This window comes from Orbicella franksi, chromosome 13, assembly GCF_964199315.1.
Source record: "Orbicella franksi chromosome 13, jaOrbFran1.1, whole genome shotgun sequence".
NCBI lineage: Eukaryota > Metazoa > Cnidaria > Anthozoa > Scleractinia > Merulinidae > Orbicella > Orbicella franksi.
This window is the reverse complement of record NC_138157.1, coordinates 21725750-21797838: the sequence shown is the minus strand read 5'-3', so window position 1 is coordinate 21797838 and position 72089 is coordinate 21725750. Positions and strand designations below refer to the sequence as shown.

Below are 72089 nucleotides of genomic sequence, written 5' to 3'. Positions count from 1 at the left end.
TGGAAAAGCATTTATTTTAGCATGCCAGCTGCAAACCTGATCGATAGATTTTTCGCCAAAGACTGACTGTCAGTTTTAATTTTGTTATGTACTTTTGATAATTTGTTTGAAATAAGCTTCTTAATTTGAGGGAACAAAATGTACATTTAAAACTGAAGTTTTGGTTCAGACGTCCGTGGCAGAAATATTCCGTAAATTCTAGTAAATAGCGATTTCTTTATTTAAAACATTCAAAAACAGAATCAGACAATTTGTATTTTAGGATAATTATCTCAGTTTGATAGCTCACTGAAAGCTCTTTCGTTTTGAAGAGTAATTGTTACTTTACGCCCTCCAAACAATATGAGGGCTAAACTCTAGTCACGCATAAAAAATGCAAATGCCCTGTAAGAAATGATAGCCCTTTTCACGGAGATCTTTTCTCGCTTGAATTACGATATAATCCAACATAGAGGAGGACATTGGGAGAGCCGAACACCGTGTAGTTTCGCCAAAATATTCGGTAAATACCGCCAAAAAAAAAACAAACAAACAAACAAACAAAAAGAAAAGAGACAGAACAAAACTCGGCAAATACCGCAATGGCGGTAAAACGATCGGCGGGGACAGGAAGACAATGACACTACTAAAACAGTTGTTTAAACAGTCAAATTGTAGATTAAGTGGTCAGGAACGATTTACAAGATCACTTTAGATATTTACTCATGAGACGGAACCGGGCTTTTTCAGCTCCTTCCGAAACGCCGGACAAGAAGCCTTAAATGGCGGGAAAATGGGAAGGTTAGTTTTTATACTGATTATCCTTGAATAAGACGAGAAAAGCTCATCCCACGCGTTTGAAGAATACCATAATACCATAATACCACGATTTAAGATTTTAATTGCCGAAATACTGATAAAAAATTGGCAAACCTCGCAATATCGCAAACCCCAATGTTCCCCTCAGTATCTGTAAAATTCCGGCCATTTTGCAGTTTCTAATACCCGCAATTGCCCGGCCCCTCTGAGTTGGATTAGATTGAAATGCAAATGAGAAAAGTTAACCGTGAAAAGGGCTATTGATGATGACACATGCACGTGAAAAACGTACAACCAAAAAAGTCTCATGTGCATTTTGATTTTTAACTTCAGGATAATCACGCGCAGTGTTAACGTTTATTTCTTACGGATCGAAAAAAAAGTTGAATTGCGATTGGTATTAATTCCCTGATTTGAAACACTGCTGTGCCGTAGGGAAATTTAAGGATTTGTTCTATTTAGCTGATCCTTATAAGATGCGATTCTTATCCCTGTTCGTCGTTTTCTATAAAAGAGACATAAAACATATCTTATCACGCTTCCGTGACTAAAAAGAGATCTTTAAAAATATTATATTCCCTGGGTTTAAGTAAAAAGGGTATTGTCCTCCATTAGCTCTATCAAGTTAAACGCACTGACACTTAAAAAGAGTTATTACTATTATTATTGGTATTATCATCCGGAAGCACCGCACTTAAGCTGTCTCTCAAAACGAGAGCTTTCCTCGAGTTATGCTGTTGCTATTCCATTTTCCTGTCAGTACAAAGTACTAAGTACAACATGTACTAGACAATAAAGTCGTCTAGCTTTACTCTCTCTTTGTCATTTAAAGTGTTTTAAAACTGAAATGACTGACAACTTCGATTCCCTTTCCTTTCATTAATTCAGGCTGTCGAGCAGGTCATCGTTTCATTTTTAACTTGGAAAATAATATTTTGAAAATAATATTTTGAAATAATATTTCCACGTTCTAGGTATGTATCATCCTCGGAGACCCAGGGGTAGTTCGGAGCATGTGTTCAAGTTTTTGAAGGACTCAAACTCCGCCTTACCAGCGCGACGACAAAAGGCACTCCATTTCATTTTAAGCTTCTCTTCTCTCACGAACTCAAAAAAGCTGTTGTCTGGCCTCTTTTTAGCATGGTTATTTTTTTACATAGAGAAATGGCACAATACTTCATTTTCCACTTACAGTCACCCTTTTCATGCTTTCAAAACAAACGCGCATTCATTCCCTTCAGCCTCGACCTATGTTATAAATTAAGACGAAATTCGATAGGAAATGGAACAACTTCAGTTTTTAGTGGACAAAATCTTGTACCAGAATAATGTTAAGTATATTAAAATCCTTTTCGCATTTTCTAAAAGCTTAAGATATATAAATACTGATTGCCTGAAACAACACCAAAAACAATTTCCCATAGGAACTCGAGGAAATAAATTTCAACTGAAGTTTAGAGAAATTGTACAAACACAGCTAAAATTTCATCATCAGTTTCATTTCGCCAGTACTTTCAAGTGTTTTATATGAACTTCAAAATTTGATTTCGACATTTGGTGTTGTTAGAAATTATTTCTTTTGGGAAGATATTTAAACCAGTCGCACGGAAGTTTGCAACATGATGCAGATAATCTTGGTACAAAGTTTTTGTCCACTTGTCACTCGAACTTCTGGTGGATTCGTTTTTAATTATCGGACTTTCTTGCACAAGCAATTTGAAACTCGGCTATTTAGATCGATTCTGTGGGCGCTCTAGCTGGCTATACCTTGAATTTTCTGTCGCGTTCTCATATTTTCTGTCGTGTAAGAGTAGTAACAGCGCTCGCATCCTACCCAGTGTGGTCTGTGGTACAAAGCTACACCTCTAGTGAAGCCTCGGGTACAAGGCTATATGTCTAGGCGTAACGAAAATGATTGTCGAAAATTATGAGAGAACAGCCGCGATAATCAGCCAAAAAAAAAATTAACGACCCGCCAGAAGTATAGCGACGCTACCGGTGTTTACTTTCGGGACTTAAACGGTATTTCGGGTATGGTTATCGCCAACTTTATGAGGTAAAACAAAAAAAAAAACAAAAACGACTGACGTTCATCCTTTCAGTTTTACGCGACGCACACGCATGCTCCGACCAAACACGGGCCAGGTCGGCGGTCGCACGATGGATGAATAGCAAGACCATTCGTTGTTTAGTAAACTCCGAATCGATAGGGCTTTTTGCCTTAATTGCCACTCATTCTGTCTTTAGAATCCATTATTCTTTTTCGTTTCAGGGCAAATAAGCAATTGAAAACAAAAGTGAGGTCAATTATAAGGTCTAGCAGTGGATTGACGGTACAGACTGTTGGTCTTCCTTCGCATCAAATAAAGTGTTTCATTTACTGGTAACTAACCTTTACCGTAAAACATCATGATAAAACGAATTTTAAACAACGAAAGCTAGGGAGGGGCTTATATCCGGGGGTAATTATAACCGGATGCCTTTTTTGGTTTATTTACAGGTAGATAGGCCTATAGCCGGGGGGGAGCCTATAAGCGGCAGTTAACGGTACCCCCAGATAGGACCAAAACCCTGACCCAACCAGCCAACCAACCACATAACCAGCCAACCAGCCCGAATAAACGCCTTCCCACCAATCCCCAATTCAAACCATTACTCAGGCTCCTGCGGGTAAAACCCAGAATTAACCCAACCTAACTGAAACTTTTGAGTTCTCCCAAACCCATTTGTCCAGAGTCGCTACGTCAATTGCACTGTAAATCCATTAAACCATTAAATTTTACCATTTTTCACTCAAGCCACTACACTGGACAGACTGAGCAGCTAAAGGAAATAAAATGTGTAGCTTGAATTTCATGCATTTTCCAATACCCCAATATCCCAATACCCTATCACCCTAATACCCTAACATCCTAATGCCTGAAAACCCTAATACCCTAATACCTCAAGACCCTAAGTCCCTAATACCTTATCAGCCTAACACCCTAGCATCCTAATCCCTTAACACCCTTATATCCCAATGACCTAATATCTCTTAAACTGCAGATTTCTCGGATACCGACGTTTAGTGTGGTTAGTACATAGGGAACACTGATGGGAGTCATATTTGACCTTTTTTCCAGTTAAACTCGCCGTACAATTGTAGCGCGAATCGATTTTTCGTTGATTCCCATGCGATCGTGTTGCGATGATTAAATCTACTACAAATAGACATATAAAGCTTTTCACGAGAGCTGTTGAGTGACTTTGCGACATGATAGCTCATCAGCCTATTCAGGCGTCAAAGTGTATCAGCTTGAACAAGCCCAAAAATTTTTGTCTCTGGACATTGCTCGGATTGCATTTCAATCCGTGAAGCTCTCTCTAGTTCTCCTCGCTCCCGCTATGCGGGGTTCGTCTTTCAATGGTACTTATGTGACTGAGAAGGATTTTCTTGCGGTGGATTCCAGGCTAGCGGTTGAAACTTATAATCTGGCGTAATCATGAGGCTTTAGGTGGCCCGCAAGACCACAGTGTTCTTTATTAGAGACTTTTCGACAAACGCTACGGTGGCCTCAATGAAACTGTTCGCTTTGATTTCCGAAATTTAATTTCAGGAGCTCAACCCTCCAGTAGTAGTACCATCGATGTGTAGAGAGGGTTGCCTCTTGTCAATCTTTACTAAACTTAAAACTTCGGAGCGGAAATTTAAAATAGCAGCTTCCAGCAACTTTACCTCTGTCATCTAAAACGTTCCCAAAGCGTATCACAAAAGCCAACATTTGATCTTATTTAAATTTAACTGTTAATTTAAGATTAGAATTGTAATAGAAATGCTAATTAAAATGAACTATATCCAAAAAGCAAACAAAACAAGTTTCCATTCTTAGTGCAACAATCGCAGCTAGACCTAGTAATGTAAAGCGATACACGTGCCTGCAATATTGACTAATACAGTGATTTCGGGAGCTTTATCTACTGGTCAGCGGAATTACTCCAAAAAGCTTACAGATGACGGAAGGACGTCCTGGCCATATCGTTTGCATAATCTGCACCACCACTAAAACCCTATAGATTGCTTACGTAATCTCCGGGTTAATAATGAGAATTCTAAAGCTGCTTTGGCCTCATATAATAGTTAACTTTAGAATTCTGGTTTCAATTCAATGAAGAGCTACCAGGAGCCATAATCGGGGACGGAGACCGTAAGTCTTGGGATCCGCGCGCACCTATGATATGGGACAATTTTTCCATTTTTAGAACAAATTGCGCCATCCTGACGACATATATCCGCGCGGATCCACGCACGTGTCGTGGGTTCTCGTGTGGATGTTGTCACGTTGCGGGATCAAGTGGTGAGAGTTGATAAAGTAAGTAAGTAAGTAAGTAAGTAAGTAAGTAAGACTTTATTTTACGAGTAAAAAAACTGATAACCTAATGGCCCTCAAAAATAAAATTTGAAAAAGAAAGAAATAGTAACAATCGTAACAATATTAAAAATAATTGAAATAAAATAATTAAGCCTATATGCATCGTAAAATATTTGTAAAATGTGATTATTTACAAATTTTTAAAAAAATTTACAGGAATAGTTTGCTAAGAATTTGATTATCTAAAATTATTTTAAAAAGGGAGCGCTTAAATCTTTTTACATTGGTACTCTGTTTGATTTCCACACTTAATTTGTTCCATTCTTTTGTGGCTCGCACAGCAAACGCTCGACCCTCTTCAGTACTTCTGTTAAATCGCAAGCACATTAAGTTTATATTACAAAAACGGGTTGATCTATTATGAGTGTCAGAGTTTCTGATAAGTAAATCATTTATATATTCCGGGGTATTGCCATTCAGCCTTTCGTAGGTTAGAGCGCATCGATTTATATATGATTCAGCATAAAAGGGAACCCACTTTAAGGTGTTAAATAAGCCGACAGAAGGTGCTGTTCTTTCGGCATCGAGGATAATTCTAGCCGCACGTTTTTGAAGACGCAGGACTTTCAAAAGATTTTCTTTACTGCAAGAAGTCCAAATCGTGCTACCGTAAAGCATTTCAGGTTTAATGATAGTAGAGTAGTATATGTCTCGTTGATTGCGTTTCAAATAGGGACTTATGTGACGAAGGAGTCCAATACGTTTCGCCAACTTTTTGCATAACTCCTCAATCTGGCGATTAAATGAAAGATCCTGATCTAACGTTACCCCAAGAAGTTTGAAATCAGTAACATGTTCAGTATTACTTCCATTCAAGTTAATATCTATTGAGGTAGAGGCGACAAGGTTCCGCAAACGTTTGCCTGTTACCAGCATGGACTTCGTTTTCTGAGAGTTAATAAACATTTTGTTTCGTGCCGACCACTCAGCTAAACGTTTGAGATCTTGATTGAGAGCCTGTGTCAGATGAGGACCATTTTCCCAGCTAGAGCAATACCGCTAGCCATGATTTACGGGCCATAAGTTACGGGATTCTCTTGCGGATTTTTCACAGCGATGGCGTTGAATAAGGTAGGGACTAAGAACCAGGGCGCTTATATGTAGTTTTATGCTCTGAGCTAATGGACAAGGTGAGTTTTTCAAGATCGAAAACAAGACTTCAATTTATTTCGCGCTGTGAATGAATAATATCTGCTCGCGCTATTTGTAGCGGAGCTCCGGCGGCCCGGAGGAAAGAAAAGGAAACACATGAGTTGATTTTCTCATGGTTATCATGGCTAGCGGTATTGCTCGTGGGCGCGTGCGCACGACGACGACGGCGACGGAGTCGCGCAACATGGTGGCCATACTCCAAATAATAGGTTGACACAGATATGCACCCTTCCTTTACCGTGAACTTCTTTGATATTGGACATCCATGTTATGATCAATTGACATCTGTCAAAACAAGGTATCCGCTGACCAGTATCAGGTTACCATATCGAGGGCTCAAGTTTACAGCTCATCGAGGTCATGCGTTTTTTTGAAGTTGACCGCTGACCAAGTGCTGATTTTCGATTGGATTGCGGGCTCATGTCAGGTTAACTTGTTGAAAACAGGGCAGGATTGTTCGGAAGGCGGTTAACACTAACCCAGGATTAAAAATTAACCGAATTATAACTTTTTCTTCTATACAAATGCTTTTGCTGCTTTGTTTTGTGTATATGGTGATTGTTAAAACTCAAAATAGAAGGGCAAACAATATACAGAAAACCTCACTGCAAAGTTGAAAACTCAAATCAAAATTCTACCTTTTCCTGGGGTTAGCTTGGTCGGGCTCTGAACAACCAGGCTTAGGTGCTACGCTTTTAGGCTGGCCTAAATCTATATATTAAACTTTCGCGTACGTTTTTAATTTCCGTTTGTTCTGACTTAAGAATATAGCAATAAAACTCTCTACTCTGGTATCGGGTTAATTTGTGAGATTCTCAAACAATGCTTAATCATGACCAAAACCTGTTTTTGATGGTTTCTTATTTTTTCTGCTTGTTTGGCGAGTTTGCAAAAGTTTTTGAAAGGAAAGTCTGACGCGTACAAGTGGCTCATTTGCATAGTGCAGCGCGTGCACTTTCAAGTCCGAGTCGGTGTTTTCAATTGTCAACAAATCTTGACAAAGATTTCTTTCGTTATCTTTTGTGCTGAGATGCTGCAACAATTTTCACGAACGCCAAAAGCTACTAACATCATGTGTGTTTCTTGAACATGGTGAAGTTTTACACTGCGAAAATAAAATAGACAAGGAGTTTTGAAAACCAACAAAACCGAAATAGTTATTCAAAGTTGAATAAAGAAAGTGTCATCGTAACTTTGCTGATTATTTCTGCTTTATTCACATATTTTCAGCTAAGCTTTTAATATGTTTTCAAACATATTTATCAACCTTAAACATATTTACAAACTATAGAGCTATTGTATGAGTTCGATATACGTTTTCACACGAAAGTACGTACGAAAGTCCAATTTGTCATGTTTACTGACTGTACAAAACGCCCATCGGCTGGCACTCTTATTCATCAACAACAGACAATTTATTGGATTTTTACACAAAGAAAACTGAGCAGTATCTAGAGACGTAAACTTATTGGGCCTTGATGAAACATCAAGCATTGCTTACAATTCAGGCGAAACTCAAACTTGCAATTTTGTTTTACTTTTCGGTCGCGATAGACTCTGGCGAAATTCCCGCAAGCGTCTGGTAAGAGGAGGAAAACTTTGAAGTTATAAAACACCGCTATATCCAAATATATCCAATTAGGTTTTCACTGTGTTATGGAAAAGCTGTTAATCTTCATTATAAGTGAAATTTAGAGTGGAGTAGTGTGGAGTTCTTGTGGAAGAAGTAGCGGAACCCAAGTTGGTTAGTGATATAAAGCGGGACATATTTAAATTCGATACGGTCTTACTCCACTTAAATTGGAGTAACTTACGACTAAAATACTCAAACAAAATTCCAATAGACATAAACGTATTGGGTTGTGGACCAAAAATATCAAAAATTTCGGGAATTTTAAACGCCATTTCCCCGCGCTACATCCGCAAAAATCCACGCAGCATGTACGCGCGTGTGTCGCACGTGATGGCGCAATTTGTTCTAAAAATAGAAAAATTGTCCCATATCATAGGGACAGCCCCAATCAGGACGCTTATCTGTAGGGCGGTGAAACGAGCGGGTCCGATCAAAAAGGTGTGATGCAGCTGTAGACTGGGGTCTACTAAGACGAGCAGATTCCGCTTACTTGCACTCGAACTTAGATTTCTAAAGAAATTCCACGAGACTCCCTTCTATATGAATTAGCACAGGCTGCCCAAGCTCTCTCTATGAACCACACAAGCAACACAATATGGAATCGAATTACAAGGGTTTATAAGGGATTTTCTACAAGATATCCATGGAGGTAGTTAAAAGTGAAAATTCTCAATAAAAATGGCTTACCTTATTCCAGACGTGTGTTGTTTGCTCCTGGTGTGGTTATTTTACCGATTGAACTTGATTTAAGCGACTTTTGTGAATTCCGATTTTCCCTTTATAAAGAGAGGACGAGGCGAAACACCTCAGTCGGAACAGCCTGTCGAACGAAGTCAAAAATCCCAAGCTAAAATGTACCCACGGCCACAAATCCACCGCAGAATTCAAGGGCAAAGGTTGATCTTTCATTTCAATCCTCTAGCCACACAATCGCAGCCCTGCGAGCGACGCCAGGCGGCTCTTCGTGTCCCCAGTGAAACGATAAAACTATGGAAGAGCTCCGTGTCGTTTGATCGGCGACCCAACGACCGTTGAAATCGGCTTGGTAACCTCGTCATGTTGGCAAACCAAGACTCGCGGGGGTACTAGACCGCAATCATTTTTGTAGTAGAAGTCGTGGTAAGTTTTCTCGTTTATGCACCTTTGATTTGTTTGTATAAAATATTCTCGAGCTGATAAACTAAATTTGCTTCTCTTAGGGTATTGTGGAATTACGAATATTGTGAGGAAACTGTAATGGAAGCCAGCAAAATTTTGTCTAGAACATACGAAGAGAAAGAAATTGCCGTAAGCAAATTGAACTCTGTTTTGCTCAAATTTGCTCGGGAGAATTCTTAACGAATTATGGGGAGATGAAGTTAAATTGGTGAGGCGAGGACCAAGTAACTCAAAGGTGCGTAAACGTGAAAACTTACCATGACTTCCACTTCAAAAATGATCTCCTCAGTTTCTACGGAGCTTTCGCCGTTGATCTTACGTTTGACAAATTTGACAAATTGCGGTCTAGTACCCCCGCGAGTCTTGGTTTGCCAACATGACGAGGTTACCAAGCCGATTTCAACGGTCGTTGGGTCGCGGATCAAACGACACGGAGCTCTTCCATAGTTTCATCGTTTCACTGGGGACACGAAGAGCCGCCTGGCGTCGCTCGCAGGGCTGCGATTGTGTGGCTAGAGGATTGAAATGAAAGATCAACCTTTGCCCTTGAATTCTGCGGTGGATTTGTGGCCGTGGGTACATTTTAGCCTGGGATTTTTGACTTCGTTCGACAGGCTGTTCCGACTGAGGTGTTTCGCCTTGTCCTCTCTTTATAAAGGGAAAATCGGAATTCACAAAAGTCGCTTAAATCAAGTGCAATCGGTAAAATAACCACACCAGGAGCAAACAACACACGTCTGGAATAAGGTAAGCCATTTTTATTGAGAATTTTCACTTTTAACTACCTCCATGGATATCTTGTGGAAAATCCCATATAAACCCTTATAATTCGATGCCATATTGTGTTGCTTGTGTGGTTCGTAGAGAGAGCTTGGGCTGCCTGTGGAATTAGCAACTTCTTTTGACGCATTTTTTGTTCGGAGACAATGGGAAAAGGTGTGTTTTTCAGGGTTGAAAACAAAACTTCAAATTTCGCGCTGTGAAATGAGTAAGATCTGCTCGCGCTAGTTGTACGCGTAAGCTTTTGACTAAGAATAAAGTTTATGCAAGAAAACTCTCTACTCTACTCTGGTATCGAGTTATTTCTCAGAACAATGTTTAACCATAGCCAAAATCTGTTTCGATAGTTTCTTATTGTTTCTGCTCGTTTGGCGAGTTTGCAGAAGCTTTTGAAAGGAAAATAAATCTGACGCGTACAAGTAGCAAATTTACATAGCCAGCGCGTGCACTTTCAAGTCCGAGTCGGTGTTTTCAAGTAAATTGTCAATATAAAATCTTGACAAAGATTATTTTCGTCATCTTTTGTGCTGAGATGCTGCAACAATTATCGCCAACGCTATAAAGCTACTAGCATCATGTGTGTTTCTTCAACATAGTGAAATTTTATACTGCGAAAATGACTTGGAGTTCTGAGAACTCAGACAACAAAATCGAAATTGAATCCTTATTCGGGTTGATCAATGAAAGCGCTACCGTAACTGTGCTGCTTGTTTCTGTTATCTTCCCATATTTTAAGCGAAACTTTTAATGTGTTCTCAAACATTCATCAGTCTTAAACATATTTCAAACCAGAGATATTGTTTGAGTGCGATGTAGGTTTTTTACACGAAAGAGTGGAATTGAAGTCCAATTTGTCATGTTTATAGCTACAAAACACGCATCGGCGGGCGCTCTTTTTCTGTCTTTTTCATCGACAACCAGCGATTATTGGATTTTCACACAAACAAAACTGAGTAGTATTTACATACGAAAATTTTTGTGCCTTGATGAAACGTCGCGTGTTGCTTGCAATTCAGGCGAAACTCAAACTCAAAATTTTATTACTTTTCGGTCTCTATGGCAAAATCCAAGCAAGCGTGTGGCAAGAGTAGGGAAACTTTGAAGTTCTGAAACGCTGCTATATCCAAATATATCCAGCTGGATTTTTTACTATGTTATGTAAAAGCTATCGATCTTCGACATATGTAAAACTTAGAGTGGAGTAATGAGGAGTACTCGTAAAAGAAGAAGCGGATCACGGCTTGGTCATGATAAGCAGGACATACCTGGTTTCGACACTGTCTTACTTCACTCAAATTTGGACAGCCTACGACGAAACTCCTTAAGCATCATTACAACAGACATAAACGTATTGACTTTTGGGTCTGAAACATCAAAAAGGCTTTTGAAAATACACCATTGGTGGCTCAAAAATAAAGAAAGAAAAGTTGATTTCCGGTTCGTCGAGAGGAAATTTTTGGCAGCCATTAATCTCACCGGAAGCGCGCAAGGAGCGCCCGTGCCAGTCCTTCTCCGCATCACACATTGGACCAAGAGCGGACTGCCCGTTTCACCGCCCGACGTTTTTCCGCCCTGACCCCAATACTAGAAATGGCGCGCGCTTACGGTCTCTATGATATGGGACAATTTTTCTATTTTTGGAACAAATTGCGCCATCCTGACGTCATATATCCGCGCGGATCCACGCGCATGTCGGGGGCTCTCGCGTGGATGTTGTCACGTTGCGTGATCAAATGGTGAGAGTTGCGAGATTCTCTTGCAGATTTTTCACAGCGATGGCGGGGAATAACGCAGGGAATAAGAACCAGGGCTCTTATATGTAGTTTTATGCTCTGAGCTAATGGAAAAGGTGAGTTTTTTAGGGTCGAACTGAAAACATGACTTCGATTTCGCGCTGTGAATGAATGCTCGCGCTAGTTGTACGCGTAAGCTTTTGCGTTTGTTCTATAAAGAAAAGTTATGTAAGAAAACTATTTACTCTGGTATCGAGTTAATTTGTGAGTTTCCCAAACAATGCTTAATCATAACCAAACCCTGTTTTGGTAGTTTCTTATTGTTTCTGTTTGTTTGGCGAGTTTGCAAAAGTTTTTGAAAGGAAAGTCTGACGCGTACAAGTAGCTCATTTACATAGTGCAGCGCGTGCACTTTCAAGTCCGAGTCGGTGTTTTTAATTGTCAACAAATCTTGACAAAGATTTCTTTCGCTGTCTTTTGTGCCGAGATGCTTCAACAATTTTCACCAACGCCAAAAGACCATTTTACAGTTGTCTGCTCAGTGACCTGGCCTTTGTATGGCAGCGAGGCTAGAGTTGACCTTGTTTTGATACAGACCTCACTGCTTTTGTTGTGTAAAACAAGTTGTTCTGATGCTAACTAGGTTCATTTACATGAGCAGTAAGGTCTGTATCAAAATAAGGTCAACTCTAGCCTTGCTGCCATACAAAGGCCAGGTCACTGAGAAGACAACTGTAAAATGGTCTATTTGTCATGTTTTACTGGCTGCACAAAACACACATCGGCGGGCGCTCTTATTCATCGACAACAGTCAATTTATTGGATTTTTACACAAACAAAACTGAGCAGCATCTACATTGTCGCTTATTGGGCCTTGATAAAACATCAAACGTTGCTTACAATTCAGGCGAAACTCAAACTTGCAATTATTGTTCGGTTGAGATAGACTCTGGTGAAATCCTCGCAAGCGTGTGGCGAGAGCTAGAGAAGGGAAACTTTGCAGTCCTGAAACGCTGCTGTATCCAAATATATCCAATTAGTGTTTTGCTGTGTTTTGGTAAAGCTGTTAATCTTCAACATATGTGAAACTTAGAGCGGAGTAATGTGGAGCCCTTGTAAAAGAAGCTGCGGAACACAACTTGGTCAGTAATATAAAGCGGCACATAACTAAATTTGACACTGTCTTACTTCACTCAAACTGGAGCAGCTTACGACGAAAACACTGAGGCAAACATCCAACAGACATGAAAGTATTGAGTTGTGGGCCAAAAATATCAAACATTTTGTGAATTTCGGACGGCATTTCCCTGCGCTACATCCGTAAAAATCCTCGTAGCATGTACGCGTGTGTGCCGCACGGGATAACGCAATTAACAAATAAAGAAGCATCGACTGTGTTCTGTTCTGTTGTAAAGCACGCAGGAAGCGGAAGAGCACGAAAGAAGTGTAGGGGAAAACACGAGACGAAGTCGAGTGTTTTACCCCACTTCTTGAGTGCTCTACCGCTTCCTAAGTGCTTTACAACAGAACAGAGCACAGTCGAGGCTTCTCTATTTGTTTTATGATAAAGAATCCAATAATTTCCCCACGCATCCGGCTGAATCTTCAAATTAAACTTTAGTTTCCAAACGAGTAAAAGTGACGTCAGCCGTGCACTGTTCTCTGATAAAGCACGCTAAAATAAGCCAATCGCAATCCTTGTTAGAAATGTTCAAATAATCTGATTGGCTAACGAAGCGACAGCTGTCAATCACAAACTGGACTTCAGCTAAACTTTCAGTTTCGAGTGGTTTCGAGCGGCTTTCGAGAGAAGAACGGTGCCTTCAAAGTTCGCTTATTAGTTAATTTTCAAATAAGAATCTAAAGGCAGGCAAAGGTTTGTAGTCCATAGGAATCCGGTCGTATTGTGGCTTATGAAAACGTGCACTTTTCCAATGGAAATTACGGAACCAGGAGCTCAAAGCTTGCGGACGAAAATGTGAAATGCTGAGTTGAATTTGAAAGGAGCTTACGGCTTGCAGCCGCTTGCAGCAAGATTACCCGAACTAGCGTAAAAGTTAGACAGACTAAACTGCTCCCACTGGTTCTACTCCGACCACAGAGGAGAATATCTAGAGCAACCTTTGAGCTTACCACACGTCATTTCACTTCGCTGGGAAGACCAGAGAACGAGCGAGCGTTACTACACTGCATGTAAGTGTTGTTTTGAGCAATTGTGCATTTTTACAAAAATAAAGCTTCTCATCATAAACAGAGACAGCTCAATTGTTGTTTTCTGTCGTTGTTTTACTTCTTAAGTATAATTTCCGCCTTCGTAACAAATATAATGTCTTTTATCGAAGCACTGGTTAGGTTGAGAATTTATTTCGCTCCGTGTTTTGTCGGCGGTAATCTAGCAAAACTTGTCATTTTAGTAAAGTTTTCACACTACTGTTGCTAACAATGGTCTCCGTGAGCCATATTTACTGTAGACATAGAGCTCGTTTCCATTGCATTTGTCTGAATCACAGGGAATGTTTAATTTGGGCCAAATTTGTCAAAATTCCGAAGCAAAATTTTGAAAGCCAGCTTACTGTCATCAACCCGTGCTCTGTTCTCTGATAAAGCACGCTGTTTCAGCCAATCAGAGCGCCCGTTATATGGAAACTTTATTATAATTTGTTCTAAAAACAGAAAAATTGTGCCATATCATAGGGACAGCCCCAATACTAGAAATGGCGCGCGCATACGGTCTCCGTCCCCGATTATGGCTCCTGGTATTAGGGTATTAGGGTGTTAGGGTATTATGGTATTAGGGTATTAGGGTATTAGGGTATTGGGGTATTCGGGTGTGAGGGTATTGGGGTATTGGGGTATTGAGTTTTTAGGGTATTAGGGTATTAGAATAGGAGTTTATTAGGGTATTGGGTTATTAGGGTTTTGGGTATTTGGGGTATTTACGTATTGGGGTATCAGGGTAATAGGGTATTGGGGTATTGAGGTATTGGGGTATTAGTGTATTAGGGTATTGGGGAAATACTTTCTCGTATCCGCTTTAGTACACGTTTCACTCTTCCCTATTTTTATCAACCAATCATGTCACGTATTTCGTTGAGTATAATTTGAAATTCTGTAACCGTTTCATCAACTTAGCTTTATTGTAGTCCCTGAAGAACGTTAATCCCGTCTAACCGAAATATCGGGCATTGAATTTATCCTTTTCAGCCGTCCGGTCAGCCTTTTACTTGGTTTTATGAATTACTCTTATACCCTAATTTCCCAATACATCTATACCCTAATACCCTTATACCCTAATATTTTAATACTATTATACCCTGATACCCTAATACCCCAATACTGCAATTCCGTAATACCATAATACCCTAATACTCCAATGCCCCGTTACCCTAATACCCTAATACCCTAATACCCTAACGCCCTAACACCTAATTATATAAATGCCCTAAAACCCTAATACTGTAACACCTTAATACCCTTATACCCTAATACTCTAATATCTCAAACTGAATCAAGGAAAACTCAGTGTCCCAGGTTCAGAATTTTAGTACTACAAACTTATCTCCAACAAGAAGTTCTCTGGATGCGGCCACCCTCGGGGAAATTGGAGGTGGCCATTTAAAGGGGGTTGGTGTATTTTGAATATTTTTAACTTGATAGAGAACATGGAATAACGCCAAGACAATCATGATAAACGTATGTTTGAATGTTTTTACCTGACGTTCCTTTCTATTCCGGACTCTTATCTGTTATTCCCTTTTCCGAAAAAAGGCAAACTACAGGTTGTAAATTTTGGGTGGCCGCTTAATAAGGGTGAAGACAATGGGAAACCCTCATCGGAACGACCAAAAGGTGGCCGTTAATAGAGGTTGCCAGTTTTAATTTCGGTATTTTACTGACAATCATTTGGGAATTCACGTGAACAATTTAACAAGCCCATAACAAAAGAAACTCGTCCGTTTATTAATTACTATAGCTATAAAAGCAAAAAAAAAAAAAAAAAGAAAAAGAAAAAATTATATATACACAAAGTATATAAAAGCGATGTGATTCCCTAATGTAAATGACTGAGCTTCTTCGCGGATTAGTTTGCTGCATGAAATGAATGTCCCCCTTGACGAGCATATTGCTGACTACATTGGCTTGGACGAATGTCTTCGATTAGGAGAGTGTGTCTGCGAAATAACTTCCTGTGGGACAAGAAAAAAAAAAACATCGACTTCCTAATTTCAAAACTCCATCCTCCACTAGCACAAGGTTGACTTGTTTCTCAGTGTCGCGGGGCACGTGATTAACCTTAAGTGTTAAATCATTTTATCACTTGATAGTGTTTATAGATTTTATACTTTTGCATTTTACTTCTTGTTGTAAAAGAATAAAATCATATAAAGTTACTATTGATTCCGTTTTTCAGACCTGTGGATGTTGAAAGAGAGACTGGAAGTGAAAAAAAAAAATCACAGCAGAAGTAATTAGTTGATGTAAATTGCAATTTAGCACAAGTTTTCTTAGTTATTTTATCACGGTTTACCTGTGGACAGTTGAGAAATGGCATTTCGTAGCAATCTTTGACTCGAGGGTTTTCCGTGCGCGGCATCTGATATGTTCTGCTTATTTGTAAATGGGCTGCCTCAAATCTGTCTTTCGTTGCCTAACGACATACAATTGAGACATTACCGAGTCATTGTAGTTATATTTAAAGAAGTATGGGTTATTGACTAGGTGTGAGGTCAAGATGGCTGGATATTGGCCAAGTTCTTTTTTTGCGTGTTTATGGACCGAGAGATTACATCTTACATTGTAAATTTTTTTTAAATTCTTATTTTGTAATTATTCTTTATTGTTTATTTATACACGACCCCACAAGCTGCAAGCTTAATTACTTATCGTGTTTAAATAAAGGTTACTTACTTACTTACTTAGACGGAGTCGAGGTCCATAAACCCCCAAAAAAGAACGAGGCCAATATCCAGCCATCTTGACCGAACAAGCTTGGTCAACAAAGGATTTCTTATAGGGCTTTCGGGGAAATTTTTCTTGCGGGACACGGCGGGTAGTCCCGAGCGGGCAAGATAGCTCCATCTTGCCCGCTCGGGTAGCCAATCACAGCGCAGGATTTGATTCATCTTGCCCCCTCAAAGAGATAGCCATATAATAATTATGTATATCACATATTTCAAATAGGGTATTTGAAGTCACTCTAAATGATTCTAATTTTTCCTTATATGTTGGAGCATTGCTGACTCTAATATACAATTTGTTTAATTATCTTTTTACATTCGTTCGAGCATAATTTGAATGTCATAAAGAAGACATAACCTACTTTCACTTTAACCACTTTAGTGTTGGGAACGCTGCGTAAGGAAAATCGCATCTTCTCTGTAAAAAAAAAAAAAACACACACACACACACACCTTAGTGTACATTAGTGTGTTTGATCTCACATCTGATTTTTATGATCAACAGACTTGTGCTAAACATAAGCAAATCATTAAACGATAGAAAGACCACACTTTAAGTAGATCCTCTGTTCAGTGTGTGCGAATGAAGAGGTTCGTCCATAGCATGGCTGATAACTAAATTCATCAACTAGTATGCGTTATTGCTGGTCCGTTATTTTCATTATTTTATGTATAGTGGACAATGTAAATTACAGTAGAATCAAGTAACTGCGTACCTTGAAGTTTCTTAGCACTTTTAAATTCTGTATTATCTTGCTTTGCATTGTTAGCTGTTGAGCCAGCCAAGTTCACCTGCTGCACGTACAAGCAAGCGTTATCACGCAATATAACCTCAGTTGGTATCTCTTAGATATCTTAGATATATCGAATATGCTATGATCGAATTGAATTTTCCATATCGTTGTTTACGACCGATATTTATAAATACAATGTATACGACAATATACAATATACGACAAAGTTTCTTTATATAGCAAAAACGAGAAATTCATTCAGCAATTTCAGATAACGGTCTACATACATTTCTAGGTAATTGTATTCCTATTTACAGGAGAAAAAAGCAAGGAGCAAAACAGACAAAAAGCAAGAAAATCATTTCAGTCGTAGCGTGGGTGCATCTGATAGGGGAAAAAATTATCTACTGTTCTCAAACTCATTAATATTTGATTAAGTATAAACAAAGGAGATCATGACCGTGACGATGTTTGGATATCCGATCTTAATTAGCATAGATTTTTACAATTTTATTTCTCCGTTTTCTCGTAATTTTTAGTTTTGATTAAGAAAATATATCAAACACTCAAGACAGTGTTTGGCTACATTTCCAGACACTTCGAAGTTCGTCAAAAATACTCCGCTGCGCGTTGTACTTTCAACTCTCTTCTTATTCTTTGAAAATGCGGTGAAACACGGCCTATCGTGTTTGATATACCACATGAAGCCTTTCCTCTCTTCTAGCGTTCAACTTTCCTCATCAGTGGAGAGAACTCTCATTTTCGACCCAAAAACCTCCAAGAAGATGACGTCAGTACTTCCACAAAGATCGGTTTCGGATCTCGCGGAGTTTACGTACGGGCGATAATTCTAATCTGACTAACACCCACTCAATCGCAAACACTTCATGGATCTCTATACAGCTTGCGAGTATGGAGATTGTCCAAATAAATCAGATGTCTTTCGAACGGAAGAGAGTTTAGTGTGTGCATGCAAAGTGAAGCCTCTGTATTCTGGCCAACTTACTGAAGCTGCAATAGACGATGCATTGTCGGAACCACGAGACAGCAGCTGTCTTTGCCTCATCCGTTTGAATGCCGAGCGGACCTGTAAAAAAAAATAAGGCGAACTGTAAAACGTAAACAGCGAAAGATGCCACAATAGAATATTGTTGTTTCTGCTGTCATTAGCATAAGCATTGTATTTTTCTTGCTACATGTATTATCTGCAATTACTTATTCTGTAAAGCGTGCAAATATGGCTTGTCAATACGTCAGTTACTATAATGATATATAATTTTAGTGATCTGATCTCATCTTGTATTTCTTGGGAAGAAACCTAAGTTTACAAGTCCCGTGGTTTTTATTATGTTCCCTCGCCATTTTTTCACTATTTTTTTCCATACTAATACTTGTAATTTCTTTGTTTCTTTTTTATGGCAAATAAATATAAATAGTTAAAAATAAAATAAAAAATAAACTAGACTACAAGTAGTCCCTCTTTCGCTTAGTCCGTCATGCGTGACGCGAAAGAAAACTGCGAGTAAAAAATGGCCGCGCGAAATCCTGGGGGCGAGGAGCGCGCGCTCTTCGCCTCCAGGATTTCGCACGGCCATTTTTTTTCTCGCAGTTTTCTTTCGCGTAACGCGCGACGGACTAAGCGAAAGAGGGACTACTCGATGTGTACACCAACACTAAAAGAACAAATATAAAACGAAATAATATTGCCCCTTACATCGCTGCTTCCCACACAGTGAGCCAAGAAGATAAACACTCCCTAGAAATAATTGAAATTAACAATGTCTAAGTTAACGTGAAGTGATTTTTTTTTATTTTTAACAGTTACCAAAAGTTAGTTATATACATGTAATTGAACTGCTCAAGGCCGCTAATTTAAGACGTCAATGTGGATTTGATTATACTTGTATTTACTTTCAAGGAAAAAAAGAGCTTGGCGACTTTTGCAATTCTTTGAAGAAAAGGATTGTGAACGCTTTCTGAGCATGTTACATATGAACAGCATTTTTCTATATCTATCGTGAAGAAAGATAATTGTTACCTGGAAGCTATTAGCAATGGCAAATATGTACTGAAAAGCTATCGTCTTTTTGTTTATAGTCAGAAGCCCAAACGCCCAGGAAACTCCAAGTAGAGGCAATAACACTGCTACGCTTTTCGTTCCAGCCCTGTAGGAAACAATAAAGTAAGTACCATAATAGTTTACAAATTATTGCTTCTGGCGTGAGTAAGCTAGAGAGATATAGTCTGATAACAAACAGCTCAAATAAACAAGGAAGGAATTCTTTCAGAAGAATTGGACTTTGATAGTATTGTGCAGCAAAATAACCCACAACTTTCAAGTAACAGTTTTCTTTATTTTAAGAAAACTAAGAGGTAAGAACAGCCGCAGCTGGGTTTTGTCATAAAGTTTTCTATTTCAGTCGTAATTACAAATTTGCAAATGACGTCCTTGGAGACGCTGGTTTTTTCTTAGGCAGCAAACAACTGATAAAACACCAAGCGGAACACTAGGACAGGGAATCAGTCGACAACAAGTTAAAACTTCTGACGGCGTACGACTGTTGAAATACGAGGGCTTAGCTAATTGCATTGACAGCAGTCTTGCTCAGCCGAAGATGCATGGTATGACTCTAGTGTAGGTAAATGTATATTATCTAAATTCTCTATTCTAACATATTTTGTGCCAAGTGGAACAGTTATGATTTTCAGACGGAAAACTAAGTTAAACTAACGAAACCATGGAAAAGGCCACATAATCAGTTTAAATCCTTTTGAGTCTTCAATAAAAATAGTTACTGTATAATTCTGACTTACTTGACGTGTCCATAGTCTGCTTGCGTCAATGTTGCTGACGCGGAATCAGTTACCACTTTCATAACTGCAGCGAGGACAATTAAGTTGATCTAAATGTGAATAACACAATTTTGTGTTATTTTGAAGCTTCTTCAATGTAAAAAGACGTCAAAAAAGTTTATCATTAAATTTTTTAAATAAAACATTCACACATCTGTGAAAACGAATGTTTTTTCTACTCGTGGTGCTAGACACAAAAACGGATCTTTGCTCACCACAATTACAGCCACAACTGGCGCCAGAAATACCCAAATAAAGTGGTCTTCTGTCGAAAGCCAACATCTGATGGAAAGGGAAGAAGAAATATATTTACTCTGTAAACAAAACAGTTTTAGTCTGCAATCACTGAAATCCCTCCGTTGATGGGGAATTGAAGAAAGGAAAGCTCATTCTAAAGGAAGTGTATTCTGAATACTTTGGACTGCTTGTAAATGACATACGTACACTTTGCTGGTGCCATATCCTGTTGGGTGAATTGAAGCTGCCACTCCAACAATAACGACTGGAACACCTGCGAAGTAGGCAACCCTTGCAACACAAGTCTGCAGACGTATTTAAACTTACCCCACTGTCTTGTAGACGCAGGGGTAACCAACATATATCATTTTCTTTTTTTTGTCTAAGGTGGTCTTAGTGTCTTGAACTTGGCCTGTGTCGTTCAAAATTTCATCCGCTTTCATTAAAGGTCTGTTGGAGCTATTACTTACAAAAAAAAATTCAGTTTCTACGTTAGGGTTTTGATTACTACGTTTGAACATCGCTATGTCGATTGTGGTCAATTCATCAAAGAGTCAAGGTGTCATCAAAGGTTCGTCGTTTGTCAAAACTCGGAGATAATCCATTGAACAAATTAGAAAAAGAAAGACTTACGTACCCCATCCAATCAAGTAGTAGTATTTCATTCTCACGCTGTCAGCGCTGAACACGCTAACGATCATGACATAAAGATGGAACCCTTCTATACACATCCAAGTGAAAGCCGCTGAGAACAAATAGTGCAGGCCTACTGCTATAACACGGCAAAGGATCTAAAAAAGTACATATTTCGAAGTAAAATATTAGAAGTTTGCATGATACAAACCTCAGCCACCATGTACAGAGAAAAACAATTAACGTACATGATAATTTCGGTGGATCATCAATGCTAAGGCTAACTTCGAATCTAGAAGACTGACGTATCATTAGGGCCATTTATACGAGAAAAATAATCCGCGGCTTACACAAGCCGCGGATTAAATAAGACGTGAACTTGACCATTTATACGAGCGTGGCTTATACAAGACGCGAAGAGCTCGTATAAACGGTTCACGGCTTATTTGTGACTAATGCTTCGCTTCGGTGTTCGTTGTCATAGCAATCGTGGTCCAGTCAACGATCAACCAGGAGCAACGAAACGAGACGGCAGGCTTCTTCACGAAGAAAACGAAAGCTTCAGTTAAGTATTTTGCACTACGGCTTCTAAATGAAATTTTTAGAGTCTCTGAAAAAATATGAACGAAAGCCGAGACAAGCTGGACGAGCGCGATTAAGAAAAGTGGGAGCGGAATGTGCAGGAGATAGATCTACATCTTACATTTTAGCCGAGAATTCAGGCAAAACTTCAGGGTTTCTCGTGAATCGTTCCAAAAACTGTGCGAACGACTTGGTCCTTTTATCGGCAAGCAAGGAACTTTCGCGGTGAATCACGAAGGGTTGCCAACGCTTCTGTATATCGCCAGGAATTTCTTGTTTTGGCCTGTGCTCCTCTTGCGGACGAGACCACGGATGAGGCATCAACTATCGCAGCCATTTCTTTTTTTTCCAGATCGGAATTGGGCGAGCTTGCGCTTGCGCAGTGTGAGTTCGCGACTTACGTAAGCCGCAAACAAGCCGCGATACGATTTATACGAGTGGATTCGCGTCTTACAATTACATAAGCCGCGGCTTATTTAAGCCGAGCTTGTGTAAGACGTGAACTGGCTAAAATGTACCGTTTATGTGGCAAGTTCACGTCTTATTTAATCAGCGGCTTGTGTAAGCCGCGGATTATCTTTCTCGTGTAAATGGCTCTATTAGTTTGCCATACTTCAATTGTTTAATTTTTCCTATCTCAGACACGGTTAAATCTGTTTATGTACAACAACCAGAGTAATGTTTATCTGCCAACTTTTGTAATACAAAGATTGTATTACGCCAAACTGTCTTTATACTTGAAGTGATTACTTGTAACCCAAAGACAAAGTTAATGTAGTACCTTGTATCTTGTGGCTTTAATGCCAGACAGAAACAGCGACTGGGCCAGCAGCAGGACAAAGGCTAAGCTCATATGTATTTTATGTCTTTCAGAAGAAAGAGTTCTACAGGAAAGAAAAGAAACTAACTTTCAAATCTAATTTCGCAAATAACGTAACTTGTAAGCCGTATTAGTATATACCCCACAAGTGAATAGTGCTTTTCGCGCGCCCTGATTGGTTAACTCGAAGGTGATTAGCAAGTGCTATTCACCTCTGAGCAGCCGGCGCGAGAGATTTTAAAATTTCCGACCGCTTGTCACACATAAAATAACGTTTTGGTCCGCTAATTATTCAGCTTGTGTGGTATATCCTGAAACAATTATTCACCTCAGTGTCGGTGAAAGTGATGAATATTTATCTTGCCGCTTCGCGGCTCGGTTAATATCCACCACTATTCACCTCCACTTCGGTGAGTAATTGTTAATTATTTGAGTTGGGTAAGAGTGAAAAAAACGGACAGAGATGAAACATATATGATAACTGTTCAGTCCTCTTGCGTTGTCTGACGCTCGATCCATCTCACCTTTACCTTGGGCGACAAAAATGGTATATTAAAAGTATTAATATGAACTGAAAAAGTTCATGTGCTACTTAACACTTACAGATACAGGCGTCTTTCGGGGTGCATTTATTCGTGCCTCATAGTACAGGTTAGTTAAATTCGTGTTTTTTTTTTTCACATGAAAGTGTAAATAATCTTGCAATATATTGCAAAGAGACGCTAGTCTCATTATCAAAGTTTGATACTGAATCAACTTTTTGATCCCACACTTCGTGTCCTTAAAGTTAGACAGAATGAAAGATACTCACTCAAATGCGAGATAAACGAGTAGGGTCACAAATAGGCAGGCAATGGAAAGTCCGCAGCCGATGTATGTTATAATACTGAGGGCTAATTCATTGTCTTCAGGAATCTTCAAAAAAGGTTAATACATGTATAAAACACTGTTCAGAGCATCTCGATAGACTGAGCTTGAAAAGATACCCCTTCACATCAACATCATGCCTCTACTACGACAACTATTTCTTTATCTGAAATCTTTTTTCAGTTGATTGATTTTATCGAGTCGTATTTGGCTGGCTGTTTTCTCGTTTTCTACTAACCAAAAATTAGTTTGATAAGTATACTATTGTAAATTATTTTCAGAATTTCATTTACCTTAACTTCTTTGAATTGTGTAAGAATGGCAAAGCTTGTCAAGTGAGTTGAATGACAACTAGTGTGTGTCTTGTTGACTTGCAGGGTCCTCACACCATCGGTAGACCAAGCACTGCAATGACAGTTAACAAACCCACACTCAGGTTATTGCTTAAGCCAGCTCTCGTAATTAAAGTTAAACAAAATTAATGAAACTGCTTTGAAAACTTAATCTTTACGCCTATGTTCCTGCTACTGAAGACATCCACTTACTGATTTGATGAATGCTTCATTTATGCTTTAAAATTTCGTTGCATTTAAGATAACAAGTGTGCACTGACTTTTGCATTACTTTAGTTCATCAGTCATCCGGCATACCTAACTCGAGGATCCCAAAATACACAGAGAGAACGAAAACTTCTTTTATCCTACAATGGTAAAAGAAGACAGCTTTTGTTATGCACATCGATTACGAAACAAACAAACAGTAATAGTCAAATTCTTCGTAATTTCTCTTACAGGACTTTTCTGTATGTTATTTTTAAATTAGCAGTGAGGGTTCTCCACTGCTAGATGTAATTGACACGGTAATAAAGTTATTATTATTATTACTATTATTATTATTATTATTATTATTGTTATTATTATTACTATTTTTATTATCACTATAAATATTACAAAATAATAAAATACATACCTTATACTTTTCACTACAATTTCACTTTTATTTAACTCGCTCCAACTGTCTCTAATCACAGCAAACGGTGAAGACATAATATTTGTTCCGAAATAGCTGTCATTGTTGAAAAAAAATGATAGCAATGTAAAATAACCTACCGGGTGATGGAAATGCAGCTCAACCGGGGACGTCATATTTGTTACCAAACGAGAATTGTAAAGTATAGAACAGGAGATGATGTGAGATGCCACCTTAAAATCATTGTGCCTGAAAAAAAGGAATAATTAACAAGACCTCATGGTCTTTTGTAGTTTCGTCTTGCGAGTGAAAATTAGGGATGTCATATCCCAATTACGCTTGAGAAATCTTTACAAGTAATACTGGAACAGGAATTTTCTGTCTTGGCTTACATACACCGTAAAATTAGTGGTCGACGGTTATTGGTTATTGCTTATTGCTTATTTCCCTTTAGCAGTCTCCGCCTCTCAACCAAATGATCAAATGAACCAAAACTGGTTAGGGATGAAAGATTTTATTCCAAATGAACGCGACCTTTATCTGAAATATTACGGCGTACTTTTAATGTCTTTGTCGATATTTATTTTGATAACATCCAACAGTGGTCAGATCAGGAAGTGCATTGAGTGATCCTATCGATTCAAAGACGACAACATCTAATTCATAACGTTCTTTTAAAATTCGACAATGATGCAGGTGCATTTCAGCTAGTGAGAACACACTTATATTTAAAAAATATCATAAGCAACTTACTGTTCTTCCGTACGTTCAGTAAAACCAGTTGGTAGAATGTTGCTGATATTTCTGTGTATTATTATGGACGCTGTGAATTCGTCTAAAATAAACGGAAATATTGGGTGTGTTTGAGTTGTTTTAAAATATCAGAACTAAGTTTAACTCAATCAATATCCTTGAATCAGTTCTATGGATATAAATATATAAATATGCTGGCGTTATCTCGTTACAAGTAAATTTGAAAATCGTAAACGTGTAGCCCTTTTTGTTTTCCTTCTCCGTAATTTTGTACAGCCACTGAGTGAACAACACAAAACATGATTGCAGCAGTATGTTACTCGTGTACTCCATAAAGCTTAATATATACAACATCTCGGTACCTTACCTTTGAAAGTTTGCTGTCCATCTAATGGTATCAATACAGCATCCTGTATATCTTCCCAAACAGTCAGATTTGTTCTTGTGATGTCTGGTAGCATGAAGTGTGTCGTGGTCTTCCTGTCTCCATTATTTTTAAAAGTTACAACTTGAACGACTGGAAACATAAGGCTGTGTCAGCTGCTTTACATTAGACTCTCTTTACAGTGGCCCATCCTCATACTGTCTTAAACTAGCAACTATAACTGGAATAGCCTGGGTAGTCCAGGCCCTGGATAGGAATCCGACGGTTCTTACTTAGCTAGGATTTACGGATGAGATAAATGTGACTATTAAGTCAAGGGCTACTGAATAAAAACGGGCCAAATTAACGCTACTTGCTTCTAGCAGTTATAGCTCATGGGAGCTGTGTGTCGCGTGTTGGATCAAACTGAAGGTGATATAGGAAAACACATTTAAAATGCACACTTACCAGTCCTCTGGGAGTAATGCTCAAACTTGAACTGTTGATTTTCGGTGGTAGTTTTCCCAACTGCCAGTGTGATGTTTTCCACTATACGCAACACAGTGGGGAGCTGATCACGGAAAAAGTGACAACGGTAACTGAGAAAATGCTTCTCGGGCTACAATGTATAGGGGGGTTATAACAATGAACCAATCAAGGCTGGAAGGACAAGGGACGTCCAAGGAAGCCGACTACTCACACATTTCATTTTATATTGAGCTCTGCAAAAACACTGCATTAATTAACTGACAAACAGTTTGTTACACGACCTTGTCTGTTGTTTTCCATTCATCTTCGTTCTTCATTTCAAAGCTGAATTCTGCCGTTGTCATCAGTGAGGCAGCCACGCTCTTAAAGACAAACAGTTCATGAGCTTTGAGATCAAACATCATTTCAAAAAGACAGGATTTCAAATTTTGCATTTTTTTCACGACAACTAAAGTAAACTGACTTTGCTTTCACTTATAGAAATTTTACTTTACTAATAACCATGAACGTTCAAGCAAGACAATTGACCGATGAACTATTATGCAGATAGTTGATCAACCAAAATACGCGGCAGTTGCGTTTCAATGAAGCCTTCACTGCTTTTTTCTTTTGATCTATTGCTTCTGATACCGTAGTGAATCATCCCTACTGATATGTGACTAACGCAAACCCATCGACCACTCCCCATGGATCCAGTGTTTTATATAAACATACTAAAACTGCTTCGAGTTCAAAAAGAAAATTAACAGCTCGGTAAGCTTTTCAGTCCTGGATCAGAATCACTCCTGAAAGCATCACTCGTGAAAGCATCACTCATAAAGAATGTGTCTGATTATGTTTACTAAAAATAGGAAAATATTCTTAGCTTACCTTCATAGTTTCTTGATGCTCGCCAGGTATTATGTTAACTATGATGCTAAATTCGTTAAGGATTTGTAGAAACCGTTCTACAGACTCTTCCGTAAGAGTTTCTTTCTCTACAAGTGTCTGGAATCGCTGTGCAAGCTTCTGAATGTCCTCTATCCAGAAGTTGTTGTGGGAGGTTCCCATGGTAATCTATGAAAATAAGGTTGGAGATGTACACTGTAGACTATACCAAACATTGTGCAGTTGAATCCCGCTATTTCGAACACTCAGGGGAATCGAAAAATAATTCGAAATAGCCGATATAATAAATGACTGAAGAACAAATCCAAGGGAAATTGTTTTGAGTTCGCAAAAAACGAGAAATTCGTATTAACCAAGTTCGAATTACCGGGGTCGACCGACTGTATCCGTGTCTCCCTATGGAGTCTATGAAAATGATGGAGACGTTCGCTTTTGCACTTCTAAAAACTAAGTCAAAGAGTTAAATTCCTCAATAACTTTTGTATTTAAGAACTTTTCAATTATTGGACTCTTCCATGTTTGTGGTAAAGAGATTGAAATCGAGACATGACAACATCATTTTATGCATTACCTTAAGGAATGTCACGTTCTTCAACAGTTCTTCCCATTCTGACGCAGTGTCAACGGGAGAGACAGGTGTTACAACAGTTAGATCTAGAGATAAATGAACATGTACCATTATACACTTTCATCAGTTATTAGGCAAGTCACTAATGATTCGTGTCGAAAATTATAGAAGACATAACTAATCAAATCAAAATAACGGTTCCCGACGAATTTAAACGTTTATTTCTCATTTCGCAGAAAATTATTTTAGAAAATTCCGACGAAATCACGATTCACGAGAGAAAATTTCACATCTCACGGGAAAAAAATTATGGCCGTTCACGAATCACCACCCTCAGTGTGGTAACAATGGAATGGCGCTTAAAGGCGCGTGCTATGATATGGAGGGCGCGTTATGATCATCGCTGCATTAAACCTGATCATACGTGTTCTTACCAGTTGGAAGCTTTGTAGCAGTTGAGTAATGACTAACATCAGTGGCAAATTGTCTAAGTTGGTTTGAAGTGAGATCGGCGACAGACGATGTGTACACTGCACTATGTGATTCTAACATAGTTTGTCGAGGGAAATCTGAACTGTAACTGGCAGCTATAATAAGTTCCTCTGTCGTTGAAAAAGAAGCAATTGGAAATGTGCTGGAACCAGTTTTGGTTGGAGTAAGTGATGGCTGGATTAAAGCGACAATGAATGTACTAGACTTCGGGGGAAGCGAAACTGTTTTGGAACTTGCGCTAGGCCAAGAAAATCCTTCAGGGTTGATTGGAAAGACCGTATCATTATTCCAGGACATGCTGTGATGGCCCGAATGATCTGCAACAAAAAACGATAACAATGCCTTGGTTCATTATGTTCAATCTCTTTGCAATTGTGGAACAACATGGCTTAATCTCAATAGGTATATCTCAATGCTGCTCGATTTATCATCTCTTCGAATTCCAAGGCAAGGCAAGGTAACATAAGGCAAGGCAAGGCAAGCCAAGCCAAGCCACGCAAGCCATAAGTCTAAAATGTATTGATGACGTGCCATTTTTGCTGGCGGAGACTAATAAAGATTAGTTGAGGTTCATTAAGGCAGGGCAAGGCAATTATAGATATGGTTGAAGTCAAGAGACGATGATCATGGTCTCTTGTGGTAAGGTCATCCTGTTTTGTTTTAACGATAATGCGTGTGTATTTTAAAAATCATAGCATTTGATTTTGTCACATGGTATTTAATGCTAGTTTCTAACAAACCTCTAATCGACAAAAATCCTGGAGATGCCCTATCTACGTTTGTACAGCCTGTAGAATTCCCGGGCTTTAGTGAGATCGAGCCAGACGATAGGAATACTCCACTGGCCAGGATATGTACAATGCCTCCTGCACCTCCCGCTGAGCCTGAAGTCCAGTTAGCTTGCGTATGACCTGTTTGTCCCGCATGAGCACCATTTACTTCTAGTGACCCGCCATTTTTGACCTGGACCTTTGGTTGATCAATTTCAAGATAAAATATAAGCACTTTAAAAAAGTAACCACCGACGAAGACAACACGTTGGTCTATCAAGTGTCAAATAACCGGGTTTGGGAGAGAAACATGGCTAGAGTCAAAATACTGCAAATTGTTCGATAAACAGAGACATGGACGAGCTATTTTGACGATATTCTCCCTAAATTGCAATTTATTTATTTATTTTGTTATGTTACAGCTATTGATTCATCTCGATCTATCAGTCTCCGGCATCGTTTGTCTGCATCCTCACCAAGAGAGGATCAAGGGTGTACGAGAGTTCATCCCCAATATATAGGAATATACCAATGTAATCCCTAGCTCTCAATTTATTTTTAGACATGGTACCCAGTTTGTCTTCGATAACACCATGTGCTCATAAGCTTTACGTGAATGTTTTCCTGGAGGATGTAAATGCACTTAAAGCATCTTGCACTGTCAACGTGGGCAGCTTCCGTTTCACAGGATCTACATAACATAAGAGGCATTACCTTTGGAACAAGGCCTACAAGAGGGATAAACCCCCTTACTCTTCATGCTGCCCCTCTTAATTCTAACAGATTCACTAGCTAGGATAAGTGCAGCTAAGCGTATTACGCGATAGCTAAGTTTATTTATATCGATGACTAACAAATGAACAAACAGATTCTTACAAAAAAGAAATTATAGCTAAAACAATTACAACTCTTAGAAACCTCTTTTCTTAGATCAGACCATGGATGACGTTAATATAAATGAAAAACTCTGAGGAAACCTACCTCGTTTGCCTCTAGGCGGATTAGCCCTCCTGAGCTGCCACTGTAAATTTCGAAATTCCCTTGTGTTTGCTGTGCATTAGCTTTGATTTTTGACTCTGTGATCGAGTACAAAATGATGCGTTTCAATATACCATAAATACTATTTGATTATGCGACACGTTTCTATTGTTAGTTCTAAGAATGCTGTGGCATAAGGGATGAATGTTCCGTTAAGTTTAACATGTCGGCGTAGCATCGATGTATTGAATCCTAACGGGGGAACTGAGGGACATGCGATGAATTGGTTAGAACCATTACTCATCCGACGAATCGAAAGCTCATTGGCTACTTTGGTCACTGTACACAATTAAATATTGTTTCTTATAGTTAATTTCTATCTGTATTTATTTTTCCTATATCATTGTAAACCATCTTACGTTAAGTTGTTTTTCTGTAAATAGTGTGCGATAATACTATACTAAACTGAAACTAATCCTATTACGCGCATCTACAAGAATCTCTCAACGTACAGGACTAGTTAATTCAATAATGTTGGACTGAAAAACGTGTTAAAAAGCTACAAATCAAAGCTTAACTGATTCTTAATAAACTCAAATGGTAAATACCAATCTCTATCGATCCCCTTCTGGCCACAAACTGAATAGCCCCACCACCATGGCCAGGTTTTGTAATTGTTTCAATAGATTTCAGATAAGAACCTGTAACAGATGAAAATATAAAAACACTACGTAGAAAAACTGCTATACTTAGCAAATAGTGTGGCCTACTGATTAGGGCGCTGGATTTGTAATACGGGGGTCCCGAGTGCGAATTCTCGACCTTGCGAATAGATGGATCTGTGTTTGATGTTCCCAAACTCTACTACGTTTTGTAAATACAGTGCAAATCCGCGCGTGTAAGAACCAACACTTTTTTTTAAGTCTGACTTCATAGGTTGTTGCATTTTGGGGTAACTATTGGCAATTTAGGCCAAGTAGATTCTTAATTAGGTTCTTAATTTCTACGTAAGATATATAGCTGTTGATGTTACCACAAAATAGATAAACGTGGGTTTAGTCCCTGAATATTGTGTATCTATCTTGTAATAATAAAATGTATTATCGTTTGTCTCACGATGTAGTCACTTGAGATGTAGATCGCGACGTTTCGACTGCTTACAGCTAGTCTTCTTCAGGCGATAAGGTCGACTGATTGCACGGTATCATTGATATCACAAAGGTCGGCTGTGATTGGTGCATTTCGATCCTCCTATTGTTCCATTGTTCCGGCGAGTAGCTGTTCCCTCAGTGGTCCGCTGTTGTACCGTTCTCCTGTTGTTGTGTTTCTTGATCGTCGGTTCCACGCTTCAGGAATTTCAATTCCACTATCCCTGTTGATGTTGTTAGGGTGAAGTCTTATGTGAATAGCTTCCTTGACCTTACGTGTGTACCAGTGAGGATCTCGATCAATAAACTTGACCTCATTCCAGATAGGATAGTGGCCGGTCTCGTGGGTGTGTTCAGAAACGGCGGAGGTCTGGGTACGGGCGAGTCGTATATCCCTGTCGTGTTCTTTGATCCTCTCCTGCATAGATCTCCCTGTTTCCCCGATGTAGACTTTGCCGCACTCACATAAGACTTCACCCTAATTGATTCCGGACCGTACCAGCTGCTCAACAAAGATCCGACAGACCGCTTGACCCGGAAGCTATCTGAGAAGCTGCTAACCCTGAAACGGAGTGGACACATATCAGAGGCGGTTTATAATAAGATCAGACCCCGACACAAACAACCACCTAGGATCTATGGTTTGCCGAAGATCCACAAGACCGACACACCGCTTAGGCCAATTGTATCGTGTGTCAACACCTTTGCATACGACCTGTCTGCTTTCTTGGCTGACGTATTATCTCCTCTTGCAGGTAACTCGAACTTCACAGTGAAGAACTCAACTGACTTCGCCTCCACCATCGCCAGTGAAGAGATCCAGGACCACGAGATCATGGTGTCTTTCGACGTAGAGTCACTGTTTACCAACGTACCGATCGAGGGCGCCGTACAAGCCGCGCTACAAAAAATGGAGAACGACGCAGGCCTGGCTGACCGCACGACACTTACACCAGTTCAAATCGCGGACCTCTTGAATTTCGTATTAAGATCTACGTACTTCCAGTACAACGGATCGATTTACGAACAACGAGACGGCACAGCCATGGGGAGCCCTGTATCCGCGGTTATTGCTAATCTCTACTTGTAGATATTTGAAGAACAAGCAATAGAGTCCGCACCTTGCAAGCCTAAGATCTGGAAACGCTACGTAGATGATACTTTCACCATCCTGGATCGGGATAGAGTTGACGTCTTCCTGCAACACCTGAACAGTCAACAACCATCAATCCGTTTCACCATGGAGATCGAGAACAACAACAAGATCGCCTTTCTCGACACGTCAGTTTACAGAGAACCTGATGGCCGCCCTACCACCAGTGTCTACAGGAAACCAACACATAATGATCATTACCTAGCGTATGATTCACACCACCCTCAGTCAGTAAAGCGCGGGATTGTGAAGTGTCTGTACGACCGGGCTAAACGTCTCGTCACCAAATCATCAGTAATCGCTGGAGAGAAGAAACGTCTGTCATCTGTACTTGTTTCTAACGGATATCCCTCCTCTTTTGTACAGAAGATCACAAAGGCACGAACAACCCCAAGAAGAGAGCCTGTCGCGGAATTTAAATCCACCGCCGTTTTACCTTATGTCCAAGGAGTTTCGGAGTCTCTCCGCCGCTGCCTAGAACAACAAGGCATTCGCACCGTCTTTAAGTCCGACGCGACACTCCGGTCACACTTAGTGCGACCAAAGGACACCGTCAACCCGGCTAAACAAGATGGTGTTGTCTACAGGATTCCCTGTGAATGCGGCAAAGTCTACATCGGACAACACAACAGCGGACCACGGAGGGAACAGCTACTCGCCGGAACAATGGAACAATAGGAGGATCGAAATGCACCAATCACAGCCGACCTTTGTGATATAAATGATACCGTGCAATCAGTGGACCTTGTCGCCTGAAGAAGACTAGCAGTAAGCAGTCGAAACGTCGCGATCTACATCTCAAGTGACTACATCGTGAGACAAACGATAATACACTTTATTATTGCATCTACCACGATGAATAACAACAACCTTTTCCTCGATATTTTCTTGTAATATAAAGTTGCGATATCAAAATCACGTTCCTTGGTTACATAATTTAACGTTTCCCCTCAACTGCTTGATGTTGCTTGGCTAAACAGGTTCTTATATCTGTCAGTATTAAAAAGGAAAATTTCTTCCAGCAGGTTCTTAAACCACTATATAGGTTCGTGCACGCGGGTTTTACTGTAACCAACTGGTCAGCCTTCTGCCAGTTGGGATTTTTAACAGGGTTATGCTCAATTTACAATATTGATTCGTTTGCTTATTTCAGTTTCATTTAGTTTGTTCTTTTATTTTTTATATCTACTTACTTCTTATTTGCTTAACGACACACCAACAGAGATCTACGCACTATAGTTAGAGTCTGTACCTGAACTGCCTCCAAGTAGAACGTGAGTGTCTTTCTTTCCATACTCCAAACCACTGTAGCCTTTAACCTGGACATCCTGAAACGCAGGGTATCCACCCTTGCCACCGTGGCCACTTCCACCAATGCATTGCGAGTACCAATACATCAGGTAATTTTCGCTCGTGCCACCCGGTCCATTTCCTTTAACAGACACAAAAAGGATACTGTCAAATCTTAATTGATGTGTAGCTTGTCCAGTTCTCGTTCAGATAAACCCTGATTCCACTCTCGCGTCGTTGCAGTTTTCACTCGAACTTGGGAGCTCTTTGGACGTGAAAAGGTCAAGCACAGAAAGACGTTCACGTGTGAACGTTGTTTGAAATAACCTGTGGTTGTTTAATCTTAAATGTTATATCAGTAGGAACTATATGTACCAAGCAATGTACCACAGAAGCCTCGAACCCAGACGTCTCCCTAATACGCAAATACTATGGCTGTGCAACCGCACAGATGGCTACTAGAGTACGCTTGTAAGTTAGCCTTTCGCGCAGGTCTACAAAGTGAGGCAGCTGTAGAGTAGGTTAGACTCAGAGGGCAGTTCATTCCCAGCGAGTCAACTTTTGAACAGAGCTAGTTGGTTTATTAGAATAAATCTAAATGACTGCACCGGCTTACCTGGTATTACAGGTGCTAACCAGTCTTTGGGTTTGCCGATGGGCATGTATCCTCCAACACATTTTCCGTCCAGCTCAGTCGCTGCACATGATAAATCGATCATAGTTTTAAGAACTATATTTCCTTCAAGTGATTCGACAGATAAAGCATTTTCGCCGGATATATTCACGGTGGAGTTGGAATTTAAGATGATATCCTTGACAAACACGAGCCGCGCGACGCCATATTTCCATTCGCGTGAGTCTCCAAGCTGATTAATAAAGGAGTGGTTAGATTCCGCCAACAGGAGCAAATCTGTTCTGTTCCCTTTGTTATCTATAACTGACGCGGACGGTTCACTTGTGTTTATAAGAAGGGTTTCTCCAGGTTCTAAAGTCAACTGTCCAGCTAGACGTGGGATAAACGATACAAATAAGTTTGCTTAGTGAGTTAAGATTTCCAGTAGTGGCCAGTATCATGCTAGACACAGCTTTAATGAAATGTAAAGGAAAGCGTAAAATCCTAACGGTTTGAGAGATCTGGGAGAACTAAGAATTCACGTGCATCATTTCAACCAACACTGACCTCGGAGTTTAAAATTTTTTGACTTATTGTTGTTCAGATTGTCAGTAGGAGATAAGTAACAAACTTCAGATAGGGACCTTATTATTACATTTTAGATTTCTTGACTCTTTTTAAGCGATGACGTAATCGTCGCTTAATTCTGGCGCGCAGCATTCCTTTGGATAGTGATTTCGCAATTTTTTCGCGCTGCGCTCATGTCGAGCACGATTTATCCCTCGGTGGAAGCGAAATGCACTCTGGGAGCTAAAAAATAAGACGCACCAAAAATTCGCCATATTTGGTTTCGGAGAGTGAGAAACTTGTCTTTTGCGGCCGTCGTTTTGTAGGATCCACAGAGAGCCTTTAATTTCAGCATGTAAACAAAGATTTTGAGTGAGGATTGTGCTTTATCCAGTATCGGATAAATTTGTGCTCAAGGATAAACTCATTATAAGAACATATCGTGCATACATACAACTTTCGATCGACAAGGAAGTCGCACACGCGATAGGTCCAGGGTCCACATTAAATTTACGTATTTGTGAGGGCTGTGTAGGCCGAACCTTTGCCTGTCTTGAAGTGAATTGAATGAGCACCGTTAGAGTACTGTATGAGTACTGTAGGGGCACTGAAATATTTGAGCTAAACTCATCTGGGGACTGAAATATTTGTAAAATTGAACTTGAATTGAAGAAGAGCATTGAAGAAGTTCGCTGTCAAACCAATAGAGATACCAGAAAGCAACGGACAACAGTGTAACAAAAAGGTCAGCTATCAGCTATCAGGTATCAGCTATCTGCAGGTTGTAGCATCGACAAAGTGTTGGTTAGATTTCCAGTTGTTAAACGCAGGTATCGGGACTGGAGGTATGGTGGCCCATTGTTATCATATGAAAATCAGCCAGAAATTCTTCTTTTATTTAAAAAAATATATAAAATAAGAATTAAAATAAAAAAAAATAAAAACAATTAAATAACAAACAAGAGTAAAAAATGAAAAAAAATAGACATAAAAAACGCAGGAATAAAAAATAAGAATAAAAAAAAAACAACAACAATAACAATAACATTTTGTAAAGTAAAAATATTAAAAAGAAGTATCCTCGGGAAAGAAAACGTCTAAAAAGAAAAAGTCTAACAAAAGGGAGCGATGATGAGAAAGTCCTTTTCAGCTTTGGGCCGATAATGTAATGATTATTATCAGAATGGTATTCTATATCTTTCATGTCGCAAACGTGCAATCCCGGTAACCCTCTGTGGGAACACAGCGGTCAAACGTCGGGCATGCGCAAATGGGTGCATTTTTGGCAGCCGCGCGCCAATTTCCGGCGCAAAAATTTAAAGGAAAACATGGAAAACAACCGGTGTCACGCAAAATTTACGAAAACAAAAATGAAAAGTTCATAGAAATCTGTAAAAGGAAAAGAAAGTAGGTAAAAGGAAAACTTAAGACTTCTCAGGCACAAAGTTACCGGTATTCTGTTGATTTACCATTTTGTTTTAAGCTTTACCAAAAAAGTTTATAAGTCTTGAAAACCAGTGTCATGCTACCAGCCGACGGCGTAGTATACATTCGTTTGTTTTTATTAATCACACGATGCGTGACGCCGGAAAAGGACGACAAGCGGTGTGTAAAAAGAGAAAAAACTGGAGAAGAAAAAGACAATTACACTGATTCGGCTTCGCTCAGACGAGCTGGTAAAATCTTGGCAAGGACTGGGAGGATTCCGTCCGCATCCTGGATTTGTCTGGAGCACAGGAACGAGATGAATCGAACTACAAACGATGTTCATGTCCATCGTCATGGGGGCCTGGCTGGCCAAAATACCGATCCCAAACCGCCTGTACCAGGTCTTTGACCAGGTGGGAAAATCTTTTCCAAACTACAAACCTTGGACAAACTGGTGCACTAAATGCAAAGTCGAGGCGGACAAAAAATTCAAGAAGCACGGAAAATACAAACCGCGGAAAGGAAAGACCTGCAACAAGCAGAAGGTAGAACAATTTTTAACTCTTATTTCTCTTAGCTCTCGTTGTACAAGCTAAAACACAAACAAATACATAAATAACGAGGACAATGTCATTTATAGGATGCCGATGACCCACGAAAAGAACAAGGTTATGAAAATATTTTGGCCGCCTTTAGTTGCCCCATAGCTCGCACATCCGCAGACGTTTGACCGCTGTGTTCTCTGTGGGTAAATTAATCTCGTACCTTGAGTCGTCGTTCCTTACTGCGTTACTGCGCATGCTGTCTTGACGAAACGAGCTGGTCAAAGGGAACGAAGACGCTGGGTACGAGGGTGGTTTAAGCTCCGTTTGTTTGTTTATTTTCGAACTTTCTAGACAGAATTTTGGAAATGGCATGTTTTGCACGAAGTTATATAAGTCCTTGCGGGATTATGTAAGGTCCATGGGGACACATGCCTCTATAAGCGGGAACGTTATTTCACTAAGAAAGTATCAGAGAAAGTATCGTAACTTGCGGAAGGTTCACGGCCGGGAAAAGATTACAAGAATTGTAAGTAGAATTATGACATAATTTTCAATTTGTACTTTTGTATTAGTTCAAGGTCAATTACGACAATTACGGCACAGAGCCTCAAAGTAATTGTAATTCATTTCTTTCAGTTTGACTCTATACTTCTAGACAGAAGGAGTGCAAAAATAAATCTAACAATTCCCAGCTGATGAGGTCTATTTCAAGTCCAAACCATGGCAATTAAATGGCATCGCTTCTGCATGCATTGCGTGCCGTTTATTTTAGTATGAACAAATGCGCCTTTTTTTTGCAGAATAGTTCTTTACCTGAATAGTGTTTCATCAAGTAAAATGCGCTTTTTATACGTAAAAAGGAATTTGGTCTTACCATCGTGATAACTTATAGATTGCTAAAATGTTTATTGACATTAAAAGAAAACGTTTTGCTTTTTAGAGAAAATGTTGCGTAAAAGAGGCAACTAAAAGGATAATGAAAAAAAAAACCGTATGATTGCGTCTCAGTACTCTGGAATACATTGCTTTGCTTACTTAAGTCCTTAACAAAGTAAAAGAAACCTTGAGTTTCCTGCTGCTGAAACCTTGCTTTTTAGTACTATACTTATTTCAACCGTGTCTATAAGATGAGGTTTCGCAAAACATTATTACAGTTGAGTCTGCGGTCCAATATTTTTTTGTTTAAAAAGGCATGCAAACGAGGCGGGTGGGTCAATACAAACCAGAATTGACCCTATCGCCTCGTTTTTATGATAAAGCGCTGATAACTGTAGTAACAGCTATTGGGGTCAGCCGTGCTACATACATATGCAACAATACACAAGAAAATACACTGCGAGGGATGATGATAAAAACATAATAGTCGAACCTATCGCCTTCGCACACTGATCAGACCGGAGGCTCAAAAAAACTCGCCTGATCGCAGGCTTTACTAAGAGATTGATAAAGGCCTTTTTTAGATGGATTGTGCAAATAAAATATGCCTCAATCTACTTATTTTCCTTTTTTTAATGGCATTTCACGAATAACTATTAAAAAGTTTCGAACTAACAGAAGCAATTTCAAAACGATATCCTGCGCGAAGATTCGCTCTCCAAATTATGAGAAACGCCGTCATATGGCAGTCGGTGTGCAAAGTACCCGAGCATTACAAACCCACGTAGATGCCACTTTAAGTTGTTGATTATTGAAAAAAAAAAAAAAAAGAAATCACTGCTGAATATACGTAAGAGAGAGAATTATCTTTTTGACCGACTGCGCTACGGGGGCGAAAGTGCATAAAACTATTATTCAAATAGGTGGAAACGATTATGCACCGCGGGTATATTGTGCCACTCCGGTTAGTTTTTGAAGATGGTAATTAAAATCGCTTGCAAATTAAACTTGACTTATCTTGTTGGTCACTAGTATGGCGTCAATCATTCCTCCTGTCATTAATGACAACGTTTTCCTTCACACAAACTAAACAGTGCATCAAATTTGTGGACCAAAATGTCAATTGCGCAGAATATTAGGTGTAAAAAGCTTGTCGGCTTTTGATAAACTAACGTGTTTAGGAGGATTCCGTAAAAAGTGAGATTGTTTATTTCAAAGAATTTTCACAACAAAAGGGACACTGTTGACAGATGAAAGATTTTGATCATATTTGAGTCAACATGGTCTTTCCTTGTTTTAATTTTAAGTAGGGGTATTGTTTTCGAAAATGGCAGACAAAAATATTATTAAGGGGTGAGGGAAAAGGGAGGAAACCTTATTTGAGTTCAATTTCTTTATCTAACTTAGCTATTTCACTGAATGTCTATTTGTTGAAATAGGAGAAAGAGCAGTTAGAAAAATCTTATATTTTCCTCTTAGACTGAGAAAACAAGGATTTAAGAGCTACTGCTGGCACTTTATGAAGAAATAGAATGTCTCTACTTACTGTTTGCAAACTGCTCTGTGGAAAATTGGGCGGCCTATAAAGAAAGGAACAAAACAAATGAATCAAACAAGGTTCGAGAAGTTCACAAGCCTGCCTCATAACTCGGCACAGACCAACCCAAACCCTGCAAGTGAATCTACACAGAAAATCACCTTTAACAATACGACGAACTTCCACAATATGACAGTCGAGATAGGGCTCATTCTCGAAATGGTATGATCAAAGATCTTTGCTTGATATTACGAGCAACATGAAAAGATAATGTTCTACGCGACTGATAATAAACGAATTCTGGTTGCAGATGGTGAAGTAACTGAGAACATTCGTCGTATTTTGTAAGTCTCCCATGACGACAATGCAAACAAGTGCAGGTGAGTCAATTTTTAAGCTTTGATCAATGCCTTTATACAACATGCAAATTTGGCGGAATATTTTAATCTGACTCTTAAGATGCCAAATTTAATAGATTTTTCCTTCGGGATTAGGTTATTAAAAACTAAAATTATTGTCCCGCGACTCCTCCGATGAATTTCAAGAGAAACGAATAACCTGGCTTGAAATGTGACAAATTAAGCCGTGAGGGAAAGCAAATACACAGCAATTAGACAGTTTTGAAAGTGAAAATTGATAATGTTTATTTTGCCTGCAAAAGTCTATAACACATTTTCCGCTGGCGTCATCGGCTCTACTTACATAATTAAACAAAGCAAACGATGAAAAGGCTTTCTGGCAAATCTGTTTTCTTTTCAAATAGAGTACGCTATCTTAATTCCTTTTGCTGATGTTATCAAGAATCGAATATGCCATGAAAGTTGGTATTACACAACTGTGATATATTTAACCTGAGGGCTTAAACTGCGGCAATTCAAACAAAAGTTACCTTTAATTTTGCCTCCAATTGTAAAAAAAATATGATGTTTGCTTTGATGTATTTGTCTTGTGACAGGCCTCTGAGGGAGACCTTTTTGTTCCACGGACCGTTCACAAACAGTGCTAAATATTACTAATTAATTAAGGAGAACTGGTAATTTTCCCTGCAGCTTTGACTGTGATAAATGTATCATTGTTTGGGGGGGATAGGGACGGGAGAGATGGCATTATGGCTATTGTCCTCAAAATTGTGGTAAAAGATAATTTTCTGTTGTGAGCAAAACCCCTATACTTCGGGTTTACGAGTTGTAAATGCAGTTATTAAGGTGAGTAAGACTGAGCGGCGAGACGAAGTGAAGGCTATGTTTGCCTGTAAGCAACTGAAAGGACAAGAGGCATATATGGAAATTGTTACTCTGGGGGCTTGTTAAGTAACCTTGTCAGTAAGAAAGGGCTCATAGAAAGATATGAACAAACGGTGACAAGTTTCAAGTTTCAAAGTAGCATTTCATGCGTGCCGAATCTAATTCACAGTTAAAATACATATGAAACTCAGCGACGTTTAAATCAACGAAATTCGACAGATTTGAACTAAATGCGGCTTTTGCCGTAGCATGGTCAGTCAAGCTGACAAAAGTTTGACGGTTTTTGTTATAAACGTCGAATTTCACATGAGCGAAATCGAACGCATAAATCATTTTAACTACTAGATGTTTACAAGTTCATGCACGAATCATAAGACGCGATTCAGAAAGCAAAATGGCAGAATTGGCAGGAAACGCCAGCGTCACTGAGTGTATTTGCCATGCATGACATGCGCTGTACTACTTATCAGTCACTGAAAGAAGAAGGCGACATTTTGTTCCCAGTTTCGTTGCATCAGCGAAAGCGACAAATGGAGAAAAATCCTTAGAATGAACCGCCTTTTTCTGCGGTGAGTGGCGTCTTTGTTTCGTGCAGAGGATATTTACACTCGAGCTCATTCTTCATGGTGATTCTCGTTGACCGCCATGGTGGATTTTACTGATGGACCTCGAGCCATCTTATTCGGCACAATATAATTAAATTCTAACTTTGAAACAAAATGTTGAACTTTTTAGTTCGAGTGGACTCGAATCATTTTATGTATTAGATTCGACACATGTCAAGTGTGACGTTTGAACTTACTGGGTCCAACATGATTATCAAAGGGGTTAGAAGATGGCGATTTATCTTGAAATCCAAGTAGTTATGCATATAGTTATTGTTTTTCGACTGAAGAATGGCACGATATGCTTCACGCAAACTTTTTTGGGCAAAAATGCTGTTAAACTTGGACCGCTCGAGTTAACTTTGCCTTCTTGTAGGCTGCGTGTAGAACGTAAGCGACATAAGCCAGGTTAAGAGTTAAGATCTAAATGAACGGAAATAATAACCTTATCGTCACGTAGCTATAGTAACACTGATGTTATTCAAAGCTTTGGATTTGAAACTTTTAATTAATCTCCAGTACTGTATGAAGTACCTTGTTCGACTGCCTGAATTCATGGCTCGTTGAATTATTTGTGTCTGTAGACAGGCGGGCATGTATATGAAGCCACATGCCTTCCTGTTGATTTTGAATTTGACGCTTATTGTGAACAAAGAATTTTTGATCGACTCAGGGGTTCGAGCCGAATAATTTGCGATTCTTCCTCAAACCCTTTTCAGTTTCCTATGAGACACTTTGGCAATACTTCAGGTAATTTCGTATTTTAAGTACCACCCGCCCAGTCCTCTTCCACTCTTTTTTTGGGGCTGGCTCTTCCCGGAATGTCCCCCGATACCACCCGCCACCCTTAGCCTGCGAAAACAGCCATCATTCTTCGCTTTCGCCCCGAGTGGCGTTTCGCGAAAAGCCACTCAGGGCGGGAGCGAAGAAGGACGGCTGTTTTGGCAGGCTACAGCCCACCCAATGCATGTTCATAGAAATGAGCGATCCTTTACTGGTTCCATTAATGTGTTGTGTTCATCGATCGATGAAGCAGTAGCCTATTCTGCTACGTTAATAAACTGTGGCTTATGAGCTACAGTCCTAGGTCAGCCAATTTTAATTTTAAATAGTGAGACTAAGTACACATAGTTCTAAGTGGACCATTCTCGTCCCCAGAGGCCGCGCTCATTTTGGTCAGCACCAAGAATGGCGACCTCTGGCCAGTTCAAACACCGGAAGTCCGCGATTCACGAATTTCCCGTCACTCTGCGCATGCTCAGAGTCAAGTCTGACAAATCTGATTGGTTCCGGTCTCATTCTACTGTGTTTGCAAAGCCAATCAGAACCGGAATCTCATTGTACCTGTCCAGAGGTCGTGATTCTCGGTGCTGACCAAAAGGAGCGCGGCCCATGGGGACGAGAATATAAGTGGACATGCTCCGTGTGAGTGAATGAGATCAGCTTCCCTAGCCAGGTCTTGTCATAGTCTTCCTGCTCGGGAAGATAATCAGAGAACAAAAAGGTGCCAGTTGTCAAGATCATTAAAGTCAGATGATTTACGTCTTTTGAGTAGCCTTGCATGACCTTTATTAAGCACTAAGACTAACGAAGAATCTGATATCTGCTTCAACTAAGGGACCGTTCATTTTTTATGAGGGAGGGGGGGCTGGTGGGATTTGGGAAGCACCATTTAAAAATCGCATGACCCCCCCTCAGCTTACCAATTTTTTCACATGGCCCCCCCTTATAGCGGTCATTTTTTGGGATGACCCCCCCCCAAAAAAAAATTGAACAAACAATATTTAGATTTCAACTTTTTTAATATTTCTCTATTATCCCCCTACTTCACGTTATTGTGCTCACTATGAAGACAATATTTACAATCCCTATACTACAGAGAGCTGTTGTTTAAAAAACAAATCAAAAGAAAGAGAAGTCAATTTCGGATCTCCTAGTTATGGCTCGCCCTGAGCGTGTGGCATTTGGCCTCTCATTGGTATCTTCCTCATCTGAATTGATGAATGCAAGAATGACATCACTTGAGTCATCTTCTCCCCTAAAGTCAATGGCATCACTGTCATACTCATCATTGTCACTTTCATCCGTTTCACTGCTGTCAGCACTTACCCTGTTGTCATTTTGTGTCGATGTCCTGGCATTTCTCAGTGTTGGTTGGCCAGCTCTGAGAGGACTCTTCTGCCGCAAGCCTGAATGTCTTACAATTGCCTTTACTTTCTCACTCTTGCTGCTTTTCAAATGCTGCTTCAGCCCGTGGTGGTTCAAGTACTTGTTTTGTTCTGGAACACGTTGCTTTTTAAGCTTGGTTAGATCTTCGCACAACTCAGTCCAAGGATAATCCTCATATGATTTATCTTTTGCGTCCCTACTTAACTTTGCCTTTTCTTCTGCTCTCCTTTTCCTTTTAAATTCCAGCACTTCAAGATGCTGAAGATAATCCACCACAAACTTTGATTTGACAATAAACTTATCTGCAAATAGAGCAACGCTCTCTGGGTCAGATAAAACCAGCCTGCCACCTCCATGCTCTTTCTTCGCTTGGTCCCTTGGCTGCCAGTCATCTGGATCACGCCCTTCTTTTGGGGTCTTCTGGTAGAAGAGGTAGTGGTATTCCGGTAGGCAGGAATGGTCAGGAACTGGTTTAGGATATCTTTCTAAGGGTGATCCAGTCCATTCACAACAAAAAGAACAAATTTCTCCTACCTTTTCTTGACAGGACAACTTTAGAAACTCTCTGTAGTTCTCCCCCTCCTCATAGTGCTCATTCATAAACTGCTCAATCTTACGGAAGTAACAGTAACCTGGAACAGAGTCTTTCCTTGCTCCTGCATTGTGATACTGAACCAAGTACGAAATGTTGTGAAAAAACTGGAAATCTGTTGATGTGTTGTGTGAAACACATTGTCACATTTAATTTACAGATGTCTTTATTTGGAAGGTTTTTACCTCTACTCTAGTGATAGGCATGTATAAATGTTGCCCTGTCCAGGTAAAACAAAAAGCTACGAGTGTTCTCAAATCTTGCAAATAGTGGATTACTTTTTATAAATTTTAGCATACTTGTTGTGGTTTAAATTTATCTATGGTTTAAAATTTCTTAATTTTCAAGGTAAAATGGGGTTGACTAGCCTACACGACTTTTACGGTTCGTGACATTTGTACATTTACCGTTCTCCGTTCGACCTTTCTTGTCGCTTCACTCGTGTTCATGAAGGGCACTTCATGTTGTGTAATAAGGAGGAATTGAGTGGAGTTGAGCCGTTAGATCGTGCTGTGGCAAATTTTTACAGGTCATAGGTCTGCATGGTTTCCGCTGTTATCTGCATGTCGACTCGTTGAGTTTGACACCTCTGTAATTTGCCATGTGTTTATGCATTGTTTAGGCTCATTTCTATTGCAAGATATGCTTTTAAATCTCCATGAATTTGCTTTTGAGGGACAAAATATGAAATTTACCGTGAACATGTTGCTTACTTGCATTCTATATTGTGACGCCGGGCCCGGCTGTGATTAGAACTGTTTGCAAGCACAGTAGGTAGATCGTTATCACGGATATCATATTTGTTCTCCTACGATTTCCTTCGGAGACGCCGTAGCTTTACTTTGAGAAAGCTATACGTTTGTCTAGAGACATTCCTATGTTTCTTGCAGCTATCTGATCGAGCTTGTGTTTCTCTTGCTCGATGTATAGGTTTACTCCTCCTTTTTATTTCCTCCTCTTTTGCAAACCCCGTCTTTAAAATGGGGTTGATGCTATACGTTGAGTGCGTATTTTTGCTTTAAGCTCCTTGACGTTAGTTGAGTGCTGCTATGTCTTGCACGATGTAGAACGGGGCACGTCCATAATAATCATGAAAGAGGCTCATTCCAAAATGCGCAATAATGGCGAAAGCGACGAGTCGTTTAAGAAAAGGTTTACAGCTGAACGATCCAGGCAGTTTGACATCTTACAAGCAAAAGAAGCAATCTTTCTAAGTGCGGATGGCTGTTCAGAAAGGGCGAGTGAGTTTTCCATGCCAGGGTACCAGTTGAAGCCCAGTGATGGAAGAAAACTGAACTTCTCCATCAAAGAACACAGAGCAATGGTGGAAAAGTTGAATGCTACGATTCCACACTCTTTCAGTCCAATGGGCTTGCTTTAAAGCAGGGCGAAGAATTTGCCCACAGTTTTAATGTAAAACAGATCAAATTTATAGAAGCTAAGTTGACGAAGGTCACGCAGGACATGGAAGCACTAGAAAATAAGAAGAGCAATTATAACAACATATTCAAGGGCATACTCAAACAGCACATCAACAAAAGGAGAAGGAAAAAAGAAAACCGCAGAAAGTGAAATGAAAGAAAGAGGAAGCGGACTGAAAACAACGTCCAACGAGTTTATGGAATCTGTGTTGGAAACCCGCTAGGAAATGATCTTCCACAATGCCTTGTGTACCCTCCTAGAACGGCCGTCCCGGAAGAGTGTATTGAAGTTGAGCATGTTGCCACGTCGTTATTTAGAGGAGATGGGCCATACATCGCACAGCTCTTGGAAGGGAATTATTTCACTAATGCTGCAAGAAGCAGAATCACCACCAACCTTGAGCAGGAAGTCAGAGATTATGTTTACACCTTCATGTACCCTGAAGAGTACACTCTGACGGAAAGCATTGCTGCTTCTTGCAGCATTGGTGAAGGAGACTCCCATAGCAGCACAAGCGGCGACGAAGAACTCGACGACAGCGAAGATGAAGATGACTGCCAGTGAAAGTTGCATTCGAAAATAACAGTGTTAAATACTTCTTTTCAGTAGCTACAAATGCTTTTTGTCGCCAAACGTTTTTTTAAAGCAAATGGAAAGTTTATAATAAATTTGTATCCTGCCTTCTATGTTTATTCTATAGCAATTTTTTTGATATTCAAACATCATGCCATTTTAAAGTTTTACTAAAATATTTCACGTGACCCCCCCTTTCCCCCTTTTTTTTTGGGATGGCCCCCCTTCGAAAGCCATTTTTTTTCGCATGGCCCTCCCTAAATCCCACCAGCCCCCCCTACCTTATAAAAAATGAACGGTCCCTAAGGGCCGGATGTAGTAATGGTGATTTCGCTCAAGCCTGAAAATGATTACCATTGGTGATCACTGCAAAACGGGTTATTCTGTTCTCAAAAGCTAAGCGTGTTTGTATTACAGCTATTACCTCAAAGTTATTCCCTCAAAGTGCTTTCAAAACAATTCCGTGGAGCTCCTGGCTTCCAAAGTTTCTAGAAAATTCGGCATACATACTTTGCATGATTCTGTCACTTATTAAACAAATGTATGAGGAGAGGGAGAACCCCTGACATTTCTTCGAAACGAGTCGGCTAACTGACGTTTGGAAACGTTCATGCATCGTGTAATAATATTCTAGGGAACTTTAGACTTGAGATGTAGTTCTAATTAATCAACCACAGAACGCTTATGTTTGATGATATAAAGCAAAGCGAAAATAAAGCTTACGTACTAAGAAGAGTGTGACATAACGAAATTTTACGAGGGGAAACCCCTGACATTTCTCGGAACTGGTTGCGGTTACCGTTGGTTATATTTATCCTGCATAATTGATCCCTGATTCACAAACATCCCATTTCAAGAAATAATAATGATAAAAAAAATCATTTTAACCTTGTACTGAGCCAGGATAAACTGAGCTGAGTAAGCTCAAGACAACCGAGCGCATGGGAACACTTCGTGCCCTCATCTTTTAAATATCACCAAATAAAAAGCAGACAGCATGACGGAGGGAAAAAACCCTCAAGATTAAAGGTATGCAGTAGTGCTTAAATGGCCTTTAAACTTTCAGTTTCTAGTGTATCGGCGTTATTCGATTCAGTCATCAGCCTCCTACAGTTGTCAACTGATCAAGGGGGAAGCAGGGCTAGAAAACACGTAAGATGGCGGGCACTAGTTCACAAGATAAATTGATCAAGACACCAAGCGACTGTGAGAAGCGAGAGACGAGAATAACAAAAGAAAACTTATACATGGTATTAGCCCTGTGGATGGAAAAATTTCCTTTGCAGTTCTCGAAAGAGCAGTCATATAAAAGTAACAGCAACTCAAAGAAATTCAAGAAAGTTGGAGTGGTGTTTGTTTTGCCAACCGATCGAGTATTGGCTGCCGATTGCAGTCGCGATGGCGTCCATGGAGTTGCTCGTGTCATGGTCAACCATTGTGGCAAACTTGAGGGTTGTAAAGTCTTCGTTTCTCGGAAACCTTGCTCCCTTTGTGCTAAGCTTCTTGTACAGTCCAGAGTATCTCGTGTGTTTTACCTGCCGATAGAACCGGAATCAGAAGACGAAGGAGAGCTGGCGAGGGCAGATAATCTCTTCAAAGTCAGCCCGGTAGGTCAGTCGGTTTTCGTTCCTTGCGTTGAAGAAAGGGTTTTGACGAAAGACGAGAAGAGGCTCCCAGTAGCAATTACACCACATGATGTTCGCATTTGCCAAGACGAGCTTTTCGGAGAATGGTGGAACACCGAATGGATCGAACGTGCTCAAAAATGTCTTCCCTGGCCATGCCTGGATATCAGGATGAAATCTCAAGTCCAAAGTGATTTTAAATCCCTGATGAAATGGATCGCCGTTGCCAAGGCGCCAATGGACAAGAATATTGTATTCAGGCGGGTGAAGATTACAGAGGATTTTGATGCGATAAGCGATGATTGCGATGCCAACGACTACCCCGACTTCAAGATGGCTTACCACATGATGATTTTTGCCAAGATGCTCGCTCGCCAGACTGATGATCCTAAGACTGGTGTTGGAGCTGTCATCTTGAAGGGTAAAGATCCGGTGGAGATTGCAACTCTTGGCTGGAATGGCTTTCCATCCAAGGCGTTGTATGGTGAATTTCCACGAGCCTCTGACGCTGATGCCGCGCTGGAGACAAAGTTCCCTTATGTCATCCACGCCGAACAAAACGCTCTCCTGGTGCGGAACACCAAGGATTTGACAGATGGTGTCTTGTTTGTCACAAAACCTCCCTGCGATGAATGCGCACCTTTGATCAAGCTCAGTAGCATAAAGACTGTTGTGCTCGGAGAGACGATAAAGAGAAGTCCAAGAGGGGAATTGTCTTACGACTTGATCAGAGAATACATCCGAGAAGGGATTGTAACCTGCTACCAAATGGAGATCAAGAAGACGCAGGCAAAGCGTTCTGCGTCTGACCCGGAAATAAGGAAGAAAATGAAGTCGAGTTAAGTATTATGGTGTGAAGTTCGCAATCGGATGAACATCTGCGCCTAGCATTCATCTACAAGAGATCTTGAAACGATAAATCGTCATTGTAAATACTTTTTAACGTCACCCTTGAATATTTTATTTTTAGACGGAAGGCCACAAGTTTGCTAGCGTTTTCTCATGGTTTAGTTTTGCTCTCTCTAAATAATTTTTACTTACTCGAGTATTAAATTTTTGCGTTTAAAATGATAATCATTATTTACCTTGACTTGTAGCTAGACGTAGACACTGACCAGCTGGTAATTCGGTCGGGGTGATGCCTTTCGTATTTTGCAAGTAAAGACACTAGATACAATCAATCTTTATAAAGAATGTGCAGTATATGCATGCTTCTTAGAACTTTTCTCTGGGGTAAATCGAGCCAGAGTTTTGTACAGAAAAGACACCATTTAAAGCGTTTAAAGTGGTACTATGACGAAAATCGCATCTTTCCTATCTAAGCCATTTTAAAACATAAACAAGTCGTCTTTATGAGAAGAAAAATGCTGTTTACTATTTTCAAATATCTCTTTTCGTTCCAGAGATATTTAAGTTTTTAAAATATGCAGATTAGCTTAGTGATGATGTCATACACTCAACCAAATTTTGATCAAATATGATGAAGAAAGATATTTCAGCCAATTTGTATCAGAAATGTTTGATTCTTTGCAGTAAGATTCTACTTAATGTGCTCAACAATGCGAACTTAACAGTTTTGTTACCATGGCAACATACTGGGTTCCAGACCTCCCCAATTTTAAAGGCTTTTCTGCCCACCTTTGGCATTCCATTTTGATATTTGCTAATGGTGCCTCATATACATGATCCAGCAAGCATATATATCTATTAGCTCGAGTTCATCGCTTCGTTTAACGTTTTTCGAGCTGAAAATCACTAACATATTGAAATTAAGTGGGTGGGGACTGGGAAAGAGTGAGTTGCCATGGGAACAGAATTTTATATAACCGTAGACGTGTTTTCTGTAGAACTATTAGCCTACCAAGTTTCAATGATCTGTGTTGCAAATTGGCCAAGATAGCTCTATTTATATAATTGATATAATATTGGGTTGAGTGTATGACATCATCAGTCATCTCATTTGCATATTTCACACATTTTTCAAACTTAAATATCTTCGGAACCAACGCAGATATTTGCAAACGGTAAACAGCGTTTTTATTCTTTCATGGTATTCTTTGTGATACACCTAAAAAATCAAGGGGTAAAAATTTGATCATAGTACTACTTTAAGCCAAGCAATAATAAGGGATACAGTATCTCACAAATTTCATACCAGTAGTATACATTTGTAGATAGCTTCCAGAAGTGCATAAGAATTTCATTACGAGAGCTATGAATTGTTATTTTGGTCATTTTTATCACTTGTAATTCATAGCTCAGCTTAATTCGAACTGCCAGATTAAACATTCGTTAATTCGAAATCTTCACTTAGCTTGATTTGTTAACTCCAGTCAGGTTTAAAACTCTAAATAAGCGAAAATAACTTGCCTGAGCATTGTTTCAAGAGTCCCAATCTACATGTTAATTACTAGAATTAAGGCCTCGTCCAAAGGCCGTACCGAACTGAAATGAATTTGGCTCGGCAGTGGCATGACAAAAGAATGGCGGTGGTTTCAAACGTCGAATTTAATTCAGTCGCGCCGAAGATCGGAAGCCGGAAAAGTTTGCTTTGAAGACCATTTTAAAGGAGCTCAGTCACGGTTTGCGCATATTGAAAAGTTTAGCCTCAATTTTTCAAATTCGTCGTTTGTAATCCGTGTTACTCTTCTCCATCCTTAGCCATCCTTGTTCCTTTATGGTTTATCATCATCTCTTTGGTGTTTTTCTATTTTATCAAACTGCTATTTTCGGGTATCCTACCATTTAAAGGTAATTTTTTCTGTGGCCAAAATAACTCAAAATACCGTGACTGAGCGCCTTTAAATGGTAGAAAGCAACGGCAGCTGATGCAGCAGGCTATGAATTCAGTTCGGCACGGCAATTGAGCACGCCGTTTAAAGCCAAGTCGCGCTATTGCCGTGCGGCACGGCAAGACCTGCCGTGCTGTAAGTAGTTGCCAAACTTAATTCTTGTTTGAGGACTTGCGCACATCGACCCGGCATCGAGAACCTGTTCAGTGCCAAAAGTTAGCTCGTTTTATATGGGGGCCCGTTCTGCTCAAAATTATGTTAATTATTTTTCTAACACAGGATTAATAAAACTGGTTATAATTTGTATCGTGTTTCATAAATAATTATCTCTACTCTTATTACTTTTTCGTCTCGGAATTTATTGAACCTGTCTGAAGTTTTGTTACTCCTGTTAATGTTCCTTTCACATCGCGCGTGAAACACCCAGCATGCTATGCAGCCAAGCGTGTTACAATTCCCATATGCCTGTGCGATCGTCATTTACGAGCACATGGTCATTCGTTCGACAGGGTTTGCGAAGCGGATCGGAGAGCAATTGCGCCTTTTAAAACAGGTATATTTTGATTGTTTGTTACCTTATTCGCAGCCTGAGATTCAAAGATACGATTCACTACATTCTTATGTAAAAAGTAGGTTCCGAAACGTCGTGTTGAGGCGAAATAGTGTGGTTTGGAACACGTACTCGTATCTCGAGCTCCATGCAGGTTTCTCTGGCTTCCATTGCATGTGCGAGTAAAAACTTGAGCTTAGGCTCATATTGTTTTATGAATCGAAAGCTTGCTGCTTGTGAACGATTATAAAGTCCACTGTGATGACTAGAATAATCCCAGCTCGCTTTGAGTTCCTAAAGGGAAACGTTGAAGAAAAAAGCATTCTCTTTCTTTGTCTGAGTGGATTGCCCCATGCCGACCAGCTAAGCTTTAGAAATTTTCATCTCTCACTAGCTGTGCAAAAGCCTCTTAACAGAAGTAGGGAATGCTTTGGTGAGGTAGATGACTATTCTGTGTAGATTGAATTTGTTCAAATCTTGGATGACTCCTTAATGTCACCAAAGGTATTTTAGATTAGCAAATTAAACTGACCAATTTTTTCTTGTTTGCCAGCAGCATAACCTTCCCACAATAGTTGAGACTGTTAGCTTGTGATACATGAACAAACAGGTTGGTATTCCAATTAATTATAATTAACATGTAAATAACTGAACCATTACAGTCAACATTTACCTTACAGACACCCTGTTTATTATGGACACACCGTAAGACATGCCGCTATTACAAACAGAAGCTACATCCCTGGCCAAGACTGCAGAGAAATGTATGAAAACAACTCCTGCTATTACGGATGCCTGTTACATTGTATTATGGAAATTGCAGACACTTCATGTGGCCTAAAACTAATACTTATTTTTTATTGTTCTTCTTGACACAGTGGACTACTTGAACATATTGATAGAGGTAATTATTTTACAGTTTGGGAATGTTTAGTAGTTGCACTCTATTTTGACCTACATTTTGATTATGTATCAAAGTAAAAGAAACTGCAAGTCTGTATAGCAGATTTTTGCTATTACGGACACTAAATGACGGTTCTAAGGGTGTCTGCTATAACAAGAATTGACTATATCTCTAAATTCTGCAGAGTAACCAAAATTTTAGCTGTCTGAGTCTCAAGATGTCTTTACAGGAGTGTGATCTATAGTGTGTGGGAATGTGTGACTTGGAATGTGGAAACAGCTGAAAGGTTGTTTAGTTCAAAAGTAAAGACCTTCATTATCATTGGTTAGTTTCCAGACCAAACCACTGTGATGACTAGAATAATCCCAGCTCGCTTTGAGTTTCACAACAGAAGCGCTGAAGAGAAAAGTATTCTCTGTCTGAAGTCTGAGTGGTTGTTTTATCAGAACTGGTACCACATGTAGATGTACCATCCTGATTTAATTTAGTGCCCAAGTGCCAATTTGATTTTGGAAACTCCAGGAATGGTGCTTTTCAGTAAAACATATGAAATATGCAATACAGTATTCCTACCTCCTTCCTAACACTGAGCTCCAGTTCTGCCCTGTTATTGCCTATATTAAAGTTATTAGACTCTATAAAATAAATGTTCTGAAAGTGTATCAAAGTAATGAAGTCACTTTTAAAAATTTTCCTGTAGGACATGAGGCATGGAAGGAACTTCGTGGTTCATGGTGTGATTCCTGTTACTGTAATCATGTGCATCCCTTTGCTGGGTAAAGATACAGCAATGCATGGAATGTTTGTGGGAAAAAATCAGTCAGATTATAATTATGTTTAAAGGTATGGTCAATTTTTCTTTACACATCAAAACATTGTTATTCTTGCTCTAAGTTTTATAACCACCTACAGTGCAGCTCAGATATATCCGAACCAAAATATACGCGTAATTCGCGTCAGCCCAATACGCGTATACGCGTATGGATATACACACATACGCATATGCATATACGCACATACACGTATACAGTATATACGCGTATGCTTGATTAGTATGTATGAGCTAACCTATTGTTTTTTCTTCTCTTAACAAGTCATTGTTGTTCTCAATGGCTTTCAATGAATGATCTGTGTCAAATATAACTGGAGATATCATTTTTTCGATGAGGATCTTCAGAACGCTTAATTCAGACAAACATTTTGCAAGCGAAAACTCGAAACATGATAGCTTTCATTGATCGGCAGGACGTTTTAACAACGTGCAAATTTCGCTTTGAAGCCTTTTTCATTCCCAGAAATGTAATGTCCTTTGTTTAACAAACAGTGCTTCACATAAAGAAACTTGTGGGAATGCATAACAAAGAGACATATACATGCGTATATACGCGCATATGTGCGCGTATATACGCGCATATGTGCGCATATATACGCGTATATGTGCGCGTATTAACATACGGTATACGCAAAATACGCTCGTATAATACGTGTATGTGTAGTTCGCATATATCTGAGCTGCACTTTACATGTACTTTTTATAAGCTAAGTCATTATCTAATATATGCAAATCACATATGACAAGAAAGGCGTTAGGGTATCCACTAGTTATTTGCTTTAATACTTACTTAGAACATCATGCATTATTTAGTTTAGTACTTTTTACATTGAAGTTGCATGTCTTTTCTGTTGCATAGAATACAATGTAGCACCTAAGAGTAACTACAATCATGTACAAGGAGTATCATGTTATTAACATCTTCCTGAATAATCTGATTCAGCTGAGTCATAAACTAAATGTTGTTTGCATTGCTGTTGGTGAGGAATTTATGTTTAGACAAGCATATGATAGAACGCGAGTATTGCATGTTGAAAAGTCATTCTTTGAGATGGCATTAACAGATAAACACATTCATAAATTACTGAAGTTGCTGTGTTGAAGCATCACAATCTGTTATCAGTTTAACAACTTAATAGATTCCATGTTGCCGTACACCTCTTCAGTAATACAGTAGACCACAGGTGACGTCAAAAGGTGGTAAGAACAAAAAAGTGGCACATACAGTTAAGCCGTTAGGCAGGTGTGTCACTGATGTTTTTACCACACTTTGACATATTCTGTGGTCTGTTACTGAAAAGACACACAGCAACATGGAATCTTTCTGTTTATATACCGGTAATAAAACAAAAAGAAAAATGTTAATAATGTCATCTGTCTCTGTCCTCCAGTAGATCATAAGTAAGAAACCAATCAAAATGCAAGAATTCTGTGACTTACTGTAGAAAATGAGATTGCAGCAAGTGTAACCAGGAGAGTTAGGCCCAGTTCAGACGCCAAACTTTCCATGACCCGAACCAAATACATTGAATTAAGTACATGAAAAGTTCGGCGTTTGAATCAGTTAAGAACAACTATTTGAATTTGGAACGGCCCAGCCGTTCTTCCCGCCTAGCTCAGCTGGAAATTTCGGCTTTGGAATGGCTTTGATTCAGACATCGAACTTTTCATGAGCCGAACCTAATGCATAAATTATCATAACGTATTTTACAAGCAGTTTTTACTTTGCCTGAAAATCGCTGACATTTTCAATGTAATTTGGTTTAAACTAAATAAAGTTCGGCGAATTAAGTTCGACGTCTGAATCAACAGGTGTAGTTTTGATAATTTGGGTTGCTCCAAATTCGACTTAAGTTCGGCTCATGAAAAGTTCGGTGTCTGAACTGGGCCTTAGCTAAGTTATAAATTGCAGCATGTAACACAGTGTTAAAAAGTTGGTAGAGCATCCTTTTAACATAACTGTTGACTTACTGCAGAAAATGAGATTGCAGCAAGTGTAAGCAGGAGATTTAGTTAAGTTAAAAAATGCAGCCAGTAGCACAGAGTGTTAAAAAATTAGCAGCAGCATCCTTTCAACCTCCCCTGGATGGACATTTTCAAGTGACTCCATGGGTGTTGCTTATGGGAGGTCTAACTATAGCTGATCTGTAGTCAACTGTTTTGGGATACCCAACAAGTTTGCAAAGTATAGTAAGGAAAAAGTGTCACCGCATGTACAGAACATACAGTAGTATACAATCAAATCTCAAATGAAATTACACATAGCTGTAATTTTTCTCCATGCACCATCAGGGACTGATGATGGTAATAATACTTTAGTTAAACATCATGCCATGTCTTTGTGACCTATATGACTTATCTGCTGCACACTGTAAGGGAGTTTAATTTATGGTAAACCCTTGTTAATGACAGTAGTCTAAAATTACATCTCTGTTACATTCCAGATTCAGACCAATTTTATTATCCTGTGTATGAAATGATGAGGGTGTGGCAGGCATTTCATTCAGGTAAATGTATACCAGGATGCTTACTAGGAGAATTTCCTGAGGGAGATATTGTTGCTGTCAATGAAGAAATTTTAAAAGACAAGCATATGACTGAATGCATTTGTTGAAAACCTCAAGTCAGAGACAGCTTTGCAATTTAAAGTGATTGAGCCATGTGCACTGCATGTCTCTTTAGTTGTTGATTCAATACGTTTTGTGATAATCAGACAACATCTTGTACTTGTACACATTGACACATGTGCTGTCTTTTGTATGTTACAACTGCTCAGCTTTCCCTCAAAGTGCAAATGTTTTATTTGTGCTTTGCTGAAACCTGACTAACACAGGTGATGTTTATCATTTTCATGGTCCTAGGAAGACAGTTGGGAAGGTTTTTCTCTACTGCGATGTGTTCTGATACGAAGGTCAGTTCAGATTTGATTACCAAGAATCTGACAGTGTATGCTGGTAAATGTACATGTAGTTGCGAGAACCTAGATATTGTAATTATATACTTTAAGCCATGCATGCTGTAGTGCTCATTGTTTTGTCAAATGATGAGATTTTTCACAGACCTGTTCTGATTACTTGTGAGGAATGTGAAATTGTCTTCTGATGATCTTTCCTTTGTATTAAGTGACATAATGACAAATTTGGTACTATTCGCACTGTACTCTACAGGCTGTAGCTTTTAAGCATCAAGAGTATCCATAACTTTTGTAACGTAAACAGTATACTAATTACAGAAACATTTATTGAAATGGAGACGATGTTTGCAAAACATTAAATATATTTACTTGTTAATTATTCATTTGTATTTATTTTCATAGATTGCTACCTCCTTGAAGTAAATGGTAGCAATGGATTCATGCATTAGCATACATCATTGGGTCGTGATGCACCCCTGATACAATATTGATCATCTTGAGTTGTCTCTAAACTTCCCAAGTCCATCATTACTGACTGAATTAGTAATGGTAATAGGACTGAGGGGAGTCCAATTCGGTCTGTAATCATGTGAGTGATAAACAAAATCAGATGACCGGGAAGCGGGAGTCTGATTTGTTAATTACAAGTATGATTACAGACTGAATTGGACGATACGATGTCCTGTTACCAATTAATCAAAACTATGACAAAATTCGAGGAATGAACAAACCATTGATTGAGCGCTGAACGATTAAATGTTGTTATGAGTGCTGAAAAACACAGCAGTTTACTCAACAAAGTGCACCACAACAACGCACGCAAAATGACGAATACTGTCCAATTACAAGCATGACGCTTACGCACTCTCCAATTAATGCTCAAATCAGGCTGCTGATAGCCAATCACGTTCAAGAATTTTGTTATAGTTTTGATTAGTTGTTTTATAACATTACCAATGAAAATGGCAAAGGGATATTAATGTTGCTCACACCATCAGTATGTACGAATGGATGTTCTGAATTTGCAAGCTATGCTAGAAAGCTGCTTCATCCACAGCTGGAAAAAATAATATTGTTCTCGTTACTGCACATTTGAAACATTTGAAACTTTTGAAAAATAAACAGTTTAGGAAGGAGTTTTCAGTGTGAAAAAAAGAGACTATTACATGTTCAGTCTTGTGAGCTGTTTTGGTAGATGTACAGATATTACTCTAGCAATGGTAGAGTATTTGTGGTTAATTAGTACTTTCTGTTTGTTTTTGAAGGAGAGGAAGTGGATTGGGGAACCAGGAAAAATTCACCCGAAGACAAATTCAAGAAAACTTGTTGACAAATTATTCTCACCAACCACTAATATTATTTAAAGACCATGGAGTCCCTTGAGTGTATTGATAAAAATGCTCACGGATTTCTAAATAAACAGATGAGGCAATCAAAGGCAGGTACAGGTATCTTCCTATTGCTTGGATTATCTCACTGGACTTGCGTTCAAGTATATGGAAGCTTTGTTACGATCGTAATTTCAGCCCTTTGTGCATGTTTCAGCTAACTTTGGCGAGTTGTGTAGTTTAAATGACTTTTTGTGATGGGCGATGAAGATAAAATGTCTCGTTCGTATGATCATCGGTGATTAAAAACGAATCTTACAGAGCTCTCACAAAAACAAGTGCCAAATTAAATATGGGTGTGCATGTACCTGTATGTAAAGGTGTGACTGATGTTTATGTGGTGTTTTCCACAGGTGTGAGGCTTTTACTGCCCAGAAAGGAAGGATAAGGCTTCCCTCAACAATTTTCTACACACTTTTAATGCAGCTCTGAATTATCAATGGTGAGTTTCCCGCCCCCTTTTTTGTTAATTGGATTACTGATAACGACAGCTGACATCTTCTTCTCACTTACAGTCTTCACATTTGTAGTTTGCCTTCTTTGAATTTCAATTTGCTTTGTTTGGATTTAAATTTAAACCTACACACTCCAGGTGCTGCCATTGCTTGCATTTTATACACAGAATGTGACCTGTCAAACTTGATTTCTTTTTTACATATGTTACAGGAATGTTTATCTACTCTTGATCATGTTCCTCGCATTTTACACGCAGGAAGGAAAGGTAAGGAGCTGTATTTGGAGTGGAGAGCTATTTGAAGTTTCAAGTAGTGCTTAGGCAGTCTCGCTGCCATTATATTATGTGCATTATTTTCATGTATATTATGTTTTATTATGTGAACATGGCAAAATAACCTGCAGGATTGTAGAAAATAATCTTGTAAATTGCTTGATACATGGGGATAGATTGATTATTTTGATCTCATAGATTGAGGAAGCTATGTGGTATCCGGTCATCTCGCCCCATGGTCATTTCGCCCCAACAAAAAGTCACTTCGCTCCATACAAGAGTTACTTCGCTCCATACAGAAGTTACTTCGCTCCACGATATAATTAAAATGTATATATGCTTTCAAGATTGTCTCTATTTGCCTAGCTAATGTTATAATCGTCCCATTTATAAATACGATCTTGATGACATGTTTGTAATTGATATTTTCACTCGCCCTAATCTCTCTCTGTCGCGCACGCTATGCCGATGTTGTTGATGCGCTCGTTGGTAATTCGCGCTCGTTGATCGATGGCTGATCAAATTTCAGAAACTGTAACCCTGTAGAGAACTTAAAATGCGACCGAGATCTTGGCGCAGTTTAAGTGCGATTGAGTCTAAATATCTTTGTTTGATTACACGCGTTGTTTAGCATTCACTTGTAGAACTTACATAGCAACAAGGTCAAACAAAGTCCGTTGATCGATCGATGGCCGATCGTATTTGAAAAACTTTGAAAACCATCCAACGACTTTTACTCTGTAAAGTTTCACCCGCCTGTAAAACAACCACCCAGCAGACCCTGGAGCAGCAGTATCTGCCGCAATAACAGCAACAGCTCAGGCCAAAGCTGCAGCAGATATCTTCAGACCAGCCTCTGCCATCGTCGAGGAAGTTCTGCTAGACCAAATGACCGATGGACCCTGCTCAAGTTCACCCAGGCCAGAGTATATCGCCCGAGCTGCCAACAGAAAGCGCCAGCAGCTACGACCGAAAGACCCGCTTGATCTAGACTTCGAGTTAGAGGAAGGCCACATCCCTGACGGTTTCTTCCGCTCCGGCGTTAAAGTGCGTGGTCGTCGCCACCTGATATTCGCCACTGATCAGCAGCTCCAATTCCTGGCCCGAGCAAAGAGCTGGTACACTGACGGCACCTTCAAGCTGTGCATACAACCATTCACCCAGCTCCTGACCATCAACGCGTTCGTAAAACACGAAGATCACGCCAAACAAGTTCCGCTGTTATTCGTCCTTATGTCCGGGAGGAAGAAGAACGACTACTGCAAAGTCTTCAAGAAGCATCTGGAGATCGTGCCATCAGCCCCAGCCACAGAGCAGATCACCTTAGACTTCGAGAGAGCAGTGTGGGCAGCCCTGAGAAAAGTGATGCCGCAGGCCAAACTGCAGGGATGCGTGTTTCATTGGACGCAGGCTCTATAGAGAAAGGTGAGATGAAATTCATTTAAATTGACAACAACATGCGACCATTTTAATTTGGCCAGATTAATAAAAAAATAAAAAAAGCAAAAAAACAATGAATTTGATTTAATAGACGAAAAAACTACTAATTTTAATTGAAATCACAATTACTGAAAGAAGCAAATCAATTCGAACTGAAACTATTTTTTAACGAGATTGGTTATTTACGAAAAGAAACCTAATTTTAATGGCATAGCTAAATTGTATTCAATTTTTTCCCTAGGTACAAGAATTTGGTTTACAGAGTTCCTACAGCCACGATCGAGGGACCTTCCACTTCATAAGAAAGATGCTGGCGTTGCCCTCCTGCCAGGGAACGAAATCCGGCCGATGTTCAACCGCCTCTAGCGCCAAGCTCCTGTCTCATTGCAGTCCTTCACTGAGTACATGTCCAGCAACTGGATCAGTGGCACCACCTGGAGCCCGTCAGACTGGACGGTGTTCAAGAAAGCCGTGAGCCTCCGGACGTGGACAGCCGCCCCTGTACCTCCTAATTCAGCTCCTGCACAAAGAGGTCAAACTTACTGCCCTGCAGATCCGTCTTGTGTCTGACAGGAAACTCAAAAGAATCCGACGACGCAAGTACCGCGAGCTCCAGACCAAACTGTTCGACTCGTGGGACGAATACGAGGTCAACGAACGGTCAGCCAAGCGGTTGCTGAAAGCCTACTACCTCAATGTACCGAGGGACTAGGTGGATAAACCAAAAAAACAAAAACGGCTCCTTTAGGAGCCACCAAATAAAATAAAAGCAATGATCAACAATGCAATACATAGAATACAGAAAAAAAAAACAAAACAAAAAAAAACATGACAATTCTTTTGATAAAATATAAAATCATAGAAAAAGCCGAATAATTTATGCAAACTTATCTTTATTCAAACTCGTAATCTTTTCTAAAAGCGGTTTCGCACATGAGCTACTTCGCACAGTGACTCACGCCATTGCTGCGTTGTCATGGCAAGTTTTCAACCAATCACGCGCGGTAAAAGTGAGACGACATTTACCGAATGTCGTCTCTATCGAGTAAGTAAAACTACTGGGCCGCGATAACGATAAGAATTAACAAGGACACTTCAATTATTCCCCCCGTGCATTAACGGGGTTTATGAGGCATTACAACGTAAAAAAAATCGTGTTTAGGAAAGTAATCGTACGAAATAATATTTGGCGTAAGCGAATGCGACTGGAAGCTGCATTGGTTAATAATCTGAACTGACATAAATTTCAAAATCAGTCCAACTCCAACATCAAAACAGAAAGTTCTCGACAAATTTCACTAAATTCTTACATGGAGCGAAGTACCTTCTGTATGGAGCGAGGTAACTCTTGTATGGAGCGAAGTGACTTCGATTATGGAGCGAAGTGACTTTTGGTTGGGGCGAAATGACCATGGGGCAAAATGACCGTAATTCAGCCATCTTCGAGCTGCATTTATTGCAGAAAAATTTGAAGATCTCCGTTCTTTGTTAGGGCTATTTCCTATGCTGTTGCTTTTGAAGGAACATCGTAAATTGTACCTATATACAAACAACTATAAGAAATTCCATTGTACCGGCAGTTGAGGAGGGCATACGTTCTTCCCAACCCCACAAACACAACAGACATTTTCTTCCAGAAGGAATAGCCCAACCAACTTATCTCTTCATTGAAAGGTTGACAAGGGAAACTAACCCTGCATTTAATGTTATGTTTCAATCCGCAGATGTTTGTTTTTGGTTACTTTTTTTTTTGCGGTCAGTGGATGTTAGAATACAGATTGTTTTGGGCGAGAGGTGTTCTTATTCAGCGTTGCGCTTAGGCACAACCTGATAATAAGCCTCGCTCCCAGAACTCGGCTGGAACTGCAGTACCTATAAAAAGTACGAATAAATGTCAAACAGAGTGCTTTTGTATATTTGACAAGTCGATTTGCTTCAAACCATGTGATTTAAAAAAAAAAATGGTTGAGAATACAATAAAATCTAATAGTGTGTAAAGTTCTATCACAATTTCTTTATCTAGTATAATACTGATGTAAATTAGTTGTAAATAGTGCGCAACAATAAAGAAGTTGAAGTGTGTGAGTGGAGTGACATCTTAAACTGTATCTGAAGAACACATGGGAAAGATAACATACCGTAAACTTCCGAAAGAAACGACCCCCTGAAAGTAACCTCAAAAAAACTGTGGCCGGTAATAATTCCCGGAAGTAGCGACCCCCCCCCCCCTGGAAGTAGTGAGCCCACCGAAAGTAACGATCCTACCCCTCCCCCTCCCCCTCCCCCTCTCCCTTAACCGACGAAGTGTTGTGAAATGTCAATATTCCTACCTCCTCAGTTAAAGTTGTGCCGTGTTATAAAAAACCCGTGAATTTTCATCGAGTTACAGGAACCTACCATAGGAAACTTCGATTCAAATTAATATCATTTTCAACAGGAGCGCATTAAAAGGAACGCTCTGAGATATTGTTATACGGCAGACCCTCTTGAGCAGACTAACATAGCAGTGCGTCGTGAAGTACAATAGTCAACAGTATCTGACTTGCTTTCATGCCGACCTCTGACAACACGGCAACATGAATTTAAACTGGAACGAAGAACTCGATCTCGTGTTTTAAGAACTGTTTGTACGAATTCTCGTCTTTTATTTCGTAAAAAGAGCTCAGTCGTACCAATTTTTATATGACGCTTTTTGCTTCCCGAATGTAAAAACCCTCGAAAGTAACGACTCCCAAAGGAAGCGAGCCCCTAAGGCTGCTAATTCCGAAAGTAACTAGGGTCGTTACTTTCGGAAGTTTGCGATAGGTAGCTTGGATGGATCTTATTTGGTTTTCAGCATGACTATGAGGAAAGTTCATTTAATAAAAAAGATCCCAAGACTGGCAGTAAAAAGCAGCAATTTCAAGGAAAGTTAAGGAGGCTGGCAATAGTTTTCAGCACGAGTGAACATTACCTCTGTTTATCAAGTGATGCTACAATATCGGTATCACGTGAATGCCCGGCCATTGGTGAACCGATAATGGTTATCTTAAAGGGATAATAGGTTACTATGCTGAAAATTTTTGAAAATTTAAGGCGGCAAAAAGTTGGATCTTATCATGCTTATCACAATTCGATAACAAGGGGGGTCACCAAACTCGTTATTGAGTTATAGGCTCTTAAAGCTAAAATTAAGTGGGTTTTAACAGATAATACTTTTGCTGTCGCAACCTATTTTGTCACGAAAATGATAACGACATGTTCACCGATGATTGGGCAGTGTTATGATACCATGATTGTAGCGTCAAGTAATAAAGGGTTGTGATTATGACCCATCAAAATCTAAGTCTTGGAGAGTGCTGAAAACTTAAGCCAGCCACCTTATATTAGGTGGTATATGTCAGGGTATTTTTTTGGTTTCCTTATAAAAAGTTAAGACCTACAGATCTCGTCGTCTGTCATTATAATTTCCGAATCTCGAGCTCTCAAAAAAGATGTCTAGGGAAGGAGTAGGAAAGGCAAGCCAAGTTTTGGAAGTTAGTGCGTGTCACTTTTGACCAAATATGGTGCTGACCACGGAAACTAACCACTACACCAGGGGGGAATAAAATTTACCAGGGCAAAGGGGGGTAGGGGGGTGGGTAGCGAAATTGCTTACCTTGTCGGGTCTAACCTGGTCTGTTACAGATAGGGCGCGTCTGCATACGAGCCAAGTGGCCCATGCTTATCCCCGTTTCTGTGGCATGGAGCAACTTCTACTCCCCATGGATGGGATGCTAGTCCATCGCTAGGTTACCTCCAGCATTAAGGTGGGACTTAAAAACAGACCATGTTTCAAACATTTTTTCGTGGCTAAGAGTTAACTCCAAACCATGGCAAAGTATACATTCTTAAAAAGTTCAAAGAGCAAAGATTATGAAAAAAATATTTGTGTACCCTATAACTGTATTGTAACCTGACACCGGCTGATTAAGTCTGCCACCTGCTGGGGAATGGCAGGGCTTACTTGAGAAAAGATAACTCCTACTAGAACTGATCAAAAGGAATAATTTTTACATTTTACAAAAGAAGACAAACAGCTTGCTGGGATAAGCATAGAGACTTTTGAAAAGTTAAAAGCACGTGAAATGATGACCAGTTAAATCTGATACAGAAAATCTAGCATACGTTTCAATACATAACTTTGACAGAATGCACTGGATGGAAAAGTTCTATGCTTATCCCACAGAACGTACTAAAAACAACAAATCCTGAAAATTTTAGCTCAATTGAATAAATCCTTCTCAAGATATCTTTTCTAGAAGGCGAAAATAGCTCGTTTTGAGAAAACGAGCTTTAAACTTACAGTAACAGTACTTGTCAAAATGAAACTTCAATACCTTAAGATTCGAGTTCCGTAAAAAACAAAACTTCGAATTTCTTTCAGAATTTTAGTCCCGCCTTAAGTTCGCCGGTCATTTGTACACCTGAGTGGGGAGAGGCGCTGTGAGAGTAAAGTGACTTGCCTTAGAACACAAACACCATGTTCCCAGCCAGGGCTCGAACCCGGACCTCTCGATCCAGAGACGAACGCACTAACCACGAAGCCACCATGTAACAATCGTATTTAAAATCCATCAAATATTTTTGTTCACACGCAATTAGTCTAAACGAGTCATGTGACCGAATATTCCCCAGCTTAAAACTGGAGAATATCCGAGTGATATTCCTGAATTTTTTAAAAAGCGCGTGCTGCGCGTGCTGCTGATAATAAACACAATAGCCTCAATTTGGCGTGAAAATATGCTCGGATATTTTGTCCTTGGACATTATCTGTTCGCTTTGAGGAACAGATAATGCCGGCGAACAAATATCCGTGCATAGTTTCGCGTCAAATTGCTTATATAGCACCTATAGAAACAAATATAGCACATACAAAAAAAGAAATTCAATAAGAACGATTTCTGTGTTGTTTTTTTCCGTGGCTTTTGGAACCGTTTCAAAGCGATTCCAGCGAGTTTCAGTTTCTCTGTTTTCCTCTCTGTGTGAATAATATGTTGAGAACTTGAGATAGCGGTCATTGCGAAATCATAAGACTTTGCAAGGGAATATCCCTGGGGATGGGTACTCTATAAACCTTTGGGAAGGGGTATAGGGCTGGGACTTTGAAACCCTCACCCTATATTAGACCAGGAGTATTAGACCATGACCAACTTGACTTAACAAGCCTATTCTAGACTAGTCACCAAACCCCCCAACTCTATCCCAGACCAGCTATTTTCAACACAGAAACTTTATCACTATCATTGTCCAATATACGCTAACTAAACCAATATCATTACAAAGTCACTTCCGAGTTTCAGTTTCAAGTTTTAGAACTTCGGGTAAAGAACCCTGTTCTAGACCAAAACTGTCTGATTTCTATACCGCCATCATCCAAGACTAAACTGTTTGAAAACCATACCCTTCACGAAGCGCATACCAACATAGCTTACCTGTATAGGAGTATCCCCACGAGGCCGGGAATATTTACGATTGGTTTTACGAGATCCAAATACTACAAAGTTCTTCATAAAACTTCTTATCTTACGTCTGCAGTGTATTGCTTGTTTTCTGTTCGCTTTTTCTGCTGATTTGAATCGGTATTAGGGAGTTACCTCTTCTTAGGTGTCAATACTGGCCTAATCTAGGAAAACTTGGAAACCTAGGAAGCGACAACTCGCTAAGATCGCTTCAAATCAGCTGCAAAAGCAAACAGAAAACACACGATACACTGCGGAAGTAAGATAAAGTACTTTTATAAAGAGCTCTCCAGTTTTTGTATCTCCTAATATATATTCTACGCAAGATCAGCAGGATCAGCACGATGCTCGCGCTTACAGCCTGAGCTAGGACCGCTTGTGGTTTCAGTGATAACAATAACCATGCATTTTGCATTGATAATTAGTTTACAGGTTGGAAAAAAAGCTCATTGCTTTATCGACAATAAATGATTGGTCAGACCAGTGAGCGCAGAGGTTTAATCAAGTCAGTCCTCTCTACCAACTATGACCAAGTGAACAAATCCTATGGAGGACACGTGGACCACGTGGTCTCTAATAATAAATTTGATTTAAATTTGAATAAATAATATATTTCTTTTGTCGCAACCCAGTGAGGCGTGGAGTGCATAGATCGTAACAGTATATGATTTGTTTCAGCAACATAGAGTGTCATACGGGTGTCATAGCATACCGCGTCGGCTTAACTCTGCAGCAAGTGAATATCGCGGATATCGACTTTGTCACTGAGGTTTAACCAGCAATCAGAGCAGCAGTGAAGCTATCATGGAAAGTCGAAGCCTTGTGTGTCTGGTTTTTGGTTAGTAAATAACGCTGAATTGTTCTTGCAAGTTGGATTGTACCGATACATTAAAGTGTGTTTGCTTTGCGCTCTTTCTCAATAGTGATTCTGCCGTGCTCTTTCCTGGTGAACTGTAAAGTGCTGGAACCTGTGAGGACCCGCAGGGTAGGTCGAGTGAGTGTAGCATGATATAATTAACTACCTTAGAATGATTTCCCGACGTAACCTTTAACTTCCTCCGAAGCAGTCGGCGAAAATGCTATCAGTAGCTTGTAAGATAGCAGCACAGCAGCCAGCCCCACAAGCAGGGATCAGCTTAACTCTTTATTACTTTACTAGCTGATTCTCTCAGTTTCCTGGTTAACGCTGCCAGCATTTGTAATTATCCTATTAGATGCGAGCGTCATCTCACTCGGGAATTGGGGAAGAATTACTGAGAAGCTCACAACTGAAACGGGACTAACTGGCGGTGTGAATCGATTTTCGCTTCATCTCTCGTTGGACAAAGAAATCCTGCAGACATTGTTTACAACTATTTAATGTTTATACAGTAGAGTCTGAACACCTAAAATCGATTATTTCTGCTGCAATTGGGGTTTCCACAATAAGAGTATTCAACCAAGTTGGTATACAGTACCACTTTTCTATAGCTTGGGGTGATATTGCAAATGTACTTCTCTTAGAAATGCAAAAGACGTCAGTTTCTATGACTTCGCTCACATAATATTTTCGACTCGGTTGTGGGAATTCCAAGGTTTATCCATTTTTTCATGCTTCGTACAAGCCACCATTCACTCATTGACCTTCAATCACCAGAACAGTTTGTCTAGAATGAAAGGAATTCACAATTTAATGTTACTTGGCTCGGTCAAGTTTTAAAAGTCCTCCTCCGGTTTAATTAACTAACCGTTCGACTCGGATTTCGCATTACCACAGCTTAAAAATAACCCACCACTTGAGATATATTCAACCTAGGCATAGCTAACAAAACGAATATGAGGAAAATATTGAAACAAACGTGAACTTGGGAGAGAATTTAGCTGCATGCAAGGAGAGAATCAACTGTTTCCTTTACACTGCGCGTCACTTATCGAGTGTTATTTTCGTTAGTGCCCAATGAGCAGCTCATATTTCCACTCTCATATTTGTTATTTCCGGCGTTTCATCTTCAGCTACAGGTCGACCATGTATATCACAAGGTAGAATTACTGATAAGCTTCGCATTTTAGACTCAATATCTTCTTACGCCTTTGTGACAGAAAAACAACTGACTGTTTTTCATTCACAGCTGTGTTTTAAAAAAGAACAAACAACTCCACTGTCAGATTGTTCTTTAACACAAACAGTAGTAAAGTTCAAGTTTGACTTCAGCCAATACCAAACCAAAGGACAGTAAGCAAGGCAACAGAGCAGTTACACAAGCATTTGATCCGAATTTGAGCAGCTAAAGTGACAAAACCATGCATTGTTTTTACGCTTAGGGGTGATATTGACAGTCTGCTCTATGCGATCTGAAAAGAAGACGCAAGAGCACAAGCTGATTTATTATAACTGCGCTTGAATTGAGTGAATAATTGTCGTCTCGGTTGTGGGAATTCCAAGATTAATCATTTGTATGACGTCGCCTCTCACTAACTCACTCATCAAAACGGGTTTTTGGTTTTACAATGAGAGCAATGTTAACCGAAATAACATATTCGCTACTTTTCGGCCATAACTTCTTTTGAACTTCTTTTTACCCACCCATCCCCAAAGAACCTTTATGATTGCCCGGAATTTTAGATGCACCTCAGTCTATAAACAGCAACATCAACTAAATGAGAACTTTAGCTTGAAATTGGTAGACAATAAATTATATCGAGTCGAAATCTAGGTAAAGACAAAAGGGAGTTGACTAAAAAAAAATTGCGTGGGTTTCGTTTGAGACCGAGTAACTGAACATTTAGTGCGATATTGAAGAAAACACTTAACTCCGAGACAAGTCGTTCAGTAGTACTGACCTGGTCTGCTACTGGAAACCCGGGACTGATATTGATGATTCCTGTTAGATCTGGACAGGAATAAAGTTTAGAATCGAGAATTCTGGCATATTTGCTCGTGATAAATGAATCCCCTTTGACGAAACGTGACCTGATGCTGGAATTGACAGTCTCGCATTCAGAACTGAAGAGATTACCCCTTGAATATACCTGTGTGACGAGAACAGCTGCGTAGGAAGATGTGAGAACTGAAGGAGATTGACTTACTTTGTTGATATCCCCTTTTAGAAAGGAATGAATATTTTACAGATTCTACGGCGATAAAGAAACTTAACCATTATCTCCCTTGTCAAGAGAGACACTTGAATATTTCAAAATATTTTTTCCATTTGCACAATCGCTAATTTTACATTTCGAAAACTACCCCCGATACAAACTATAATTGTGATGAGCTCAAGATGAACACATAGTACTGGAAGAAATGTTTCCACCGTCTGCATTGTTGTTGCGGTTTCCTTGAGGTGGAACACGCTCGATGTTTCCATTAACGACCAATATGTTAGATCTGATTTACTCAAAATAAACTGGAATCTTTAAATAACAGTCTGCGTTGACAAAACAACAATATTTTTTGAATTCTACTGGGTCATGCTGTGCCAATCCCTCTCACCAGAGTCCCAGTCACTAGTTACTAGTTTCCCTCCCCCCCCCCCCCTCCCCCGCTTATCTTGACTGAAGCGAGGTTGCTTCTAGCGCTTTACATGCCTGTTAGGGAGTGTTTTCTTTTTAAATTTTAACGCAGACCGCTGGACTTAATTTCAAGGCTGTCTTATCCTTCATTGATATTTTCCACAGCTCCTCGATATGAAAACACAGTGAAAGCGTGTTGTACACTGTGCTACACCGTAGCGTTAGCCATCCTTAATCATCATGCAATTTTGACTTCGTTTCGTTTTCAGGCTGCCCCGTCCTTGCCTAAGGTGAACACAACTGAGCGCTTAAAGGAGCTAAGACAGAAGATGCAACAAGAAGGCGTTCAGGCCTACATCATTCCCTCTGTTGACCAACACATGGTAAACGATTTTAAAAGTTGCTACCAGGCTGTGTCTTTACTTGTTATTGATATGGTTATGAAGTGCTGGCAGAAGTTTTTAAAACTTGCAATATCATTGTTATTGTGGAGAAATGAGTCGTCAGTCTTTTCAAATAGGGTAGCTCCCTCAATTCTTCAGTTATTGTGGTGTCAAGTCTCATCGCCGCCCCGGCAGAGCATGTCTCCAGGGAACGGCCTAAACTGTTTCTTGGTTAAGTTAAATCCTCCTCGGGTTTAACATTCCAATTGTCTTTTTCCACAAACCTCTTAGACGTTGGTCGAACTTCTGGCATTCCAAATATAATGGTTTGTTTCGAAACGCAGCGAACTTCCTCCATTAGCTAGAAGTGTATTATTTTAAACACCTGAGATTATTAAGTCGCTTTCTTGCCCAACGAAGGCACAATTATTAGGCCAAAAAATGCTTAGAGGCTTTTGATATTTTTACTGATTAAGGCCGAAATATTTTAAGCTTTGTACATGTAGTGACTTCAGACAACGTTGAAAATAGTGGTGTTTCTCTTCGTGGTCCGTTGCGTGAACATTTCAGGTCTAACTAGCATTTGTTCAATTGCAAGTCTGAATCGCTTCGTGTGATGTCGAAACATGACGTGTTAGACCGCCTGCGATCATACAAAGGCCCTGCAATTACAGACTTCGTATTTGCCCGCGCTATTGAGAAATGAATGATACTTAATTATAAACTTCTCTCTCTTATAAATACAGAGCGGATATGTTGCCCCACACTTTCAACGACGCCAATACATATCTGGTTTTACCGGCTCAAGTGGTAAGGTTTGGTGCTTTATTGCCTCTTGGCATTCCTTCTTTGTTCGTCTTCATTTCGCCCCTGTTTGTTAGCTTAATTTTGTTGATTTAACCCATTGACACCTAGATCTGACTTTTGGCAAACACGCATTTTTTGGATATTTTGGACATTTTCAGCGTGGATATCAGCTAAATTAGCCGCAATCTACCCATAAAGGTATTTGCAATATGAGAGCATGCCTTTCTTTCCGCTAGCATCGCGTTTTATGACATTTTTTCTCGGGTATGGGCACAAATCACAAATTTGCGATCTACGTCTGACCTACATCTTGAGGCTTTTCGGGATTTTTTTGACTTTCCTTTTTTTTTCTTTTTTTTTCTTTTTGCTGCAGTTGTGACCTTCTACTGGGCTTGCTTCCAGTTCAAAAATTTCCCAAGAAAGCCTCATCGAGACGAAAAATTCTTACCACGGAGTAGCCTAGTGTGGTTGAGCTTGAGGGACATTTTCCTCCTAGTTTTTCCCTCCAATTTCTAAGCATGTTCGTGCATATTTCAGGCTCAGTTGACTCAATCACTCTGAGCTGGATATCATTGGAAAGATCTTTTCCTCCTACAGAACTTGGGTATAAGTGATGGCAATTTCGGCTAAAGTTGATGACGTCAGAAGTGGACCAAAGTCAATGGGTTAACTTACAGCAGTACCTTAAAATGCATATGCAGCTCTTTGACTTACATTTGTGTGCAGGTCTTCTAACTAGCCCATCAGATGCGATAAACTGATGCGATGTACTTTCTTATTTAATCCACATCTCTGTTGGTTATTTAGGTGATGCAGTCGTTACATTGACGAAGGCTGCAATGTGGACTGATGGTCGCTACTTCCTTCAAGCCACCATGCAAATGGATGATAACTGGACGTTGATGAAACAGGGTAACTAGTTCATAAACTACACAAACTGTAATAGCTTCATTGCATACCGCCCTGCCGATACACCGTCATGTATTGACCCATGATGTATGATTTGAGCGGTTTTCAGATGACTGTCCACGAAAGTAATCAGGCAATTACTTTGGTTTTGATTTTGGCTTTTACTACAGTTTGAGATTTACTGAGTAGTCTAATTGGTAGATTGTTGCTTTGGTTTTGGTTTTACGACACTCGATTGAAAACCGCTCTAATTGCCTTAATTAGAACCAACATCTCACAGCTAGCCCTGTAGTAATACGAGGCGGTGAAGTCAAAAAGAAAATGCTTTGCTCGCGTGGACAATCCAAGCAGTTTTACACGCATTTTTATCCTCCACGAAAACATCCACTTAACGCGAGTAGTAACGTTATCCGCTTGAGAACGAAGTACCATCTCTAAAAAGAGCCTGAGAAAGATTAACTTGGGAATAAGACCTATATGGGGATTAGCTCTCTCACATTCATCCTGTCTTAATAATACCAATTTGATGTGCGAACAAATGTCATATTTTGCTGTCTTAGGTCTGGCAGGTACCCCAACACAAGCCGAATGGTTGTCACAGGTAATGCACTTGGTGACTATCGGGAGATAACGTACACTAGACCCATACCTGAGAAAACTTGTTCGGGTTGTTTTGTTACGTAAAAAGGGTACTCATACTTTGAATCATATCTTGATTAAGAACGGACGGACATGCGCGTTTTGTGTTATGTAAGGATACGGAAAGATCGGATCGTATACGTTTACCACGGTACAGCACATGGAGAAACATTTCATCACCAAGTTATTGAAGTTACTCGGAAAACTGAGAATTCTGAGTCTAACCCATGGTTATTCGGTCAAACGCTCAACCTCTGTGCGAAAGGATGGTCAAGGGAGTTATGCAATGACGTAAAGCAGGTTCAATGTGACCAACTTCGGCCGTACTGTTAGTCAGTTAATCTATGTGTGAGAATGTCTGGTAGTGCTATGGCGAGCTTGAATGATGTTTGCGAAACTTTTCTGGCCTGCCTAGACACAGAATTGCCTTGTCGGAATATAATGCAAGCCCAGTTTGCAATAAAAAAATTATATGATCTCCGTAAAACAGGTGGAAGTGTGTTTAACGGATGTTTTGATGATTGCGCTTGGTGTTTATTATAACCAAGCCCTGCAAGTAACGAACATCGGACATACAGAGGCGATCAACAGGGAACCGAACGAGTTCGTGAAATTAAAATGGGCTTCTTTTAAAAGATTGTTATCGAACTTGTTTTAAACAATGAAACAATATTCCTGATGTTACTGAATAAGCAATAACCTTTGTTTAGGAACTTTCCAGCGATGAAAAAGTTGGAGTTGATGCAAACCTCATTTCCATTGGTACGTATTAATTCGACACGTAGCGAATGAACAAAGTTTTCCCAGGCTAGGCGTTCAGTTAGTTGGGACGTTGCGCGAAGAAAAACGGCGGAACGAAATAAGGGAGAGAGAGAGAGAGGCTTCGTGTTGCGCTTCCCCCCATTTTGTCGAGCGCATTTTTTTATACTGCGCCCCAAACTAACTGAACGCCTGGGAGAGGTTAGACGAAAACAGATGTAAGCGTTTGTGCTATGCTTAACTTGAGCTATTGTTTCGATCCCTGTTGGAAAATTTTCTAGTTATACGGAGCAGGGTAAGTAATTGGAACGTAACATATGTACATATGCAAAAGCGGGAAATCATGTAATAAATTGAATATGGAAGAGAAAAGGAAGTTAAGAACATTGCAATGGAGCTTTCGGCTTCATATTTTCAGAAGATTTTGTGCACATTTGGTTTTTTAAGGTAAATTTACATATTTTATCAGAAGCCTGATTTTATTGTTTTAATTCTTGCAGGTAATTACGAGGACATGACCAAGGTGTGAAGATTTATATTTCTATTCTCAGAGTTTCACAGCATGTGTGGAAAATTCCTTTAAAAAGAATTAAACCTCGAATTGCAAAATTTTCTTCAACTGAAAGAAGACCGGATTTGCTTTCAATTGAAGACACTAAAGAAATAATGACAAACCAGACAAAACAAAGACGAGTAGATCTGGGGAGGAGTACGGCGGATTACAGAACGGGACAAAAGAACTTCTACATATGTCACTTTGCAACTATCCTTGTACCCTTAGTCATACAGAGCTTATCGTCAACTTTGTTATATCTTTGTACTCGGCCCGCTATTAAACCAGCGTCAAACCGCTAAATTGCAATTCACTGTTAATGCATATAGAATCACGATCCACAGGAGCGGATCCAGGAATTTCTGAAAGGGGGGGGGGGGGTTGGTGGGCGGGGCGGTGTACACCTTCACAACTTTTGATTTCATCGGCGTGGATGGCCAGCGTCGCAGTCGTGAGGTTCGAGGGGGGTCCGGGGTCATCCCTTTACGTTAAATATTTCCGATTTTACCCTGTAAAAC

At 39.7% G+C, this 72089-nt stretch overlaps 3 protein-coding genes and 1 pseudogene across 18 annotated transcripts in view; 3 read left to right on the top strand and 1 right to left on the bottom strand.

Moving 5' to 3' along the window:
• Window positions 1–12366: 12366 nt before the first annotated feature.
• Window positions 12367–39278, bottom strand: LOC145464832 (uncharacterized). The gene is made up of 30 exons (XM_081448633.1): window positions 38937–39278; window positions 38785–38818; window positions 33826–34212; window positions 33172–33351; window positions 30227–30319; window positions 29622–29716; window positions 28611–28839; window positions 27813–28187; window positions 27382–27464; window positions 26793–26978; window positions 26204–26284; window positions 25902–26004; window positions 25437–25586; window positions 25070–25151; window positions 24457–24565; window positions 23998–24047; window positions 23641–23752; window positions 23292–23395; window positions 22442–22544; window positions 21083–21236; window positions 20653–20719; window positions 20424–20490; window positions 20170–20258; window positions 19394–19520; window positions 19070–19111; window positions 18362–18442; window positions 17338–17416; window positions 16984–17039; window positions 16192–16311; window positions 12367–15850 (listed from the first exon to the last, which is right to left on the bottom strand). The coding sequence occupies exons 1-30, from the start codon at window positions 38985–38987 to the stop codon at window positions 15794–15796; spliced, it is 3546 nt and encodes a 1181-aa protein (XP_081304759.1). The 5' UTR covers window positions 38988–39278; the 3' UTR covers window positions 12367–15793.
• Window positions 39279–45694: 6416 nt separating this feature from the next.
• On the top strand, window positions 45695–56351 carry LOC145465983 (cytidine and dCMP deaminase domain-containing protein 1-like). 14 transcript variants are annotated; one of them, XM_081449764.1, is made up of 7 exons: window positions 45695–50350; window positions 50904–50957; window positions 51028–51111; window positions 51226–51251; window positions 51952–52094; window positions 54528–54590; window positions 54945–56351. In XM_081449764.1, the coding sequence occupies exon 1, from the start codon at window positions 46538–46540 to the stop codon at window positions 47846–47848; it is 1311 nt and encodes a 436-aa protein (XP_081305890.1). In that variant the 5' UTR covers window positions 45695–46537; the 3' UTR covers window positions 47849–50350; window positions 50904–50957; window positions 51028–51111; window positions 51226–51251; window positions 51952–52094; window positions 54528–54590; window positions 54945–56351. The 14 variants fall into 14 exon arrangements, with proteins under 14 accessions (XP_081305890.1, XP_081305893.1, XP_081305891.1 ...); XM_081449767.1 differs by adding an exon at window positions 50742–50785 and having other exon boundaries at window positions 50904–51111; XM_081449765.1 differs by having other exon boundaries at window positions 45695–50785.
• Window positions 56352–57994: 1643 nt separating this feature from the next.
• Window positions 57995–60270, top strand: LOC145465987 (uncharacterized; annotated as a pseudogene). The gene is made up of 2 exons (XR_014041756.1): window positions 57995–58537; window positions 58794–60270. The product of XR_014041756.1 is annotated as an uncharacterized LOC145465987 (transcript).
• A 3266-nt stretch (window positions 60271–63536) lies between these two features.
• Window positions 63537–72089, top strand: part of LOC145465964 (xaa-Pro aminopeptidase 1-like) — a 21485-nt gene continuing 12932 nt past the window's right edge. Inside the window, exons 1-8 of one of the 2 annotated variants that reach the window (XM_081449737.1) lie at window positions 63537–64870; window positions 64956–65026; window positions 67791–67904; window positions 68651–68714; window positions 69519–69623; window positions 70181–70221; window positions 70970–71021; window positions 71519–71541. In XM_081449737.1, the coding sequence (XP_081305863.1) occupies window positions 64837–64870; window positions 64956–65026; window positions 67791–67904; window positions 68651–68714; window positions 69519–69623; window positions 70181–70221; window positions 70970–71021; window positions 71519–71541 (504 nt within the window). In that variant the 5' untranslated portion in view covers window positions 63537–64836. The remainder of the gene's footprint in view (window positions 64871–64955; window positions 65027–67790; window positions 67905–68650; window positions 68715–69518; window positions 69624–70180; window positions 70222–70969; window positions 71022–71518; window positions 71542–72089) is intronic. The other variant, XM_081449738.1, reaches the window with a different exon arrangement.

Coding starts and splice junctions, on each gene's coding strand:
- LOC145464832 (XM_081448633.1), bottom strand. CDS start 38,987: ATGAGCCCTATCTCGACTGTCATATTGTGGAAGTTCGTCGTATTGTTA. Junction 30,320..33,171: donor TCTACTTGGAGGCAGTTCAG/GTACAGACTCTA, acceptor CATCTGTTACAG/GTTCTTATCTGAAATCTATT. Junction 20,491..20,652: donor GGATATGGCACCAGCAAAGT/GTACGTATGTCA, acceptor CCTTTCCATCAG/ATGTTGGCTTTCGACAGAAG.
- LOC145465983 (XM_081449770.1), top strand. CDS start 46,538: ATGGCGGGCACTAGTTCACAAGATAAATTGATCAAGACACCAAGCGAC.